We start from the raw sequence: 71887 nt of genomic DNA, 5'->3' as shown, positions 1-71887 counted from the left end.
ACACCTATGGCAGTAAACACAATCTTAGATAATGACCCAAATGGAAAACCAGTTGATTTAAAATATTATAGGAGTGCAATAGGTAGCCTACTGTACTTAACTGCAAGCCGACCTGATATTTTATTTGCAGTTAGTATGTGTGCTAGATACCAAACTTGTGCTAAGGAATCCCATTTGACACAAGTTAAAAGAATTTTTAGATATCTTAAGGGAACAACAAATGTAGGAATTTGGTATCCTAGGACCAATAATTTTGAACTAATAGGGTATTCTGACTCAGATTATGCTGGATGTAAATTAGACCGCAAAAGCACAAGTGGTGGATGCCAATTATTAGGTTCATCACTTGTTAGCTGGTTTAGTAGAAAGCAACATTGTGTTGCTCTATCTACAACTGAGTCAGAATACATAGCTTTAGGCGAATGTGTTGCACAATTATTATGGATGACGCATACTCTAAAAGATTTCAACTTAAATATCACAAATGTAAAAGTATTAATTGATAATATAAGTTCAATTAACTTAACCAAGAACCCTGTGCATCATTCAAGAACCAAACATATTGAAATTAGGCACCACTTTATCAGGGATTATGTTACTAAAGGTGATATTGAACTCAAATACATTGAGTCCAAATCAAATTTAGCTGACATTTTCACAAAACCACTCCCTGAAAGTGAATTTAGCAACTTACGTCGAAAATTAGGGATGTGCTTAATAGACTAGGAGTTTCAAATTTCAAAAACATTTTCAAAAATGACTTTCTCAAATTATAGGTTGAAACATATTGTGTTTTCAAAACCTTCCTTCTTTTTAGATTTTCAAATAAAGTTTTAGCCTTAGACTAGTTCAAAATCCTTAGAAAACATGTACCCATAGGACTAGTCTTTGAGCATCTCACCAACACCTTAGGTTTACCTTGCTTGTGTTTGACAAACATAGAAAGGGGTGAGATGCATAGGCCAACTGTCTGGACTTAAGATGCTTATTTCAGTGCATCAGCATAAGTCTGGACGTTAAATACAAATCAGACATTAATCAAATTAAGTTCATCAGTCAAGTCAAACACTGGCTGCTTATAATCAACTTAATCTGACTAACCAAGTGAAAGCTACTATCTTCTGATAGTTAGTTAGTACCTAATTGGTTAGACAGCTGTTTAATTTTAAGTGTCAAGTTCAGGGGGAGAAATTAATTAAAATTTTGTATGTTTGAAAAATGCTTTTGTACATCTATTTTAAAACTAACTTATTTTTGAACACTAGTTTTCAAAAAGTTAAATTTAACTGAGTGTTTGAAAAATTGGAAGTTTAAAAATCCCACCTAATTTTTAAAACTTGATTTTAAAAGTTGAAAATTATTACAAATTTAAACTTATTCAGTTTTGTAACATATGCTTGAAAATTAAACTTTCCAAACTTAGTTTTTATCAAATTAGCTTTAACAAATTTATTTTGGCTAAAATTTTACTTGTTTTTTAAAAAATTAAAATTTTGCTTAAAAACTAGATTCAACTTAGTGTTTGAAAATTAGATTTTACCTTTTGAAAAGTAAATGTTACTTAAAATCTAAATTTGAAAAATCTGATTTGAAAAATTTTACACGTTTGAAAAGTTTATTAACTTTAAACTTATACCTTTTAAAATTCATTATTACAAATATTATCTTTTGAAAATTACTCTGCAATCTAAGTTTTTCATAACTTAGCTATTTTTCAAAGGCTAAAAAGTATAATTTAAAGCAAATTACTTTTATCAGTATCTTTGAATTTTGAATCAAACTTAGATATTTTCCAAAATTAGCTGTTTCTTAAATTTACAAATTTTTACAGTAACTCTACACTATGCTTGTTTACCATTGCCTATTTTTGATGAATGCCAAAGGGGGAGGGTTAGGTGGTTAAGTTAGCTAAACCAAATTGAAAACACCAAAACTAACTTTAAAAACCATGTACCTGTTTTATTTATTTTTTTCGTCTTTTCACTAACTTAACCAGGTTGTCATTCCATCAAAAAGGGGGAGATTATTGGTGCGGGTAGCACTAACGGTCTAACCTAGGTTTTGATGAATGACAAATGGGTTAAGTTAGTTTTGTTATTGTCTGACACTTTGATCGAGTGTGCAGGAGAAGTCCAGACAGGTCGACGGGCTGACCGGATGTCTGGCAAGAAGTCCAGCTAGGTCGACGGGCTGACCGGATAGCTGGCGAGAAGTCCAAGCGGGTCGACGGGCTGACCGGACGCTTGGCAAGAAGTCCAGCTAGGTCAACGGGCTGACCGGATAGTTGGCGAGAAGTCTAGACGGGTCGAAGGGCTGACCGGACGTATGGCAGGTAAGTAAGGTAAGTCACTGGAGGGGAGTGATTGCGAGGACGCGTTCCCAGGAAGGGAACATTAGGCGTCGATCCGGCTTAAATCCATTTCGGATATCTAAGTCGAGATCGTGACTAGATTCCGGTCTCGGAAAGACGGAATCTAAGTCATACTTTTTCTGTTAATTCATTGTGCTAACAATCTGTGTTGCAGGGTATATTTTGCCTCGGACTAACCTTGTTTTGCAGGAGAAGGAATCTCTGGAAAAAGGTGGTTCGGGCGCCCGGAGGTAATTTTTATCCTCTGCGTCGTCTCGCCACGTGGAGCATCCTGACTGGACTTGCCACGTCGCACCAGGGCGCCCGGAAGGGATCCAGGTGCCCGGAGCAGCATATAAAAGAAGCCCCAGGGGTGGAGCTTCTCAAGAACATCTCTCAGAATTCTCATATTGCTTTGCTGCTCTGTGCTCCAGCGACGCCAACAAAGCTCCGACAACGCGCCCTTGCTCTTTAAGTTTTCTTTTCTGTCGGTACAGCTTTGTGTTTTGTTTCATTAGCATTTCTTGTACTCTTTTTGTAATCACATTCGAATTGCTAGTGATTTCCCAACGAAAGTGGTCAAGGACCACGGGCCTTCGAGTAGGAGTTGTCACAGGCTCCGAACGAAGTAAAATCAATTGTGTTCATTTACTTTTTCCGCTGCGTACTTTTACACTCGACTTTTCGAATCGATATTCACCCCCCCCCTCTATCGAACGATCATGGTCCTACAGGTTGTATATCTAATTCACTTGTTTCTTTTGTGCAGTAAAAACGTTGAAAACATTTTCAAGGTGGAATAGACCAACGACTTTTGACAGAAAGCGTCGACAAGAGAGACTTGTACGAGAGGTTCAATCATTACAAGAAGAGGTATAATAATCACAAGTACCCCAAGAAGAGATACTACAACAAGAAGATGTGCATGATGAGGTACCATCACAAGTACCACTACAAGAAGATGTGCATGAAGAGGTACCTCCACAAAAAATTTACCTTTAGAAATGAATGAGGGTGAAGGAGAGCACGATCCCGTTAGAGGGAACAATGAAGATGATGAAATATTACGCAAACCATTTCCAGGTGGTCCACATGATCCATCACTATTGTGGGGTTTTAAAATGAATGTATAACTATCTTGGATACATTTTAATGTTATTTTGCATGTATAACTATTTTGGATATATTTTTGGAGTAGTTTGATATGAAGTATGTTTGTTGGAAAGAATTATTATTTAGAGTTTGTAAATATGAATATGTTTGTCGAACAAGATTGATTGGTAAGTTTGCTAACAATTGGTGAGCTAAAAGCTAAGACCTGTGAACATAAGAATGTATCAATCGATTGACTAATCAATTGAAAAACCTTCAATTGATTGAAAAGCATACTCACGCGAACAGAGCACTCTCTGTAGGACCCTCGGCGGCCGACTTGAGGGGGAGGGGGGATGAATTGCCCTGCAAGGGAAAATAACCTTCTTCGAACTTTATAGTTTAATAATTATCAACACTTGCATAAAATAATTAAAAGACTAAAAAAGACGAGGCACAAAAAAATTACTTGGTTACAACCGGGGAGGTTGTTAAATCAAGGAAGATGTAAAGCTCATTATAATTCTCCTCTGGCGAGAGAAGCCTCTTATAACAATTAAATCTCACAACTAGAAAGCTAAACTGAAACTGAATCAATTACAAGTGTTGTTTCTCTCTTTTCCTTGTTGCTTTTAGCTTATAGGATTAGAGTTGCTTTTATAGCCCTGCTTGGGGCGCCTGGAAGGGTTCCAAGCGTATGGAATGGGATAAAAGTTTATCCCTAACGCAGCAGGATCGGCCATGTCGCAAATAGCTAAAACTTCTTTTTCGGGCGCCCGAACCAAGTCAAGTCGCCAATTGACTTTTCGATCTGGGCCTTCCGCTCTAGTTCTTCAGCTCCGACTCTGCTCGCTTGGGTGATTTCAGCCATCTGGAATAGGGCTCACCCGAACCCAACTTCAGGCCTTCTCGAGCAAACTTCCGCTCCGACTTCAGAAACGTTGCGAACCTCCTTCTTGTCCGTTTGCGTACTCTTCCGCAACACCTTGTCCCTCAGACGTACCGAGCCCATTGGCTCTCTCCCGTGTCGTCCTTCTCACTAGCTGCGTCTTTTGCTCGACTTCCTATGCTCCTAAGTTTATGCACATTTAGACATAAGGGTTAAAAATCAACAGGACCTAACCTAACTTGGTTGATTACATCAAAACTACCTTGGGTACTAACAATTGTTGGTGCAATCGACCTCTAGGATTTCGATGTTTGACAATATGACCAAGGGTTGATCCAAACAGGACTTGTTGTTTAGGAGAGAGAAGTCTAGTCAAGACTAGATGACTAGCAAAGGTAAGTCCTAATCAAAGGTTAGGTAAAGTGGAAGCCCCGATGAGTGAAGTCGGACCCTAGTGAGTGAAGCTAGGTGGTGGAAGTCTCGGTGAGTAAAGTCGGGCCCAAGTGAGTGAACCTAGGTGGTGGAAGTCCCGGTGAGTGAAGTCGGGCCCTAGTAAGTGAAGCTAGGTGGTGGAAGTCTCGGTGAGTGAAGCTGGGCCCTAGTGAGTGAAGCTAGGTGGAGGAAGTCCTGGTGAGTGAAGCTAGACCCCAGTGAATGAAGCTAGGTGGAGGAAGTCCTGGTGAGTGAAGCCAGGCAATGAAAGTCCTAGTGAGTGAAGCTAGGCAACCCTAGGTTATACTTGAATTCTGTTAATACTGTGCTAACTCGGTGTTGCAGGGAAGCTCAGCTAGGTCGATGGGCTGATCAGGTAGCTAACACTAAGTCCAGACGGGTCGAAAGGCTGACCAGACGTCTGGCAGGTAAGTTAAGGTAAGTCACTGGAGGGGAGTGACTGTGAGGACGCGTTCCCGGGAAGGGAACATTAGGTGTCGATCCAACTTAGATCCATTTCGGATATTTAAGTCGAGATCGTGACTAGATTCCGGTCTCGAGGAGATGAAATCTAATTACTATCCTATTTTATTATAAACTGTGCTAACACTCTGTGTTGCAATAAATATAATTTACATTGCCTCGGACTAACGTTTTCTTGCAGGAAGGAGAATGCTGGAAAACAAGGGTCCGGGCGCCCGGAGGTAATTTTTATCCACAACGTTGCCTCGCCACGTGGAGATCCCTGGTTGGCTCGGCTACGTTATATTCAGGGTGCCTGAAGGGATCCATGCACCCCGAACCTTCTATATAAGGAGGGTAAAGGCTGGAGTCACAATACAACAACTCACGATTTGCTCTTGTGTGCTCCTGCGATGCTACGAAGGCTCTCCGACAAGTTCATTTTCTGTCTTACTTTTATTGTCGGCTTTTCTTTTACTAATTAATTCCCGTACTGCATTTATAATATCTTTTTCGAATTATTAGTGAGTGCCGAACAAATGCACTCAACGAGTGCGGGCCTTAGAGTAGGAGTCGACAAAGGCTCCAAACCAAGTAAAATACCTTGTGTTAGCGTTGCTCTCTCTTTTCGCTTTTCTTATTCCGCTGCGTGCTTACTCGATATTTTTTAAATCGCTATTCACCCCCCTAGCGAAACTCTTCGATACAATCTCCCTTTTTGATGTGATCAAACCCAAGTTAAGTTAGGATAAACCATAAATAAATAGTTATAATTTTTGCAAAAAAAAAAAAAATGCAAGTACAGAAAGAAAAAGATTAAAATTATACTACATCCCCCTAGACTTAATCTTTACTACTTCTCCTTTTGATCACATTAAAAGTGGGGTTCGTTAAACATATTACTTGGAAGGTCTAAAAAGTCTAAGGAAAAAAAATAAAAAATATAAAAAGTTAAGTTTCAAAAATTTTGATTTTAAAAAACTCCTTTAATAATAAAAACTTTAGCAAGGGTTAAATAGAAAGAATTATAGAAAGTTGAAATTTTTGGAAAAATAAAAAAAAAAATATTTTGATTACTAGTTCATAAAAATTTCTAATAAAAAAAATTCAAAAGATTATTTGGATTAACTTAAACAAATTTTAATGATTAGACTTTTTTAAATAAATTTTTCTAGCAAAAATTTAAAGCATTAGTTGAATGCTTCACAGTAAGTTAATTAAACATTCAATTCAGTAATTAGCTTCCAAGTTGTGGTGATACATAAGGTCTTTTGGTTATTGGAGCATCAACCACTTATAGACAAAGCCTCTTAAAGAATTTAAACATTTAACTTTCTTTCTGAAAACCCTAAGAAAGTAATTAATCTAAATATAATTTTAGAACCCCAAAAAAGTTCTTTCGTACATGATTAATCAAAAATTTTAAGGAATGTATTTTTATGATATTTTCCTAATTTGACCCTTATGATATTTAAAATATCAGTTTAAATTATTATATCTCCTAATATTTTGATTATTTGAGTATGCACGATTTTTCAAATATTCTATTTCTATTTTTTATTTTTTATTTTCTATTTTTAAATTATCAAATAAATTTAAGGGCATGCATTGGCTAATTATCTTTTAAGTCTGTATTTTCTTTTTCTAATTCTACTAAGTTCTTGGAAAGAATCTTAATAGATTGAAATGATTTTTCAGGAGATAAGGCACGTACCTGACTTACCTCATATTATGATGCTCCCCCTTCATCGTAACTTTCCTCTAATAATCCTCGCTTCATCGATGCTCATCTCTGAGCTGCTTTCGTCTTCTTTTTGATGGTCTTCCATTAAGGCTAGTTCGGCGTAGGCTTTGATTTCGGATTAGGATGAAGTGTCGTCCCACGTCGTCTTTGGATTATGCTTGGGCTGAGCTGACTTCTTGTTCTTCTCCTTATCCTTGTTCTTCAATTTTGGGCAGTCATCCTTGATGTGTCCTTTTTCGTTACAATTGTAACATCGGACCTTCCTTTTGTTCCGATAATGCTTCTCATTTGCAATTTAAATTTATTAGATTTAATAAATTTATTAAATTTTCTTACTAATAGCGTCGCTTTATCTTCGTCGATTGACGCTTCTGAGTCTGGATTGTTCGTTCTTGCCTTCAGGGCAATGTTCTAACTAGACTCCCTTTTCATCTTTGCGCATCTAGATTCGTGAAGTTCAAAGGTGGAAAAAAGATTTTCTAATGAACTAACTTCTAAGTCTTTGGATATATAACATAAATCGACTACAAAGGTCCACTCAGGTGTCCTAGGGAATGCATTTAAAGCGTACCTTAATGAATCTCGATTTATTACCTTTTCTCCGAGATTTGTGAGTCCGGTAATAAGTTCTTTGATCCTCAAGTGTAGATGTGTGACTGTTTCGCTTTCTTCCTTCCAGAGGTTCGTTAGTTGGTTCCGGAGTTGATCCCGTCTCGCGAGTTTTGCTTCGGAAGTTCCTTCATGTAGTTCTATGAACTTCTCCCAAAGTTCCTTTGCTGATTCGTAATTTATGATTTGATTTAATTCATGGGGTGGAAGTATGCTGAGTAGGTGGAACTCAGCTCATCTGTTTGCTACAAAGTATGCTTGCTCCTTCTTGTTCCATTGGTATTCTTCCTTTTCATTTCCTTGTTGGTCTTTGAGAGTTATAAAATCATATTTAATTATCAAAAGAATTTCAAAATTAGTTTTAAAAAAATACCTCCATGCGTTTTTTTCCACAACGCAAATTCTCCCTCGAACATCGGCGGGCAGATACTCGGTCCGGCCATCATCTCGGTCTTCAGTTGGCGATTAATCCTTCTGAGGCGTTCTAGCTCTGATACTACTTGTAGGACCCTCAGTGGCCGACTAGAGGGGGGTGAATAGTCATGCAAAGAAAAACTATTGGTACCCCAAGGTAGTTTTGATGTGATCAAACAAATTAAGTTAGGTCATGTTGTGTTTAACCCTATGTCTAAGTGTGCAGGAAGTTAGGAGCACAGGATGTCGAGCAAAAGACGCAGCTAGCGAGAAGGACGGCACGAGAGAGAGCCGATGGGCTCTGTGTTGGTTGCTACTCGGAAAACCTAATGTTTCCACTGTACAAAAATTTTGTACAAAGGTCTGAACCTTTTTCCTAGCTACCATGTGTTCTTTTAAATTAAACTTGGATCGCCTGCGGAACTTAACACGTTTGATCCAAAATTTAATCTATTTGTTCTTTTAAGTTTTGACTTGGATCTCCTGCGACTAGACAAAGCCTTTTAAGGAAAGTTAATATTTAATTTCCTTAAATAACTTTAGGTCAATCGAAAAGAACAATCAAATCACAAGGAAAAGAAATAACAAAAGAACACTACATCGAAAATAAATTCGAAACACTAAAATCGTATGCCTCTTGTATTTGGTATTATTTCCAAAAATAACTAGTATGATGCGGAAAGGAAAAATACTAGTTATACCTTCTAGAAAGACCTCTTGATCTTCTACCGTATTCCTCTTCTAACCTCGGACGTTGTGTGTGCAATGATCTTCCAAGATGAGGACCACCAAAGCACCTTCTTCTCCTCCTTGCTAGGTTCGGCCAAAACAAAAGCTTCACCAAGGATGAAGAAAAACACCAACCAAACTCCAAGGGATGAAAGCTTTCTCTCCTTCTTCTTCTTCTTCTTCTCCAAGTAGTATCCGGCCACCACAAGAGCTCCAAGCAAGAGAGAGTTTCGACCACCACAAAGAGGAAGAGATGGAGAGAGGATGGCCGGCCACAACACCAAGGAAAAGAGGGAGAGAATAATAGAGGTTGTGTCTCATGAAGGCACCCCAACCCCCTCTTTTATATTCCTTAGTTTTGGTAAATAAGGAAATTTAATTATAATAAAATTTCCTTAACTTTCCTTGACATGAATTAATTGAGAAAAATAAAATAAAATTTCCCAATTAACCTTGTAATGGCCGGCCACCTCATGGAGATCAAACAAGACAATTTTTAATTAACAATTAAAAATTCCTTATTTGTCTTCGGAAATTTTAAAAAATAAAATTTCCCTTTAAAATCCCTTCATGGTTGATAAAAAGAAATTTTTTATAATTTTAATTTTTCTACATGTGAATAATTTTCCACTTGGGACTTAGGTTTGTGACCCAAACCTTTCATGTCCTTGGGCTTTGGTTTTTGCCCCTTAGACCCTATATTTGACTTTTCCAAATTTTTAAGGGTCTTTTCTAAAGAGTCAAGTCTTGACCTCAAGACTTGATTTTCCTTTTCTAAGGCCTCAAGTTTTAACTTGTCATTTGTCTTTGAGGTATTCCTAGGCATATGTCTAGTTATTTTGGGATTTCTACCTAGGTTATCCTTAACCTTAGATGAGTTGATCCTAGGGTTGGCTTTCCTAGTGTTATCCTTATCTAGGCTCACATGTTTGGCACCTAAGCATGTGTATCGATTTCTATAATTATCATGCTTATCATTATTGTCAATTGCAATCAAACTACTAGCATGCATCTTACTAGTATTGCAATAATGTGCCTTAGAGATTACCTTAGGGTTTGCCTTAGCTCCCCCTATCGATGTGCTCGGTCTCTTATCCTTGTGAGATTGCCTCCCCCTCGGACATTGGCTCCGATAATGTCCCCTTCGCTTGCATTGGAAGCACACCACGTGCTCCTTGCTCTTGCGTATCGGGACTCCGGCTTCCTTGATCTTTGGCGCCGGTGGAGTCTTCCTAACCCTCTTTGGACATTTACTCTTGTAATGTCCAAATTCCCTACACTCAAAGCATAATATATGCAATTTACTAGAACTTAAATTGCTTGAGTTACCTAGGGTTGAGGTGGGATGTAAGCTCTCTCTTTCATCCCTTCCGGAGGTAGAAGCTTCTTCTCCTTGCTCCGAACTTGAAGAGGAACTCTCCTCCTCTTCTTCTTTAGATGTTGAGTAGCCCTCAACTTCTAAATCCATCCCTCCATGATGTGAACTCCTTGGCTCACTTGACTCCTCTTCATGGCTTGAAGTGGAGTTCCCCTCATGGAACTTAGCCAAGTTGTTCCACAACTCCTTGGCATTGTTGTATCCACCTATCTTACATAGAATGTCATTAGGTAATGAGAATTCAAATACTTTCATTACCTCATCGTTGATTGTGGAATGGTGGATTTGTTCCCTTGTCCACTTCTTCTTCTCGAGTGGTTTTCCTTCCTTATCCATTGGAGGCTTGAAACCTAATTGAACACAACTCCAATTTTCAAGGTTAGTCATAAGAAAATACCTCATTCTTACCTTCCAATACGCGAAGTCGTCGCGGTCATAGAAAGGTGGAATGGTGATGTCTTCTCCGAGTTGATCCATCTCTAGCTTGTGCTCCCTCGGGTGTTAATCCGGCGAAGAGCGACCTCGCTCTGATACCACTTGTTAGGATCGATGGACGCGGCTAGAGAGGGGGGTGTGAATAGCCGACCTCAAATTCTTTCGTTTCTTCCTACGATTAGGGTTAGTGCAGCGGAAATAACAAATAGAAACGAAAAAGGAGAAGCAAACCTCAACACAAAGATGTAACGAGGTTCGAAGATGATACTCCTACTCATCGGCGTGTCCGTAAGGTGGACGAAGCCTATCAATCCGTCGGTGGATGAGTCCCCGGAAAACCGGCTAATATAAACTCCTTATGGGTGGAGAAACCTCGCCACAAAAACTTACAACAGCAAGAAGGAGTACAAGTACAGCAAGAAGCAAAATACAATACAACTGTAAAACCTTCGCTTACTTGCCTTCTCTTCGACTGGATGAAGCAGCAGCTTCAAGCGACGCCTACAACAGCAGGAACCCAGCCGAAAGGAAGCTCACGCGAAGCTTAGACGAGAGCTCAGCAAAGCTCGCAGAAGAACTTGCAGCAGCAAGAAGAAGAGGCAGGAACAAGAAGAGCAGAAGCTTCGGAGAAGAAGAAGAATTAAGAGAGAAAGTCCACTGTAGAAGCCCTCAGCCCTTTTATAGCCTGCATCCACCTGCGAGAAGAACAGAGGCCAAAGACAGCAGAAGAATCTAGCCGTTGTCTCTCAACGGCTAGGGCCAGACCGATCAGGCATCACCCTGATCGGTCTGGGGCTGATCTGATCGGTCGTGGGGACCGATCAGGCTCCTGATCGGTCCCGGGGACCGATCAGGCTTCCTGCTGATCGGTCCCCAGACCGATCAGTAAGCTCACAGAGGCACACTGATCGCTTTCTGATCGGTCTCCAGACCGATCAGGAAACCACAGTATCAGTGGATCGGTCACCAGACCGATCCAGGTCTTGGTTTTTGCCCAAACCAAGTCCAAACCAATATCCGGTCAACCTTGACCTCTTGGTACATCATGCTTAGCATCCGGTCACTCTCTTGACCTGCTAAGACTCCCCACCGAGTGTCCGGTCAATCCCTTTGACCCACTTGGACTTTTCTCTTCGTGTCAAGTATCCGGTCACTCCCTTGACCTACTTGACCTTCTCAACACCAGATGCCCGATCACCCTTGATCCATCTGGATTTTCCCTTGCCCGGCTTCACTCACCAGGACTTTCACCTAGCTTCACTCACTAGGGTTTTCACCTGGCTTCACTCACCAGGATTTCCAATCTGCCCGGCTTCACTCACCAGGACTTTCCAACTGCCTGGCTTCACTCACCAGGACTTTCCCACCGCCCGGCTTCACTCACGGGACTTTCACCTAGCTTCACTCACTAGGATTTTTACAACTGTCTGCTTCACTCACCGGGACTTTCTCACCGCCTGGCTTCACTCACCAGACTTTCCCACCGCCCGGCTTCACTCACGGGACTTATCATCTGGCTTCACTCATGGGATTCTACAATTGGTCCGAGAACGAGCTACCGAGCCCTCTCGACACGGTTCGAGAACGAGCTACCGAGCCCTCTCCGACTTCCATCCGGTCCAGAGAACGAGCTCCCGAGCCCTCTCTGACCACAGTCCGGAGAACGAGTTACTGAGCCCTCTCCGACTTCCCATGTGCCAAGCTTCCATACTTGGACTTCTCCGTGCCAAGTCTCCATACTTGGACTTTTCCCGTGCCAAGCTCCTTGCTTGGACTTTTCACCATGCCAAACTCCCTGCTTGGACTTTTCCCATGCCAAGCTCCCTGCTTGGACTTTTCCGAGTCAGGTCAACTCACCTCGGGTCAACCAGGTCAACCTTGACCACGGGTTGCACCCACAATCTCCCAAGCTTGTATCCTTGTAAAACATCAAGATACAACTTTTCTGTTCACGTCAAACATTGTCAAACATAACTCGTCAAACATCAAAACACAACTCGAGTCAAGTCAACTCGAGTCTGGTCAACCAGGTCAACCTTGACCTAAGGTTGCACCAACACCCACTACAACGAGGCACTGTCTGTGGTTGTGCATCATGTGTGACACGTGTTGCAGTCTCTTGTGGTACTTCATCTTGTACTGTTGGTACTGAAGTAGACGTGTCCTCTTTAAGTTCTTCTAAAGCAACTTTGCTACTAGGCTTGTGATCCATTATATAGTCTTCTTCTAAAAACTGGGCATTGGTACTAACAATGACCTTCTGGTCTTTAGGACTATAAAATAAACCACCTTTCGTTCCTCTGGGATACCCCACAAACACGCGAACTTCTGTACGAGATTCTAACTTATCAGCATCTGGTTTCAGCACATGTACTGGACTACCCCAAATCCGAATATGTCTTAAACTGGGCTTTCGCCCATTCCACAATTCTGTGGGAGTAGTAGAAACTGATTTAGAAGGTACTAAGTTCAAAATGTACACTGCTATTTCCAGAGCGTATCCCCAAAACGAATTTGGTAATTCTGAATAACTCATCATCGATCTAACCATTTCCATAAGAGTCCTATTCCTTCGTTCTGCCACACCATTCTGTTGGGGTGTACCAGGTGCGGACAGTTGGGATTGAATCCCGGCCTCTGATAAGTAATTCCTAAACTCTCCTAAGAGGTATTCGCCACCACGATCAGACCGTAGTGTCTTGATACTTTTACCTAGTCGTTTCTCCACATCAGCCTTGTACTCTTTGAACTTATCAAAGCACTCGGACTTGCGGTGCATTAGGTAAATGTATCCGTATCTTGAATAATCGTCTATAAAAGAGACAAAATATTCAAAACCACCTCTTGCCTGGACAGACATAGGACCACACAAATCAGAATGAACCAATTCTAACACTTCTTTGGCTCTATACCCCTTGGCCTTGAACGACCTCTTGGTCATTTTACCTTCCAAACAAGATTCACAAGTTGGAAAATTTTCCAACTCTAATAAACCCAAAAGTCCATCGGCTACAAGCCTCTGAATCCTACTTAAGTTAATATGACCAAGCCTTAGATGCCAAAGATATGCTTGGTTTATTTCCGAAGGTTCTTTTCTCTTATTTGAGTTAGAAGATGAGTTATAAATTTCCATGTTTTGCTTTGTGGGAGAAATTGGATTTAAAGTATACAAATTGCCAACTAATGCACCAGAACAGATAATCATTTTATTTCTCTTAATAACTACATCGTTACTAAAAGAAACTGAATATCCATCTAAAAACAGTTTAGAAACTGAAATTAAATTCTTTCTAAAACTAGGTACATAAAGACAATTTCTTAAAACCAAATTTCTATTTCTATTAAAAGATAAGTAGACATCTCCCACTGCAACAGCTGCCACCTTAGTAGCATTGCCCATGTAGACTGTAATCTCTCCTTCAGTTAGTCGTCGGGTTTCCTGGAACCCCTGCAAGGAATTGCAGACATCATCAGTGGCTCCCGTATCTACACACCAGGTGCTGGTAGATAACACCACTAAACATGTTTCAACAACTAGAGCATGAGATATACCTTTGTTGTTCTGATTCCTATGAGGACAGTCCGCCTTCCAATGCCCTGACTGCTTGCAGATGAAGCACTTGCCCTTCGGCTTCTTCATTCCAGCTTTAGGTCCTGTACTATGAGATTTATTCACTTTCTTTGCCGAACCAACTTGTTTCTTCTTCTTCTTTCCTTTCGATTTAGAAGTAGAACCATTTTCAGCATAGTGAATATGAGAATTGTGACGAAATAAACCTTCTGCTGCCTGAAGTTCTGTCAGTAGTTCCGCCAATGAATATACCCTTTTGTTCATATTGTAATTCAGGCGAAACTGCTCAAAACTTCTAGGTAGTGTTTGGAGAATCATATCGATCTGGGTTTCCCCATCAATTTCTCCTCCAAGGATCTGTATTTCGTTCAGATAAGCCATCATCTTTAGGATATGATCCCTCACAGGAGTACCCTCTTGCATGGTGGCTGTCATTATCTTTCTCATGGCTTCTTGTCTAGAAGCCCGATCCTGATGACCAAAGAGTTCCTTGAGATTATTCATAATATCATAAGCTGTTGGTAAATCTTGATGCTGATGTTGCAATATATTTGACATTGAAGCCAAAATGTAACATCGCGCCATCTCATCTGCCTTTACCTATTTCTTATGATATTCAATCTCCTCTTGGGTAGATTCACTAGTGGGTGCATCAGGACAAGGCTCAGTCAGTACAAACTTATAGCTTTCAGCAGTAAGAACAATGTCCAGGTTCCTTTTCCAATCTATGTAGTTAGGACCAGTAAGTCTATTCTGTTGTAGTATGATGGACAGTGGGTTGAAAGTCATCCTAAGAATCACAAATAAATTTTGGTCAGAACTCTAAATTTAGAATAATATTGATTCCTCAAACAATACTATTTTAAATTAACCAACACCTCAAAAGACCGTGAATTTTGTATGCTACGATAGTGTGGACGTATACATCAACATTTGTAAAAGGAGGGTTTTGACCCATTAATTTTATTATCTTGTCAACCTAACTTTTTTGACAAATAAAATTAATAGTTGGTGTCCTTTGGTCATACAAATAATAGCAGTGACTCCGATGGGGAGGATACTATTAGATGCGCCTAAGTGTATACCATTACTTGACACTAAGTCCATTAATAAGATTGTGCCCCTTCCGATGGGGAAGATCACACGCTCTTAATTAATTTTCTATAGTCATCCTAAATGGAAGTTTGTTCTAGTGATCCACAAACAAGCTCATCCGATATGGAGGAAGGCACTCAGAGCCAACGCGCAAGCTTGTTTGCATCACTTACAAACCAGTAATGGAGACCGTGGAATTTATTTAAAATCTCTCTCCCACTTAGTTATTTATAAATGAGGAATTTTTACTATGCTAGCCTATTAAACATGTATACTAACATACACACACAGCACAATATAAAAGCAATAAATAGAAAATCTAATTTTCAACTATTATGGCTTTTATCTATGGTTGTCCTCCGTGTGTTGTCATCCCAAGCTACTGCCATATTTGGCCACCGCTACCGGGTCTAGCTGTCACATCCATCTTGCTCCTTGTTCCGCTGCGCCTCTGGTCCTTCAAAGGTTCCACGCCTTGCAAGATTCGATCCACGACACAAATAGAATTTTACATTTTTCCGATCCTATATTCCTCGAAGGAATGTACATGTAAACTAGATCGAACATAAAATAAAATTTACATCCATCGATTCTATATTCCATAAAAGGAATGTACATGTAACTAGATCAAAAATAAAATCCTAATAAAAACTAAATACAGCTCCTGTTGTATTTTATAATACAATCATGCACACATATATAAATGCCCTTGACATGTCCAAGGGTCCAATCACACACATAAAAAAAACTATAAGCCATAATAGTTGGATCCTGCATCCACAAAGTTAGCACATTCTACTATTAACCTGCCTAAATTATGTATGTCATGTGCATAATTAAACTAATACCAAATACACAGAGGTAAAATCCTAGCTCTGATACCAATTGTTGGTTGCTACTAGGAAAACCTAATGGTTCCACTGTATAAAAATTTTGTACAAAGGTCTGAACCTTTTTCCTAGCTACCATGTGTTCTTTTAAATTAAACTTGGATCGCCTGCGGAACTTAACACGTTTGATCCAAAATTTAATCTATTTGTTCTTTTAGGTTTTGACTTGGATCTCCTGCGGAACTTAACACGTTCAATCCAAATCACCTAGGTTATTAATTTCATTAAATATTAGTTTCCAAAATTGGCTCCCAGTACTGACGTGGCGAGGCACATGACCTTCTTGGATATGGTAACAACCACCACCGACTAGACAAAGCCTTTTAAGGAAAGTTAATATTTAATTTCCTTAAATAACTTTAGGTCAACCGAAAAGAACAATCAAATCACAAGGAAAAGAAAAAACAAAAGAACACTACATCGAAAACAAATTCGAAACACTAAAATTGTATGCTTCTTGTATTTGGTATTATTTCCAAAAATAACTAGTATGATGCGGAAAGGAAAAATACTAGTTATACCTTCTAGAAAGACCTCTTGATCTTCTACCGTATTCCTCTTCTAACCTCGGACGTTGTGTGGGCAACGATCTTCCAAGATGAGGACCACCAAAGCACCTTCTTCTCCTCCTTGCTAGGTTCGGCCAAAACAAAAGCTTCACCAAGGATGAAGAAAAACACCAACCAAACTCCAAGGGATGAAAGCTTTCTCTCCTTCTTCTTCTTCTTCTCCAAGTAGTATCCGGCCACCACAAGAGCTCCAAGCAAGAGAGAGTTTCGGCCACCACAAAGAGGAAGAGATGGAGAGAGGATGGCCGGCCACAACACCAAGGAAAAGAGGGAGAGAATAATAGAGGTTGTGTCTCATGAAGGCACCCCAAACCCCTCTTTTATATTCCTTAGTTTTGGTAAATAAGGAAATTTAATTATAATAAAATTTCCTTAACTTTCCTTGACATGAATTAATTGAGAAAAATAAAATAAAATTTCCCAATTAACCTTGTAATGGTCGACCACCTCATGGAGATCAAACAAGATAATTTTTAATCAACAATTAAAAATTCCTTATTTGTCTTCAGAAATTTTAAAAAATAAAATTTCCCTTTAAAATCCCTTCATGGTTGATAAAAAGAAATTTTTATAATTTTAATTTTTCTACATGTGAATAATTTACAAAGAGAAAAAAATAAAATATCTTTCCTATCTACAAATAAGGAAAGAGATCTAATCTCTTTTCTTAATCTTTTGTAGAAAAGATATTTTAATTTTAATTCTCTCTAATAAATTATATCTTCTACATAAGAAAATTTTAAAATTAAAATTTTTTTAAATTTAATGGGGGTCGGCCACCTAAGCTTGGGTTCAAGCTAGGGCCGGCCACCCATGAATCAAGGCTTGGCCGACCCTAGCTTGAACCACAAGCTAGCTTGGCCGACCCCCTTATCATGAGTATGAAGGTGGGTATAGTACTCTATAAATAAGAGGCTACGATAGGGATCGAGAGGAGGAATTGGTTTTGGTCTCCCGATAAAATTAAGCATCCCGCGTTCGCCCCGAACACACAACTTAATTTTATCAATAATAATTCATTCCACTAGAGAACTATTATTGAACTACCGCACCAATCCCAAATTACATTTTTGGGCTCCTTCTTATTATGAGTGTGTTAGTCTCCCTGTGTTTAAGATGTCGAATGTCCACTAATTAAGTGAGTTACTGACAACTCATTTAATTAATATCTTAATCCAAGAATAGTACCACTCAACCTTATCGTCATGTTGGACTAAGTCCACCTGCAGGGTTTAACATGACAATCTTTATGAGCTCATCTTGGGGACATTATCAACCTAGATTGCTAGGACACAGTTTTCTTCTATAATCAACAACACACACTATAAGTGATATCATTTCCCAATTTATCGGACTTATTGATTCATCGAACTAAATCTCACCCATTGATAAATTAAAGAAATAAATATCAAATATATGTGCTTGTTATTATATTAGAATTAAGAGTACACACTTCCATAATAACTGAGGTATTTGTTCCTTTATAAAGTCAGTATAAAAGAAACAACCTCATATGGTCCTACTCAATACACTCTAAGTGTACTAGTGTAATTATATAGTTAAGATAAACTAATTCCTAATTACACTACGACCTTCCAATGATTTGTTCCTTTCCATTTTGGTCGTGAGCTACTATTTATAATTTATAAGGTACTGATAACATCCTCTTCTATATGTGGCACCACATACTATGTTATCTACAATATAAATTAATTGAACAACTACAACTAAATGTAAACAATTTGACCAAATGTGATTCTTTATTCAAAATAAATGTTTTACAAAAGTTTAGGCTTTCAGTATACACTCTAACACTCTGTGCGTCTGAGGGATGAGGCGTTGCGGAAGAGTATGCAGGCGGACGAGAAGGAGGCGCGCGACATTTCCGATGGACGAGAAGCCTGAGCGAAAGCTTGCTCAAGAAGCGGAAGTTGGGTTCGAGCGAGCCCTATTCCGGATGGTCGAAATCACCCAAGCGAGTGAAGCCGGAGCGGAAGACCCAGACCGAAGCAAGCGGAGCCGAAGCTAGAATCACGGCACCACAAATCAACATTTTGCTGATTTTGGTGATCGAGGCGCCCGGAACCCAATTCTTAGCCAAATTCGACATGAGATGTACCGTTGCATCAGAGATAAAATATTATCTCATTCTAGGTGCCTGGAACCCTTCCGGTGCCCTAAGCAGGCTATATTAAAAGCCTTGCTCCCAGAAGCTAAATATAACAAGAAAAAGAAAAATAACACTTGTACTCGTTCAGTTTTCTGTTTAGCTTTATATTTCTATGCGTTCATTGCTGTAAAGAGGATTTTTCGCCTGAAGGAGAAATTAGTGTGACTTCATCTGCCTTGAATTAACAACCTCTCTGGTTGTAACCAAGTAAACTTGTTATGTCTCTTTCCTTTTAGTCTTTTTTATTATTAGTATGCAAGTGTTCTTTTAATTAAGTAATAAGTTCGAGAAAGGTTGTGTTTGCTTAATTTGTGCAAGGACTATTCACCCTCCCTCTAGCCGACAGCCAAGGGTCCTAACAAGTGGTATCAGAGTCAGAACGCTTCAGGAGGACTAACAGCCAAATGAAGCACATGAGATGGCCGAAGCAAGTATCTACCCCACCAAAGTTCGAGGGGGAGTTCGCGAGCTGGAAAAAGTGAATGGAGATATTCTTTAAAACTGATTTTAAATTGCTTTTAATAATGAAGTTTGGTTTTGTACCATCCGAAGATAAGGAAGAATACCAGTGGATGAAGGAGCAAGCTGACTTCGTGACAAACGACAAAGCAGAGTTCCATCTACTAAGCGTCCTACCGCCACAAGAAGTCAACTGGATCGGTGCCTATGACTCAGCAAAGGAGCTTTGGGAGAAGTTCCTTGAGCTACATGAAGGGACGTTTGAAGTCAAGCTTGCGAGATGGGATCTACTAAGGAACCAGCTGAGTAACATAAAATTGGAAGCAGAAGAAATCGTTGCACATCTTCACTCGAGAATGAAGGAACTAATCACCGAATTCACGAATCTCGGAGAAAATGTAAGCAACTGAGATTCACTAAGGTACGCACTTAATGAATTTCATAGAACTACTGAGTGGGCATCATTAGTAGATGCTTACTATGTATCTAAAGATTTAGAATCTATCGCCTTAGAAGAAATGTTTTCAACATTTTAAGTCCATGAAATGAGATGTGCAGATTCGAAGGAGCTGAAGCACAACATTGCCTTTAAGGCAAAGATGGACGAATAAGATTCAGAATCCTCTATTGACGATGATAAAACAACAATGATGGTAAGGCAATTTAAAAAATTATTTAAATCTAGAAAAACTAACCATCTGCAAGGTAGAAAGAAAAGAACAATCAGATGCTACCACTGCAACGAAGAAGGGTACATTAAAGACAACTGCCCTAAGTTAAAGATCAAGGACAAAGGAAAGAACAAAAAGCCTGTCCAATCAAACAGGTACAAGACATTAAAGGCGATATGGGATGAAACGTCATCCGAATCAGAAATTGAAGCTGTTGCCGAACTTGCATTAATGGCAAGTCATCAAGACAACTAAAATGAAGCAAGCTCGTTCGAAATGAGCATCGAGAGCATCGATGAAGGGGGAGCGACATCGGAAGAAAGTAACACTTCAGGGGGAGCTGCGAATAACGAGATCGACAAGGTAAGTCATGTACGATCTCTTCCTCCTAATAAGTCATTACAGTTTATAAAATATCTATCAAAGAATTGTTGCAAATTAGAAAAAGAAAATAAAGAGTTAAAATTAATTCTAGCTAAATCTTGTCCATTAGAAGAATTTGATAAAATAAAATTAGAAAATGATAATTTGTAAAAAGAAATAAAAAACTTGAAAAATCATACATGCTCATATAATATAAGTATTAGAAAATTCAATGGTCTAAATTAGTACCTAAATTACCACAAGGGACAAATTAGAAACATTTTAAAGAAATATATTCCTAAAAAATTCTTAATTAATCCAGTAGGTTGGAACCTATATTGAGTTCCAAAATTTTGTCTAAATTAAAATTTAATTGAACTTAGGTTTTCAGAGAGTAGATTAAATGTTTAATTTCCTTAAGAGGTTTTGTCTAGAAAGTGGTTGTTACTCTAATAACCAAGAAGGCCTAGTACCTCGCCACAGCCTGGAAGCCAATTAATGAAATAAAATATTTAATTGACTAACTGATAAATCATTTAATTGAAATTAATGTTTTAAATAGTTACTCAATATTTTTTTTACTTAGAAAATTCTTTGCAAAACTTAAAGTTTCTAAAATTATTTACATTGCAAATTTTTTTAGTGATATCAAAAAATTATTTTCAATTTTTTTTTAGTTTTCAAAAACTTGATAAGTTTTTCAAAATTGTCAAAAAATCAAAGTTTTTTTTTAAACTTTTTTATTTTTGAAAAATTACCCTTAGATTTTTTTTGGTACCCCATTTTTTATGGGATCAAAGGGGAGAAGGAAAGATTAAGTCTAGGGGGAGGTAGTTTAAACTTTTTCAAAATTTTGCACTTTAATTGTAAATTTATTGATCTTACTTTATGTTGGTTTATCTTAACTTAACTTGGGTTACTCACATCAAAAAGGGAGAGATTGTTGGTACCCCAAGGTAGTTTTGATGTGATCAAACAAATTAAGTTAGGTTTTGTTGTGTTTAATCCTGTGTCTAAGTGTGCAGGAACTTAGGAGCATAGGATGTCAAGCAAAAGAAGCAGCCAGCGAGAAGGACGACATGGGAGAGAGCCAACGGGCCCAATGCGTCTGAGTGACGAGGCGTTGCGGAAGTGTATGCGAGCGGACGAGAAGGAGGCGCGCGGTGTTTCCGAGGGACGAGAAGTCGGAGCAGAAGTTTGCTCGAGAAGGCCAAAAGTTGGGTTCGGGTGAACCCTATTCTAGATGGCCGAAATTACCCAAGCGAGCGGAGCCAGAGCAGAAGACCTAGACCGAAGCAAGCAGAGCCGAAGCTAGAAGCCTGACACCACAAATCAACATTTTGCTGATTTTGGTGATCGGGGCGCCCGAAATCCAATTCTTAGCCAAATTCGACGTGGCATGTACTGTTGCATCGGAGATAAAATATTATCCCATGCTAGGTGCCTAGAACCCTTCCAGGCGCCCCGAGCAGAGCTTATAAATAGCCCTGCTCCCAGAAGCTAAATATAACAAGAAAAAGAAAAACAACACTTGTATTCATTCAGTTTTCTGTTTAGCTTTCTGCTTCTATGCGTTCATTGTTGTAAAGATGCTTCTCTGCCTGAAGGATAAATTAGTGCGACTTCATATGCTTTGGATTAACAACCTCCTAAGTTGTAACTAAGTAAACCTGTTGTGCCTAGGGCTGCAAATGAGCCGAGCCGAGCTCGAGCCTGGGTCGGCTCGAGCTCGAGCTCGAGAAAATTGAAGAGGCTCGGCTCGAGCTCGAGCTCGAGCGAGTTTCAGAATTTAAGCTCGAGCTCGGCTCGACCATTTAATGATCGGCTCGAGCTCGGCTCGAGCTCGACTCGAAAATGGATTGTAATGTAAAAATAAGTTGCGGAAGCTGGGATTTGAACCTTCAACCTCTAACAACCCAATAAAACACTCTAACCACCAGCACCCCTCAACTTATTAGATTATTTGAAAGTAATAATTGTTTTAAACATTAGAATATTGAATTTTAGCCTGGCTCGAATAGGCTCGACGAGCCCTCGAGCCTATGTTAAATAAGCTCAAGCTCGGCTCGAACGTTAAACGAGCCGGCTCGAGCTCGGCTCGAGCTCAGTCAAATTCGAGCTCGAGTCGAGCTTTGACCGAGCCGCTCGCGAGCGGCTCACGAGCGGCTCGGCTCATTTGCACCCCTAGTTGTGCCTCTTTCCTTTTAGTCTCTTTTATTATTGTTATGTAAGTGTTCTCTTAATTAAGTAATAAGTTCGAGAAAGGTTGTGTTTGCATAATTTAGCCATGGGCTATTCACCTCCCCCCCCCCCTCCCCCCATCTCTAGCCGACCACCAAGGGTCCTAACAAAAACAACCTTCCTCAAACTTTATAGCTTACTAATTATCAACACTTGCATAAAATAATTAAAAGACTAAAAAAGACGAGGCATAAAAAAATTACTTTGTTCCAACCGGGGAGGTTGCTAATCTAAGGAAGATGTAAAGCTCACTAAAATTCTCCTCTGGGCAGAGAAGCGTCTTACAACAGTTAAATCTCACAACTAGAAAGCTAAACTGAAACTGAATCAATTACAAGTGTTGTTTATCTCTTTTTCTTATTGTTTTTAGCTTCTGGGAGCAAGGCTGCTTTTATAGCCTTGCTCGGGGCGCCTGGAATGAGATAAAAGTTTATTCCCGACGTAGCAGGACGTGTCACGTCGCAAATGGCTAAAACTTCTATTCCAGGCGCTCGGACCGTCTGGGTGCCTGGACTAAGTCCAAGCGCCCGGACCCAGTCCAGGCGCCCGGACCAAGTCAACTCTCCAGTTGACTTTTCGATTTGGGCCAATCGCACCAGTTCTTCCGCTTCGACTCTACTCGCTTGGGTGATTTCAGCCATCCAGAATAGGGCTTACCGAAACCTAACTTCCGACCTTCTCGAGCAAGCTTCTGCTCCGGCTTCGAAAACATCGCGCGTCTCCTTCTCGATCGTCCGCGAACTCTTCCGCAACACCTCATCCCTCAGATGCACCGAGCCCGTCGGCTCTCTCCCGTGTCATCCTTCTCGCTAGCTACATCTTTTGCTCGACTTCTTGTGCTCTTAAGTTCTTGCACACTTAGACACAGGGATTAAAAACCAACATGACCTAACCTGACTTGGTTGATCACATCAAAACTACCTTAGGGTACTAATACTCTCGAATCGATCAGTTGATCGATTAGATTCCCAATCGATCAACCGATTGATTGAGAAACATACTCGTGCGAACAGGTCACTCTCAAATTGATCAGTTGATCGATTGGAATCCCAATCGATCAGCCGATCAATTGAGAAGCATACTCGCGTGAATAGATCACTCTCTTTCTGTCTTTCTTTTTTCCTTTTTTCTTTTTTTTTTCTATTGTTGGGCCTGATATGGAGAGATATCAGGCCCAACGTGGGCTAGATATCAGGCCCAATGTGGGTCTGATCTCCTATAATAGAGTTAAGAAAAAAAAAATAAAAAAAAATAAAAAACTATTTTTTTCAAAACCTTTGAACAACCACTAGACATGCTGAAAATAACAACAATAGCGAACATATTTAGACTTCTTACAGTTTTAAAAATCTATAGGACCTGAAATAGTTGCAATCTGAGGTCTTCAGGTCGATTAGTGGGTTTCGGTCGAAACCCGCTGATCGACCTAGAGACCTCAGGTTGCAATCATTTAAAGTGCTATGTATTTCTAAAATTGCAAGGAATCCAAATATACTGTCCATTGTTATTTTTGACATTACTAATAGTGGTCTAGCTATTTTAGAAAAAATAAATTTTTTTTTCCCGTTTTTTTTTTTTTTTTTTTTTTTTCTGTTGTTGGGCCTGATATCTCCCCATATCAGGCCCACATTTGGGCTTGATATAAAGAGATATCAAGCCTAATGTGAGCATGATCTCCTATATATAACAAGGTTGAGGAAAAAAAAGAAGAAAAAAAGAGAATTTATTTTTTTCCAAAACCTCTGGACCGCCACTAGTAATGTTAAAAATAACAATGGAGAGCATATTTGTATTCCTTGTAATTTTAGAAATCTACGAAACCTGAAATGCTTGCAATTTGTGAAAATCACTGATCAACTTAGAGATCTCAGATTACAACCATTTCAAGTCCTATGGATTTCTAAAATTGCAAGAAGTCTAAATATACTCTTCATTGTTATTTTAAACATTCCTAGTGGTTGTTCCAAGGTTTTGAAAAAAAAAATTCTCTTTTTTTTTTATTGTTGGGCCGTTTTTGTTGTTGGACTTGATATGAAGAGATATCAAGCCCAACATGGGTCTGATCTCCTATAACAAGGTTGAGAAAAAAATTAAAAAAAAAGGAAAAAAGAGAATTTTTTTTAAAACCTTTGTACCACCATTAGTAATGTCAAAAATAACAATAGAGAGCATATTTGGATTCCTTATAATTTTAGAAAACTACAAGACCTGAAATACTTGCAATCAGAAAAAAGTCATGTTTAATTTGATAGAAAATATACTATATTTTAATTTAAATATGTTGAAATTTAAGAAGAATTATATCTCTTTTTAATTTTTTTTTACCTTTCAAAAATAAAAGTTAATTAGGTAAATCGATGTGTATTAAGGAGTTCAGGTAAATCAATGTGTATTAGGGAGTTGAAACAAATAAAAATTTATATGTAGGGAATGAAAATAAATTTTTTCTAGCATGGGGACTAAAAGAGGAATAATAGTTTATTATTAGGGAGTTTTGAACAATTTTTCTTTTTTTATTATTATTATTTTTTAAAAAAAATTGTTTTATTATTTTTAAAAAATTTCCTTGTTATCCAATTGGTCTAATAATTTTAATTAAATAATTCAGGTCAAAAGTGGTTAACTTTTTTTACTAAGTTAAAATAATTTTAATAAGGCAACTTGGATTAATATTGAAATCATTTTAATTAGTATTAAACTAATTTCGATCGATATTAAAAATAACTTTGATTTGATACTTGGCACAATGATAAAATTACACCTAAAGGTTGCATGTTTGAATTAAAAAATAATCTCTTAGTAGAATAAGACTACCTAAAATAGATACTTTTCCGGAGATCCGTTTAAGTGCACCTGTCCGTTATTCTTTATTAAAATAACTTTTATTTATATTATGTAATTTTTATTGATACGATTGTGCACACGTGAGCTAGCCCTTATAACAGGTTGGAAGAATAATTATCCTATAGAAAGTAATTTTGATTTTTAAGTATTATCAATACTTAAGTCTTATTCATAAAAAAAAATTATAAATATTAAACGGATAAAAATAAATATTGACTAGGGCCAACAGTAAACAAGTGTAATGGATTTATCTTTATAAAACAATAATTTAATATCATATTTTTAATAAAAATAAAGAAAAATATATTTTTTAAGATTATCAGTCTAAAATATTATATTTATAGATATCATAATTGAATCTCGAATTTTAGATCTAATTGATATATTTGTGTAAATTATTAATAAATTTTTTTAAAAAATCAATATAAAAATATTAATATAATTTTATTTTAAATTTTGCTAAAGTTAGTTAGTAAAGAGTGTATTCTTAATAAAATTAAAATACTTAGTTAAAATTATTTCACTAATCTTAATCTAGCGAGAAATCTTTTTAATATGAAATACTTCATTTGTAATAATGATGATAAAAATGAATACATTCCTCTCAGTACTTTTATCAATTATAATATGATAATTATTAATCTTGAGAATAGTGATCAGCAGACACCTCATTTGTAATAATAAAATAAGGGACGTTGCTTTTAAAAAAATAAAATTAATTTACAAAACTATTAATTTGGTAGGGACGCTTACGATGGTTATTTTTTTGCCGCCAGCCCATCATCATTCCTTTTGTATCTCGCTGTGCCGTCCGAACCACGAAACAGTCTTCCCTTCTCCCTCCGTTGTATTCTCTTCCCTTTGTTTCGTCTCCTCTCTCTTCTGCCTCTTCTCGTCGACTACCAGATCGGAGGGGAGAGGGGAGAGGGGAGAGATGGCGATCCTCTACGCTCTGGTGGCGCGAGGATCGGTCGTGTTGGCGGAGTTCAGCGCTGCGGCGGTGAACGCCGGCGCGGTGGCGCGGCAGATCCTCGAGCGGATCCCCGATTCCCAGGACACCCACGCGTCCTACTCACAGGACCGGTACGTCTTCCACGTCAAGCGCACAGACGGCCTCACCGTTCTCTGCGTCGCCGATGATACCGCCGGCAGTGAGTCCTTCCTTTTCCTGCACTTCCACCCTTATCTTCCGTGGATCCCAGCTGCGGATGGTTCTTGATCGATTAATTATCGAATTTATTGCGTTTCTTCTTTGTGAAATTTGGAGGGGAAAAAGATTCGTAGATTGAAGAAAAATTCATGCAGATGCTCTCTGTCCAAAAGGGAGTAATTTAAAAGAAAACTAGTAAAAGTTACATAAAAAAATGTCGCTTTTTCGTCTTACTGAAGTTATACTCCTGCTGCCTAGGATTATCTGCTTGCATGTGATACAAAAAAGGTGGGTTTTGGCATCATTTGCTAACTAATTCAACATTCAGCTAGAGCCCATAGTTCGAACTTCTAGGACTCGTGAGCCAAATGATAAATGTCAAATTCAGTTTCTTTGTCATACTGTGCTTGGAAAGTGTGAGCGTTTTGGCATCATTAGCTAGCCATTTATGCGTTCAGATAAAGTACATACTTTTAATTGAAATCCCTGAGTCAAAATATGAATGCCAATTCAGTTTCTTTGTCATGCTATGCTTGGTCAGAGCAAGCATTTTTGTTTTTTTTTGGTCTTGACCACAAGGTACCCCCCCCACATGTTACATTCCAGTTTGAGTGGGAGCAACAAAGGTAAACCTCTCCTAACAGTACCGTTATATTGATTTGAACTATTGACCTTTGATGAAAGTGTTCCGAATCTACCTCATTTACCACTACACCAAACAAGTATTGGTGCCATAGCAAAAATTTTGATGTTTCCTTATGAAGGCTATTCTTTTTCTCTTTTAAAGCTCTTACTCAAGGACATTGTAAATATCTCTAATCTCACCATTTAAAAGTCTTACCCGGATTGTTAAATTTGGGCAAGTTACAAGTAAATTTTTGATGATTTCCATGAAGTATGTTTAACGAGAATATATAACAGCTCTCGTTCCATCGATCAAAATGAAGGTAAAATTTGAGTAATTAGGCTTCAATCGTTTCTCACTTCTATCAACCTAGTGGTTGTGCCAGATAGAATTGTTAGCTTGTATTTAATTGGGTTGGAAACCTCAATTCACATATGGATCGAGACTTTTGGAAGAAAACAGATATATAAGCAGAACAACTGTTTTACTATGTCTAATCTCATGGAAGCTGCAAACCATCAGATTGGAAATATATTCTCTAAATAATCTGAATGGTCATTGAGTAATATTTTATTCTTTCCTCAACAAGATTAGACATCTATCAGCCTTAATGCTTAGTTCAAAGTAAAATAAGTTTCAGTAATCAGCCAGAGTCATACTAACTCACCTTAGAAACAGAACTTCTGGATGTTGGACGTAGGAAGCTAGTCAGAGAGTTCTCACTGGGACACATCTACCATCTTTATTGTGGAAAGCATCACAGACTGATTCAGAAAATGTGGGCAAAAGTTAATGTGCATTTGGAAAAAGGTAGATCCGCTATCTTAACCCGCTACCTTAACGCCCCCTCTAGAGGAATATGAGAACCAAACACAAACCTAAACTTGTTTTAACTGACATGACCATCTACCATCCTAGCAAAGGCATTAGTTTAGAACTTATAACTTCCTGCATATTCAAGAGACTAAAGCAGGAACTTGTGTTTTTCTTTTGTCATAGTAATTTGCCCAACCTACTCAAGACAATGCTTTTTTAGTTCATTTGTGTCACTCGTACCAAATTACCAACCTTAATTTAAGATTGTGTGGATTATCTTTGTGTTGAACTTATCAAACATATTTAGTGTTTCCTAGGACAATGACAACCAGTATCTATCAAGCTTTCATGGAGGAACAATGGTTTACTCTCAAAAAATTGTAGATTGTTTATTCTTTCCTTTTGCTTTGTAAATCATGGTTTTCTCATTGACTTACATGAACCTCATTACTAGTATGCTATTTTCTTCATTAAACTAGAAAGGTTGGTTGACTATACCTTTTTAGCATCAATTGTACAAAGAATAGAAATATCAATTGTATATGCTATTTACATGTTCAAGTAATATCAAATCTGTTCTTGTTGTTGTTGACGACTTAGATTTCATCTTTAAAAACATTGCTTCAATAGAAATGCCATTTTAAATGGAGTGAATGGTCCATGTAGGAAGAATTCCTTTTGCTTTTCTCGAGGATATTCATGGAAGATTTGTCAAGGCATATGGTTGTGCTTGTCATACAGCACCTGCTTATGCAATGAATGATGAGTTCTCTAGGATCTTGAGTCAACAAATTGATTACTATTCAAATGATCCTAATGCAGATAGAATGAATCGCATCAAGGGTGAAATGAGTCAGGTAGGGTACTTCATTAGAAATTAATACAATTTGTTGAGATGTTATGGACTTTGCTTTGTGCTTACAGGACACAGAAAACAATTTTACTTCTATTTGTATCCAACATCAACCATATCAAAATTTATATTTTAGTTACTTTCTTATATCCAATATTTTAGGTTAAAATGTTTTTTTAATATTTTCAGATGACCTTAAGGCACTAGTAGATTTATTTGTGCCCCTGCTGTTTGGTGTCAATTTAATCTGTATGGTATGGATCTCAGAGTAAATAGAGGTCCATCGATCTATGTTAGATGCACGTTGTTTGTCAAGGGAAAAATTAGGCTTCATTCGTCTCAAAAAATTCCAGAGAGCCCTTTCTACTTTTATATATTATTGATATATAGAGAATTTTACCAATAAATTCATTACCTATTACATATTTACATAATACTCCATAGCACTCTCCTCAAGCTAATGCAATTATACTATAGAAATCTTGTTACAAATATAATCAACTAATACAACCTATGCTTACTCATGCGAAGGAGAGACTTGAGAAGTCTGTAGAATGACACATATGGAAATAATTCATAGAATGATCTCAAGAAGTTTGTGGAATGGCACACACAGAAAGGGGATGCCAGCGGAATAAAGCATATGGAGAGAAGACAATGTTCGCGGATTGACACATGTAGAGATAATTTCCAGATTGATCTCAAGAAGTGCATGGAATGTCGTACACAGAGATAAGAACATGTCAACTTGAGATTCGCAGAATGGTGCACGTAGAGAGATTCAACCATGACAATGATGCTTGGAATGATACATGCACAAATGCTCATCTAGTGACAATGATGAACGGGATGAACTCATGATGTGTAGGAGAGGCGCGCATAAAAGGAACTTGACATAAAGAGAACTGGATGGATTCTCAGTGACGGTGCTCAATTTGAACAGATTGGGAGTTTAGTTCCACAAAGGCTGAGAGAGGAACACCGATGAAGACATGCACCATTATGTGGCCATTCTTTCTTTTGGATTGTCATCGAGGGAGGCACATGACTCAGAGAGGTGTAGTTGAGCCACTAATTGTAGTTGACCTTCCGGGCTTCCAGGCTTCTAGGCTTCCAGGCTTCTGGGGTCTCTGAATAAGAAGGATGATAACCTCTTGATGTGGAGAAGAGGAAGCATTACTTGCCTAGGACTATAGGCAGTCAGTCATAGAAAGATTGTAGGACTATAGGTGGAGATGTGTGGGCAAAGGTGTGTACAGGACGTACGCATTGTGCAGAGGGATGAGGCAAATGGAGGCACATGGATGCTGTGGAAGATGCATTCCATGGAGGAGATGTTGAACTTGGACTAGCTCGTGTGGCGAACATGCGACTAAGATGCATATGTGGAGGTAGACAGGTGAAGAGTTCGCAATCATGGGATGAGTCGGTATGCAAAGGAGGAGGAAACCCAATATCATGTCTAGGAAAAAAAGTATGCTTCCTCTTTCTCAAGAAACCCTAGATAATCCTCTCTACCTTTATACATTATTTCTCTACCATTATACATTATTGATGAATAGGGATATGACAACTAAAGGCTGTACCTGTTACATAGTTGCATAATTCTTCAATGTTTAAATGCCCCAAATGCAAAAATATATATGATTTCAGAGTGATCAACATGACATGACAATGCAATATTTTGGCTACTTATTTCTACAGTAATGCATCCTCTATTTGATTAATGCTCCACTGGTACAATACCATTCAAGGGTTTAAAAAAACAGATGAGACAGTATTCAGTTGATTACCATATATATTACATATAAGGTACGCGAGCATGGATGCTATTCCTGCTTTAAAATATGCCCAATTAATTTTTGTTCAGAATAATCAAGCTAAGCAGTCAATGGTAGACATTTGTACTTTGCTCTCCAATGAAGACTAAAATATCAATTAGGTCCAATTGTGTTCCACTTACCTGGAATCTAGACATGTAGTACCTTTGAGCATCATCATTGTATCAATCAAGATGTATTTGTCCAAATTATTTGAGTCAGTTGTATGATTTTATCCGTAATCAAGCTTTAGAATTCAATGGGAAAATCAAAATATTGTTCACGAAGGAATATATATCTTTATTTCATCATCATCATTATCATCATTATGAGACTTACCATTAAAATCGCATTGTCACCTAATATCAGTGTGAGACGTGACTGAATGAGTGAATTCTATTGAATGGTAGGAAATGGATGAATAAAAATTTGTTACAGAATTGTGTGCTCTCGATAGAAGTCGAAACTTTCAAGAGTTAATGGCTTAATTAAGATTAGTATCACTCTCTTTTATATTTATTTAACCTGAAATATTAACATCTTTCATTCAGTTTAACCTTCTGATTTTTTGACTACTATAGTTCCTCTCAATGGCTTTGTGTCATAGGTTCACAATGTTATGATAGAAAATATTGACAAAGTGCTGGGAAGAGGAGAGCGACTGGAGTTGCTAGTTGACAAAACTGCAAACATGCAGGGGAATACAATTCGTTTCAGGAAACAAGCACGTCGATTCAGGAACACAGCATGGTGGAGAAATATTAAGCTAACGTATGCAAATTGCACGTTTTAACCTTTTTTAACTTCTGTCTTTCACGCATTCAATTCTGTCATAGCTTCACTTTGATTTTGTTTAATTTATACGGAAAGAGGAAGCCATCTGAATTGGTTTTAGTTAGAGATTGAGTTCTATGTACCAGCGTAACTAGTTTTCTCTTGCTGTCAGTTGAATTGTGGCGAGTGACTCTACAGATATGTGATCATATACTCGGCAACCAGGTTTTTCTCAATGAAATGTAGTCATCATCCAAATTCACTGTGTAATAGCAATGTAGGAAATGCAAGAAAACCAGCCCTTCTCTTTGTTCATATAGAAGTGAAAATCCAATACCTGTCATCTAAAATTTAATTGTATTGCTTGTATTAACAATTTATTATCCACATTAGCGGATTAAAATGATTTTTCTGTTTGTACTCCCTCTAACCTTTATATTTTATACTTGGAATTAGAACATTTCTTGAATGTGACTGTTTGCCTCTTGCAGGATCGCGCTTATTCTACTTATCGTGATTATTATATACGTGGTGCTTGCATTTTTCTGCCATGGACTTACTTTGCCAGCTTGTATCAGGTAGAGCTTGTTATAGTTTCTTTCTTATGCCGATGCGGTGGTTATTTGTGATCCGATGGATGTCGGTTGTGTTATAGATTGGTTTGAATTTTTCATCTTGTTGCTGTTGTTGTTGATAACTCGTTGTTTGTGCTACCCTTGCGGGAAGAAAAGATCTGTAACTACAATGACATTTTCTACTATTTATGAAGTGTGCATTGGTGAGATATATATGCTACCAGCTCGAATGCAGATTCTCGGTCCATGCCCATGAGGCTTGGGTTTAGAAGAAACTATTCCAGGTACACAAACAATTCATTGTGCTGTGTTTCTTAGATCGAATATGGTTTACTTTATCCAGTTGAATAGCGTGGACATGTGTATTGAGTTCACTTCACTAGAATATGAACATTGGAACTGAATCACATTCTAGTACATGAAAGGCAGACTGGGGGGCTATATACAGAGACATACCATTTGCAATTTTTTTATTGAAATAAGCAAGAAACCTAATCAGTAGATAATGGTCATTTTTCAAATAAGTGACATCTATTTTATATTAATTTTCTTGTGCAAGTCAATTTGTTATTTTTAATTATTAAAGGTGTGTTTTAATATAATGCCCTACTAGAAATGTTACCATATGATTAACCGGCCCATTTAGAACTGTAATTGGGCCTCAATCCTGCGTGATCAATGTCAATGATCATCGGAGCGCAAGAATCTCAACGGAATCCAACGACTGTCGCATTCAACCCATCAACGGGCAGATACCAACCGTCTATCCGGTCAGCGATTGGCAGTTTTTGTGGTTTGAAATGGACACGTGATCCATGCGCTTTTCCTCCCTTTCACCCCTCTTTGATCGATCCCTTGCTTAATTCATCATCTTGCTTGCCGTCTTCTTCTTCTTCTTAACATGTGCCTTCGTCAACTACTGCTGCTTCCTCCGCCACACCAAGTTCCTGCCAGTCGAGCTGCAAAAGTAGGTAGAGAAACCTAAGGCGGATGAGGAAGATGATGATGAAGGTGATTCGCTGGTGGAGGAAGAGAGAGCCGACGCACGTATTCTCGACCTTCAAGCTCAAGGAGTTGGCAATGGGGTGTTAATTTTGCTGGACTGCAGGAGATGATTAAGAGGGTTGACCGGGATGGCAATGGAAAGGTTGACTTTGCTGATGAAGGATGGCAAGAAGCTCTTTTGATCCTACTCTCAAAAACCATCTCAATTGATATGACTTGGCTAACCTGCTTCATCAACTCCCTTGATGAGTTGATGGGATATGCAAGCTGAAGAATATGAAGGGTTGGAATGCCGCTTTCTTTTCTTTCTTTTTTTTCTGTAGGCAAGAATTGATTCCCTGAGCATGAGGAGAACCCTAGTTGAAGTTCATGTTTCTAAATCGAGCATATTGTGAAACTCATTTCTGTTTCTGAAGAAACACAACTCTGCAAACTGGGACTCTTCTTAAAAGTGATGATAAAGTGTCTTAATCACACCCAGAGACAAGGAATAAGAAGCAAATATAATGTAGTTGAATCACACAAATTCGGCAATTAACTGCTAAAAAACAAGGTGATGAGCTTGGGTACCTATGCACCGATCTCATTTTCGTTTACTCTAGAACCCTTTTCTTCAGACATGGAACTACAGTTATTGTCAGGATCTGATGCCACTTGAGAATTTCCAGTTGTTTGAGGTCCAAACATATCGTCCTCTAAACTAGAGAGCTTCTCCTTTGAGAACCCCTTAAGAAGATTGACTACTTCAATCATTGTTGGTCTCTTCTCTGGCATGCTCTGTGTGCAGGTGAGGGCGACGAGTACCATTCGCTTGAGTTCTTCTTCGTCATACTTTGCTTGGAGCTTTGGATCTGCAATCTCCTTAAAATTTCTTTCCCTAGCCAAAGGTAGTGCCCACTCAGTGATCCGTAGCTTCAATGTTGTGCTCAGTTTCTCTATGGGCTTCTTGCTGCTGACAAGCTCTAGCAGGAGTATTCCAAAACTATATACATCGCAACTCTCTGAGGCCTTTCCATACATGGCGTACTCGGGTGCAAGGTAGCCTAGGGTGCCTTTCACCTTGGTTGTGACATGACTTGCACCGTCAGGAACAAACTTGGCGAATCCGAAATCAGCGACTTGTGCCTGGAAGTCTGAATCTAGCAGAACATTGCTTGCTTTAATGTCCCGATGGATGACATGGGGTGTCGCATAGTGGTGAAGGTAGCTGCCAAATGAAACAGAAGTTAGAAAAAGGTTTACATAAGATCCATGTAAAATAAGAAGTCCCGAGGCATACACAATTCCCTCAGCTGCTCCGATGGCAATGCACATTCGCTTGCTCCAGTCGAGAGGGCTCTCGGCTGAGTTTTGACCATGCAGATGCGAGACTAGACTCAGATTCGGAAGATAGTCATAGACTATGAGGCGCTCTTGTCCTTCGGCACAGTATCCTCGCAAGCTTAGGAGGTTCTTATGCCTCAGTTTGCCCAGAACCTCAACCTCAACACCAAATTCAAGATCAGCCTTGTTGCTCCAGACTTTTAGTCTTTTGACAGCAATCTGAGTAAACAAGGGCAACCAAATTTTGCTTCTGATACACAGTGGATCAGAAAAGAGAAAGAATCATCCCTTCAATGTACCATCAGCTATAAATCTAAAGGTTGTAAGACTTCAATTCAAATAGATGTTGGGTGTTCTTGGATTCTAAACAGCATATGCCAAGCCAAGCTCACTCATTGTGAGGATTCAATGTTCAGTGAAAAGAAAATCGACTTTAGGTCAGTAAAACTCACCAATTCCAAACAAGAGAACATGGATGAATCTCTTAATCTGAAGTTTGAAAATACTGCCTAAAAAAAAGGCAAGACAAAATCAAAGGGGAAAAAAAAGGATGATGATGCATAGTACCTGAGATCCATCCCAGAGCTGCCCCCAGTACACACTGCCAAAACCCCCTTCCCCAATCTTGTTATCGTAGTTAAAGTTATTGGTGGCAGACTGCAACTCTTTCAGAGAGAACACTCTCCAACCTGTGGAGTTCTTCTTCCCCCGTCTCCTGTTCCGTATCAAAGTAACAATTTTAGGTCATGGAGTCAATAGAAACCTCCACAAAAGGCACCAAAGAGAAGCCAATATGAAAGGCATGATAAACCCTAACCTATAGCGCTTCGGAGGAGAAATCAATATCAAAGAACATACCTATCAGCAAATGTGCCGCAGCAGAAAAGGGAATGGAAATCCATCTCTTTACCTCTCCCAAAACGATGATTCAGAAAAGATCAAATAAATCTTACTAACTTTCGAGGCGCTTCTCCGCTTCCCCTTTCTCCTTCACGAGGCTAAGTCCTAAACTGGAACGTTGAAGACCTTCCGAAGCGCTTCTCTGGCAGCATTGCGGCGGAAGCCATGGCGACTGAGGATCTCAAAATCCGACGAAATCGCGATGGGAAGAACAAGATGAAGACGTGAAGAAAGCGATGGAAGGCCAAAAAGGAAGAGCTTTTAGCTGCTTGGGAAGACAAACGCGAGAGAAGGAAACGAAGTGAATTTGTTTAAAGAAAGACAAATTTTCAAAATGATCCCCCAGAGTTTAGATACATTTTGCAAAACACTACTAGTATTTTTTTTTTCAAACTGCCCTTTATCTCGTCTCAATTTGCACCCTTTCTAAGGGAGAGGATATGTAAGGTCTCATTGTTCGTCCCTCTATGATCAATCACAACGTTAGCTCGGGTGATCACATTGTTGAAGAAAATAAATAATTGCTCTGAATTGTCATCGCTATCGACACTAAGAAATACCAAAGATAACACTGACTCGAGCCTTTCAAGATCTATTTACAATGCAAATAACCTAAACTCTCGCTCGCGGAATCAATGGGGAGTGCCATTTTAAAACTAATCTAGCAAAAGATATTTTTACAATATTGAAAATATTTAAGGTGTTTTGGAAAAAAAGGTAAGCTTTGGGAGGGGCATTTTGAAAAAATCTCTCAAAGAAGTGCAAAAGTAACAGCAACTGCACACCAAACATTTGTATTTTAATGAGCAACCTTTCGGTGGTTGGCGCTTTATTTGTTATTACTATTTTTCATGGTGGCCCTTGGCGCCCAAAAACAATGAGCTCGAAATAATTCTCACATTTTTTTTTGAATTTTTGATAACAACCAATAGAAAAATGACACGTGGATAAGAAATAAATGAAGATTAATGAAAATTTAACTAATCATAGTCACTGGACTGATCGGTGCCTAATTGATACTTATGATAAAAAAAGAAGATTTTAAATCAATTAAAAGCTTCTTGAATTTCACCGAAGCAATGAACTTGAAATAATACTCGTGAAATTTTTGTCGAATATTTGATACACAGTCAATGGACTGATGGTACTTATGATGCAAGAAAGAAAGTTTTTAATAAGTTAAAAGCTTAAACTTCACCCAAACAACCAATTTGAAATAATTGTGACAAAAGATGAATACGTTAGCCTTTGGAATAACCAATTTGAAATAATGCCCAATGGGAAAGTGACAAATGGAAAGAATATTAAAAAAAATTTAATTGATCAAGGAAAAAATGTTCAATTGGCCTACTTAATCAAACCTATGGCACTAATGATACTTCTCATTTTAATAGACTAGAAGTTTTTTAAATTTGGTTGCAGTAAACTAAGAGGTTGGTATACGCATCTAATAACTCACTTTTATGATTCTTAATTCATACTTCAGAATTTTTAGTGTCATATTTGAGATCCAAACACTATTAACTATCGATTAAATTGTTACTGGCATCTATTGTCTCTCGTGAGTGCAAATATTGTATTGATTAGAAAAATTAAAATTGAGCCTTTTGTTCTTGATGCACAATTTGTTAGGAAATTATTTGTATAAAAGCTTTGGCTAGATTTTAATTGAAATTTTTATTAGTAGGATAGATTTTGTGGGGATTTTATACGAGCAACAATTAAAAGGTGATCATCTTTTGACAAATAGTAGATGAGCGACCATTTTCTAATTAATATTAAATGAACGTATTATTTAAAATAAACTCTCTAAAATATCCCTGGAATGAATTTTTAGATTTATGTTGTACTTGCAGTTCGACTTGTCATCGTTGAAACCCTCCCTCATCGCACCTTCCAGACCTCGCCTCTACGATTACGTACCCTCTGTCCTTTTTCAAAGACGTCCTCTGTCAATTAGAATAGTTATCTTTAGCTCTCTTTTCCATTGTTGATTTTTCTTTACTGCCAAGCTTCCTTGCCTGTAAAATGCTCATGTTTTTCATTTTTTTATTAATCATATTTTAGCTTCTTATAAAAAATATGGTAAGACTACATATAACGAATTTTTTTTCGGGACCCCACATGACAAGAATTTCGTACACCAGACTAATTTTTTTTTACACAAATTAACAGTTTCCTCTCCATTCATTTTTAGATATTGTAATATCCTATTTGTGTGGTGTCACATCCTATTGCTGATAAAATTTGTTAAATCTGTACTACTTTCATTTGTGGTTGCTTGAATAAATTTGAGACGAGTAATTTGCTAAGTCCATTCTGCATTATGAATAACTACAACTTCAATTCTTACAAGGTCAATAGTATATGAATTAAATTTTTTACATCATGATATGACTTGTAGACTCTATAATTTTCTATCAGTTTCATATTCATATAAACCAAATGCATCATTAGATACTATGCATCCGTGCTTCTCATATTTCACAATCGTATATCTTATTGTCATGATCAGTAATTAAGTATTCTTGTAGTCATATTCCATTAAAAGTCATCATCTCAAATAAAGTCGTTCTTCTAGATTGCAGGTTGTCCCTAAAGGTCATGATATCATGATAGAATATATAAATTATCACTTAGATATTCATGATTCAAACTTTAGTTATAATCTATGTGTAAAATTTTTTTTTCAAATGAAACGTGTAATCAAAGAATATTAAACTTCTGGATTAGTCGTCATGTCGTCATGTGTTTTTCTCAATTTATTTTGATAGTCAATAAAAAATTTCTTTAAAATTGAGTCGATGATCTAGAAATAATCAATAAGATTATGTGAGATTATTATTATTTTTTAAATTATTATTTTGATATTAAAAATAAAAATTATAGAAATAAATTAACTAAGCTGTACTTCTTTAATGTTTCTAAATTTGGTGTGTGTAACATTACTATCCTCTATTGCTCCTACAAATCCAGGGGAGGATATGGCTACTTGGTATACCCGACCAATACCAATTAATCCATTGGACAAGACCCTCCTCCCACTCCCTTCATGTGGGCCCGGTACGGAATTAGGGTTTCCCGAACGAAAGGTACTAAATAGCAACACGCGATGTCAGTGCTCGAGGTCAAAGGTAGCCGTTGATTCGATCACTTCGTCTCGCAATCCATTCCCCTGGCTCCATTCATTGCGCCGCCTCCACCTCAAATCACCTCGACGCTACGGGACAAGGGCGGCCAAGCGGCCTTCTCTCTCTCCGTGGCCCTCTTCCCTCGGACACAGGGAGAGAACAGGAGGCGATAAGGAAGTAGTCAAGTTCGTAGGTGCTTCTTCTTCTTTTTTACTTATTTTTTTAGATTTTGTTGAAGTTTCTATCCTTTTTTATTTAGATGTTGTCAATAACCAACCTTTGCTGAGATAGAAGGTGCTTCTTGTTTATAAATAAAACTTCCTTTCTATGTTGTAGCTGCAATCTACGTCTAAATGGAGTCTGTTCGTTTTCAATATTTTTATTTTGAGCAAAGTATGTTTTTTGGTTTTTCTATTGTTCTTTGCAATCAGTCTAAAAAATGGTATCTTCTATCCAATTAAATGGGGGGATATATATATTTTTTTTGCCTTACAAAGCTACAATCTTTCCTTTCCAGAGCTGGCTATTAGACCATAATTTTAGGCCACTAGAAGTCGCTGGTTATGAGAGATTTCCGGCTTTGTTGTTCCGCTCTGTCTTTGGCCAGGACAGGATAAGATGCCATCGACCTACCTGTCGAAGCACAAAGGGCTGCAGACCTCGTCGGAACTCCTACGCGGACGTGGGCGGAGTTTCTTGTTCGGTAACACCTGCTTTGTCTTTTCTGAGCCCTTCTCCACCCTTGGCTGCGCTTTCCGTCTCCTGCCTAAGTCATCCATTAGTGATCCCCACGCCTGTGGTGGCAACCGCCCATTTCAGATCTTTTCTTCACCCGCTGTTGCCGCCCAGAATCTTACTAATCAGATTTCACAACCTGTGCGGAGGTTTCCTTTTTGGTGGAACATAATGTCTTCCAGCAGTGCTTTTTTGAGAGGATCTGGGTTGGCCGCCTGCCCTATGACAAAGGATAATTCAAGTTCCAAACTCATCTTGAACAGCACGATGAGGGTCAATCTCTGTTCTTGCAGTAACGGTCTCAACTTCTCATGGAAAGCTTGTGGGAGCTTAAGGAATCAAAAACCGTGGGGTTCCAATATGGCCTACAAATGTTTCTGGTCAAATACTCATGGTATGAACTGGAGATATAATTCTTCAGTGGAACCACAGAGTCAAGATTTATTGGTTTCATGTTCAGCACCATATTCGACGGGTGCAGCTCCAGATTTGTCATTTGATGCAACTGTGCAGGAGGAGCAGATTCAGAATCCTGTTGTTTCTTCTGAACAGTATGTTTTTTTGCCATATTTCTTCACTTTCATTTTATTTTTTCTTTGAATATCCAGTAAATGAGTTAATTTTATATGTTCATATTTTGATATTGAAGTATTACTCAGCTGCTGATGCTCACCATTACAATTTATTTTGAAGTGCGTCTTTAACAGAAATTGATATAGAAAAATTCAAGGAGGTATGGCACTGAGCAAATAAGATCAATACGGCTGCTCAAGTAAACTTTAGTGGATCAAGAAGTGTTTGTTAAACACAAAGAGATTATTGTTAAGCAAAAAATTATTCAAGTACCCAAAGTTGGATTTCTTTAAGGATATGAAGTGCATGGTTGATTCTGTTTCATTCACTTTGTGGAATGGATTATAAATTATCAATTTACTTTAACCTGACAAATTATCATCATCTAGTTGTGGTTTTCTAAATTATTTGAGATTGCTCATGAATTTTATCTGTCCATTGAGCTTTATGCATAACTATTACTATTAATATTCAAATTAATTATTTTTTTAATTGCATTATTTAATGTTTTCTTTAGTCTCCTTTTGTCCTTGTACCTTCCACTATAATAGATTTAGATTTTTTAACTATATAATCTATTTTTTGTCTTTGAACTTGTTGCTACCATCTTACCTTATTTTTTTCCCTGTTTATCATCTCTCAGATTTACATCTAATTGCTCTTGTATTTGAGCTCTGCTAGTTTATTAATTTTTTTTTTCTGTACTGCAGTCTTAAGAAACATCAAATCAGAATGATATAATCATAGCTTGAGCTTGTAGTTATTTCTTGGTTTGACCACTGTTAATCATCTTGCTTCTAACTAGTTTTCTTAAATTTTATTTTGTTAAATATTGTCTAACTTTTGTAACTTGCGACAGGAAAAAGTGCATGAGGGTTTTAGGTGTGATGTTCAGTTAGTAATTGATTTCCATCCAAATCAGAATAGATGTAGTTTCCCACCAAAGTAACTAGTTATTGGGGGAAGAGCTGCTAGGGATTATAGAAATAGAGTTGAAGAGTGAGAGAGCACAACAAGGATTTTTTTTGTGTTTAATTCTACATAATCTCAAATTTGCCTGTTCTGCCATGGAGAGCCAAGGCCAACAGAGACAATACAAGCAAAGGTTACCATAGTCATAGGATGTATAAAAACACACAAGTGATCATGCTTGCTTAGTAATTTGTAAAAAAAAATTGATCAAGGGTATGGAGTGGGATCTTATCCTTGAATCATTATCTAGTATCTTGTTTAAAACTTGATGTGATCTGTATTTCTGTTGTAATCAAACCCAAATGATATTACTAAACAACTTGTTGATGTGGATGTTGACGTTTCATTGGTGAGAGTAATTGTCAGAAATTTTATTCCTCAAAAAAATTGTCTGAACTCCTAAGTTTGACCATGTTTGTAATAATTAAAATGTAGTTTTTGTTTACAACTAGTCCTATAAAATAAATGATCAGAAAGTATATTAAGAAAACACATCAGTAACCCACCCTCATAAAAATTTATTACTTGTATTGTTTGCTCACTTTGGAAGGTGCATTTATGCTTTGAAGCTATTTTGTGGTGATTTGCTAAAAGTTGACTGAGAAATTTGACAAGATGAACATTTTGTACCTTAAACAGTTAGGTTTGCATCGGTTATTCAATACTTCTATATTTCTAAAATATAAACTTTGATACAGTTTTCAGTTTACTTTATTTCCTTAAGGACATTTTAGAAGTTCAACTTTGTGTAAGTTATAATATGTAAATTCCTTGTAAAGTTTGTGTCTCTCGTTTGCATCAGCCTGTCTTCTAGGCATGTTGCTTGAAATTCTACTACTTTCTTTACAGAAAGAATCAAGATCATGAATTCTTGAAGCTGCTCTCTGGATCTTGCTATTTACCTCACCCGGACAAAGAAGATACTGGAGGAGAGGATGCTCATTTTATTTGTTCTAATGAGCAAGCCGTTGGTGTGGCAGATGGAGTTGGTGGATGGGCTGATCTTGGTGTTGATTCAGGACAATATGCTAGAGAACTCATGTCTAATTCAGCGAATGCAATTCGGGAGGAGCCAAAAGGTTCCATTGATCCCTTAAGAGTTCTTGAAAAAGCTTACTCAATAACAACAGCTAGGGGCTCATCCACGGCATGCATTATAGCTCTCACTTCCCAGGTCTTTTTCCTTTTTATTGCTTTGGATATCGCTAATGTAGCATGTAAAATCCTTTTTTTTTAAAAAAAATTTGTTTTGGTTGTGCAATTTCCCCACAAATCTGAGATATTTTATTAAAGAAAAATGGTATTACATCTACCTTGTATTGTTCAACATAATCTTTGGCATGATATCATGGTTATTGTAGACTCTGTTGGTTCCCATGACCTTTTGTATTTTCTCTACATCTTTGTTATATACATTTCCTATCATTAGCAAGCTGGATCCCTTTATCCATTTGCAGATTGCAAGAGAGAATACCTGGTTCTTCCTCTCTTGCTTGACCTTGCCCCTAAGAGAAAGAGAGGGGGGAAAAAAAGCAGCAGCAAACCATTATTTGAATAAAGAAAAGGGAGCCAATTAGGAGGTGTGAGATTATTGTCTCTCTTGCTGCATCACTATGATACCTAATAGGATCAATAGATGATAAGCTATTATTAACCTCTGGAGTTGGTGTTCTAATAACCTGTCCATGGTAGAATAATGAGCATACAACATCATACAAAATATGTGACGCTAGGCAGGATAGCGATTTCTTGCGGGCTACTGAGAAAGGAAAATTGAGGAGAAAACAAGAAGAGGATCCTCCTAAAACGAAATACGCCTCTCTCTAAGTTTTACCACAATAAGAATTTTTATTATGAATAAAGGATAATTCCTCAACATCGAAACATGACTCTTATATAGACCACAACTAAGACCTAAATAAATGAAAGAAATTACAATTAACATATCTTAATTTCAATCTTGTAAAAAGAGAAAATAGATCTTTTACCCGAAAAGGAAAGTACATAATTGAATGATCTTAATTCAAAACAGGACGCAGATAAGACAAATCCTATCCAATAAAATCAGAAATACCAAAATTAGCCTAAATAGGGGTGAGTAAAAATTTGGTTAAACCAAATAAATCGACCGAACTGACCGAAATTAAAAGTTTGGTTTGGTTAATTCGGAAATTCAATTTTTTTTCCTTAAAATATTGGTTATATCGGTTTAATTGATTCAATTTCGGTTTTGAAAATCGAAATTCGGTTAAACTGATTAAACCGATATTATAAGTTGAACTGATGTCCAATCGATTGGTGCTAGTTCCTTCGCAAAGTATCGCGACATTCCCCAATCGATTTAGGATTTCCTCAATTGATTGGGGCTAATTCCTTCGTGATTCCTTCGCAACAAACTCATTCCCAGCCGGGATTGATTGTCTAATTGATTCTGGATCGAAAAATTAGGTTATTTCGGTCAAAAACCGAATTAATCGATGTTTTATCGGTTTGGTTTGATTTTTTTGAAAAGTTCCGTCGGGTCAGTCGGTTCGAAACAAGTTTGGTTTGTTTGGTTATCGGTTTAATCGGTTCAGTCGGTTCGGTTTTAATTGATTGCTTAGCTGTAACCTTAAATACCTAGAAAATGAAAATTACTAAAAATAACAAAAAGACTCTGAAAAAGGTTTAAACGGTTGAATTTGGGGCCTAAAGTGGTTACGGTTTCACCATGTAGATTTTCAAATTCTGCACGCATGGCCATCGACAAAGCCTAATTCTGAATTCTGAGTCAAAAGTTATGTCCCTTTGAAGGTTGAAGGGTCATATTGACTTCGTCATGGGTTGGGCCTGCATCAATACGCTGTATATTCACTCTGCATTCTGCACTGCTCTTTTTGTAAATATCCAATCTGTAAAATTTCAGTCTGATTGTATTTATTTCAATGGATCTGGTGGTGTTTCAATGCTAGTAGATAGAATGACATCATCCTATGTTACCTCTAGATATTTCATGGTAGTATACAGCTTTCATTCTTCTGTATAGCAGTAACCTTTAAAATTAAGCGGCACCTAAATGTTTGCATTGTATGGCATTTACCTTTTGTTTTTTTTTGCTTTTGCTAAACAGATTTATAAAATGGTGAAACTTTTTCCTCCTTAATGGAGATTACTGCCCACCTACACAAATTTTTTATTTTTTTTGTTTTTATTTATTATTATTTTTATGAATCTTCTGGTTTTCATTTGCAGGGCATCCATGCTCTCAATCTAGGAGACAGTGGATTCATTGTTGTGAGAGATGGATCCACACTCTTCAGGTCACCTGTACAACAGCATGATTTCAATTTTACCTATCAGCTTGAAAGTGGCAATGGCAGTGACCTCCCCAGCTCTGCACAAGTAAGCTCTGATACTTGTTCTGTCATTACCTCTTGTTATTACAGCTATTTACTGGCCTCTGGGATGATTAAAGTTAGTCACTGAGCACTTAGTATCATAAGTGTTTTGATCTTCTTGGTTTCTTAATTAACATCCCAAAAGCACCACCTTGGATATCAAATGCAAGAGATGTGAAATTGTTTTCTGGTCTTAAACTATCATATCATGTCTCAATATTATAGTAACGCACTGGCTAGATTCTGAAGTGAGCTGTCAGATAATCTTCATATTGGTACTAGAATATTTAGCACCATTAATGGATATCTTTTGGTATTACTTATTATTGCAGTTGTACTGAGTTCTAGACATGTAACTCCAATCGAGAACCAACTCTTCTTTTGTTTGCAATTGATCAGGTATTCAATTTCCCTGTTGCATCAGGCGACATAGTCATTGCTGGAACTGATGGCTTGTTCGATAACTTGTACAACAATGAAATCACTGCAATTGTCATCCAGGCCACCAGAGCTAGCCTTGGTCCTCAGGTTACTGCTCAGAAGATTGCTGCGCTTGCGCGGCAGAGGGCGCAAGATAGGAACCGGCAAACTCCCTTCTCAGCAGCTGCTCAGGATGCTGGATATCGCTACTATGGAGGCAAACTCGATGACATTACTGTGGTTGTTTCCTATATCACTGCATCTGATGTTTAACTCAGGACAATTTCTACTTCCGACTTGTACAGGAGGCTCCTGGTATGGGAGTCTAAACATTTTTCTAAGTTTCTTTTCTAAGTTGATCTCGATCCTTCAACTCCATGGCAAAAAATGTGCCATAGACCTTTGGTTGCATTGCTAGTTCTTACAAGTTGAAGATTTTGAATAATGAAACTGGCAGTTGTACAGTCACTGGTGAAACAATTACTTAGACTAAATTTTATCTAATTGTTTCATTCACATAGCTCCTAGTTGAAAAGGAACTATAACAATCTAGTGAGATACATACAAAATCATCATTCTGGAGCTTTCGCAAGGTACCACGAAACTATAACCATCGAGGTCCTGCCCCGCATGGCTGGTGCAGCGTGGAATCGATAGATGATGAGCAGTGAGGAGGGCTCTGCGAGGTACTTAGAGCATTTTGCCTTTATTCTTCATCGCATTCAGTTTACTTGCCTATACAATTATTGCTTTGGATGAAAACAGGTAGAAGTAGAGCGAAAAGGACAAAATATATAAAACTTCAAGTTTTCCTATTTACTTGGAAGAGAGGAAAGAGGAGAGAAAAGTTTAACCATCTAATAAACACAAACAAGAAACTAATACTTTTTTCATCCTTAACTCTGTGTGGCAATTCTCAAACTGGCACTTCTGCTACTTCATATTTTCTCAGTATCATGTGTTTTCTGCAAATCCATGCAATGCTTCCACTGTCCCTGTACCTCACCCTCCATAATCCAAACCTCTCTGCTATGTCCTTCCCAGTTGTGATCTTTTGAGATTTCAAGAAGTCTACTAGCCACTGCTCAGCACCAACCACCTCTTGCGCAATATTCCTTTCTCCACTCCTGTTTCTGAATCTTCTTGCTGCTTGTCCGGTCACCATGTAGCCAAAGAGCCCCCCGGCTGCCATGGCTGCTGTCCCATATACAAGCGAGGAATCCATCAAGTGCGTGAATTCCCGAGCCAAATCAGGTATCATATGCCCCATGCCTGCCACAACACTGGCTCCTATCTTGAGAGCAAAAGTCAGGAGCTTCATCAGGCCAGCCATGTAAGGTAGCAGGCTCTTGATTGCTTGGTTGTCCATTTGCATTAGTTCACACCCTATTTGATCATCCACGACATGCATTTCTCTCCGATACTCGCACAACATATGCAGACGAAGGGCAGTCATTCCGGGAACTAGACCAGTGATGAGTCTTCTGGCATTGTTCTGTATTTGTACAAAATAGAACAACCGTGGCACCTTTCTTTCCTCCATGTCGATGTTGAAGTTGATGATATAGTCTACTTTTCTGTGAAGTTCAATTAGGATCTGGTGTTCATAGTATCTGAGTCCTTGAATCTCCTGCTTCAGATCCTTAATCTCTTGTTCAAGAATTTTAAGTCTCTGCAGGACTACTTCTACACCCTTTGCGATGCCAGTTATAGAAGGTTCGACCGTGTATTGAGTCTCATTTGCATCTACTTGTGGAGATTCCTGTGGGTTATCAGTTGGCACAGCAAGTTCAGCAGCAACATGATGCAGGTCATAGTACCTTCGATGTAGCACTTCTCGGAAGTCCTCATCAGAAAGTAGTTCTCTTGCATAATCAGAACCTGACTGTAAGATGATTTTGTTATCGCTTACAAGTGAACTCCAAGTGTGCTGGTAATCATACATGCTATCTGCGGGCATTGACAGTAGAGCCTGCTTTATCTGTTGAAGAGGCACACACTGAGTAGTTCTCAATCTAGATGGAACTCGATGTTTGACGCAGTCTGGTCTTATTATTTTCTCAGTGAAAGTGATGCTGAGGGCTATGCTTTGGATTGCGGGGATTATGAACTGGTGAAATAGTCTCACAGTCTCAGTAATGCTCTTTGTAGAACAAGCAATGACATCAACATAAGAACTCAGTTGGCCACCAGCTTCAATCTGAATGTGAACTCCATTGATGTAAATGTCAATGAGGTTTTTCTCTAGCCTGTAAACTGCTCCTTGTTGGCTCTTCAACCTCAATAATTCGTTATAAAGGTGCACCTGATTTAGAAAATTTAGAAATAATAATAACACCACCAAGTTCAAAATCCCAACATAAGTTTCCATGATCTTGTATTAAAGCTTAGAGCAAATAGAATGATGCATGAGCCAAAGAGATTTACAGAACCCACCATCATGATTCAAAAAATGAATAAAAACATTAGGATTACAAACAAGATTAGGAGTTTTCAATCATGAATTCCCAACTAATCCTGTCATTCTATATACTCATCTCATGATTGTTTTTCAGTGTTAAGTCATTATGTCTCCTGAATGAAACATACTTGAATTTAACTTCCAAATTGTTAGATTATCAGTGTGCATTATGTTATGTTTAGGTTACTAAGCATGATTTCCCTTTTGCAATTTGATTATCTATTGCTCTCTCTCTCTCTCTCTTCATGGCTTTTATCATTCAATTTTTTAAACTTCATGAAGAATGTGTATGTAAAGATATAACAAGGGTGTAAAACTCATATACCTGTAGTCTTGGAAAGAAACCTTTTGTTAGAAACATATGCGAATGATCGCATTCCATCTTCCTTCCAACATAAACACACTCACTTGTGTTTACTTGCCATTTTTGTAGTCCCCCTCTTCCTTCTTCAAGAAGTGATGGAACTAAAAGAAGAGCTTCTGAATCACCAGGATCTTTTTCATAACATAGTTCTAACTTTAGCATTATCTTTATCAGATCGGTAGCTTCCAAGTTATCGTACACATTTGCGCCCATCCAAGAATTCTGATTTTGCATTGTTCTTCTTACAATCCTCTCCAACTCTCTCCTACTCATAAAACCATCTTTCTCTCGTCTTTCGGCTTTTGATACATCTAGTCTCACAAGCAAATTGAGAACCTCACCCCAAAACCATTCACAGTCTAATATCAGAAGCCTGAGGTCTTCAAAGAAGATCACCTCCCCAATGAGGTGCAAAGAATTTGCAACTGCACACCTTCGCTTTTCCAACCTATCGACATTGTTGAACCTTGACCGTAATCTTAGTGGCGAGACCTTAAGCTGGCACAACTCACAAAATTCCTTCCATTTCATTACTGGTTTGTTTGCATTTGCAGACCTCCACTCAGATAAGATTTTTGCCATTTCATTGCACAACTCAAAAACTTGGGGAACTCTTTGGAGAATGGTTTCACTAGTTTTTCGCAAATGCCGTGCAAGTTTACTTACTGACATCGATGATCTTGCATCCACCATAAAAACTGTAGGATAGATATCGACAAAACCTTGGAATCTCTCCCTGAGCCTTTGGATGGAAATTGCAGTTGTCTGCAGGACATTGGATTGTGGGGAAACTCTATCCCAGTGAGTGAGAACTATCAAGATATACGGGAGCATTAACTGCGATGATCCTCTTCTAGAGTTAGAAACTATGAACTTGATCCAATACAGAATATCATCTTCAATCTCATCAGGGCTCTTCAGTTCTTTGCTTGGATGATTTCGAAACAAACTGGATACTATCAGGAAGAAAGATGGGCTTCCATAGCTTGGAAAAATGAGGTCATGTAGCTCAAAATTTTCATGTTGGCCACCAAAATTCCAGATTGAGATTTTTATGTCACCATCATATACAATCTTTATCTTGACATTGGTTCTTCGCATAATCTGCTCGACAGAAATCACCAGAGTTCTCATATGATCTGCATAAGGCAACTTTGTGTTCATGCTGTGGAAAATGGAGTTAGACAGAGTGTTTTTTCCTGTATCGAGATACAAGTCATTGAAATGTGAGAAATAATATTCATGCAACCAATCTGAAGTTACTTTATCAGTTAACAAAAATCGGTTAGCATGGAACTAGTAATTCTGTTCATAAGAACAGTCATCATACCAGCATATTCTTGCCCACAGAAGAAAATTCTGCAGCACCTGGGTGAAGTAAGTGGTAAATCAGTACCAAAGTCATCCTCTGGCACAATGCCACCATTCTGTCCTAGCTTCTCGTAAATCTTGTCTGTCTTTCCGGAAATTTGCAGAGGAGTTCTAGCAAGATCAATTTCTTCAATCCATGGGTTAGTCTGCAAGGTTTCCATGATGGTCTGCAACACCATATCCCCTTGAACACCTACGCATCCCTCCAACGATATGCATCGTAAAGTTGCATTCCTTTCCAAGGCCCTGAAGATTTTTATGATATCATCTGGCTTCATACTCGTATCACCACTGATACTGAATCGCGTCACTGTCTGGTTTGTCTCCAACATTCTCAGTATTGCTATCAGACCATCTTTCCCTATTTTTGTTTTTCCACCCCCCAAAATCAATGACTTCAGAGAGGTGTTTGCTTGCTTTTGCACTGGAGAGAATCTGCTTAATGGACAAAGCAAGTGATCCACCCCAACTCCAGTAAACCGATTCTGATCTAGCTGCAAATTTTCTAACTTCTGGTTCACAAAAAGCCCAGCAGCTATGTAAACAACTGCCTTGTCTCGAAGGCCAGCTCTCGATAACTTGACGTCCTTCAGGGTTTGGTTTTGTTCCAGGGATACTCTGAATTCCCTAGCCCACCTTGTTTTCAGCTTGATTCCCGTCATGTCTAAGGTCCTAACAGTGGTGTTCCATGCCAATGCACAGACCACTCTCTGGGAACCTGAAGCATTGAGCTTATAGATCCTGAGGGTGTTGCTTTCAGGGGTGAACTCGACGACTTTGGAGCTCCTCTCACTATTATCTCTACTCCATATGTGAACTTCCAGATTTCGATTCCTTGCTAGTATTGCAGAGATCAGTGGTGTTGCAGTAAAAAATTCCTTGTCAAATACAATTAGCAACTTGAGTGTTGGATTCACCTCAATCATTCTTGCAAGGTCTTCAGCTCCCTTTGAACCGACTGAGTCCTCCCATATCTGTAGTTCTTCCAGTGTATCATTTTTTCCCAATGCCAAGGAGAGAAACCTCGCACCAGTCGATTCGATATGGCACTCCGAGAACACAGCTGCTTTAATTCCTACATTCCTTTCGAACACACCTGATAGTTCTTGCAAGCCTTCTTTCTCAAACATGCATCTCTCGAGTTCAAAGTGTTTAATGCTCGAGTTGGTAGCGAGAAATGAACACAGGCTTTGCAATTGCCTTTGCTCCCACTGTACACCATGAAACGACAAGTTCATGAGGTTCTTCAGATTACCTCCTTGTGCCATCATCTCGTCCAATATCGCACAGAAAAATTGAACACCTTCTCTATCTGTGGAGATGTTGATGCTCATTGAGCTCTCTGTCAGCAGGGAAGAGCTTGAACTGGGCGTAGATTGGTAGAAGGAAACATTCTGCAGGTTGGTGTTAGCTGCTGACCTGATTGTATGCAGAGCTGCATGGAGATTGCTGGTGCTTGTGCTGGTCGACATTGCTTCCTGTGGACTAAGTGAAATCTTCAATGGATATGGAGTAAATAAGGAAGATCTAGACGGCTCAAGATTATATACCTTTCTTGAGTTCCAACTCTAGCTCGCGTCTTGTTCTTAAAGACGCCTCTTTTGGACTTCTCCAAAAGAGATTAATCTGGTGTGGCCTAGCGACGCCGAAAGAAAAAGAACAAAAGAAGGCAGATTCTTGTTTCTTTTTTATACTTGCTCTTATGGTTGAGGAAGGAATTGAATAACAAAGGCGAAAAATAGTTGGTGGAGACGCATGAAGGGTCAAACGCATCCTAGGACAGACACGGGTCTAACCCACTTAGCCCCGTACACTCATCCCTAGAGACTCAAAGTTTGATTAAGTACATGTCCATTGGAGTGGCTACTGTCTCGGCTCTCGATCCTGACATTTCCTAGGATTCGGTCTATGATCTTGGCGCCTCGACTCCATCCCAGTCTCGGTTTTTGCTACTAACTCCCTCTCAATCTCGGCATAAATTCCGTCAGTAAAGCTGTATTTTTTTATAGTGCACCATCCTCTCATCTTAGTCTTGGGTCTCGGCATCTTCCCAATCTCAAATCTCAACATCATCTCAGTCTCAGATTTCAACATCCTCTAGTTTCGGTTTCAACTACCGACTCCCCCTTAGTCTCACCTCAACAACTAGTTTCCTTCTAACTCAGTCTCACCGACGATCTCCAACTCCTTCTGCATTTCAGTCTCATCGACTCACCCAAACTCCGTCTCCATCTTAGTCTTAGTGACTGATCTCGATAGTGTCTTCCCGGCTCGTCTCCATTCATCGACACTCCCCCTGGCTCAATCTTAGGTCTTAATTCCATCTATTCTCAAAGTCACTCCAAAATAACTTCATTTCCTTATCCTCAAATCCAGTTCATACCTCACGTGGCTTGCTTAAAGCACGTGAAGGATGAGATAACCTCCTCATCATTAAAGATCATTCCTCCACGAATATTCTAGGGAAAGTGGCGTTGAATGAATGGAAAGACAGTTACTAGGATATCAGAATATATCTCTCCTTCAAATAGTTGGCACATTGTGAATGGAAAGACAGCTAACAACTGTCGAATCTAGTCTTCTTGTTGGCTCATACAATGACACTTCAGCTAACGTAGACATGTTCTCCTAATAACTATATAAACACTCACAAAGGTAATGACAAAGGATCCTTATTCTAATTTCTCTTCAATTCCATTAGGTTCTCCCCTTCTTCTCGATCTTCTCCTTTCAAGATACCACCTCAAGTAAACTTTAACTTGAGCGTCGGAGTGGCCCGGAATCCGTCCCTCGGCCAATCTAATCCTCTTTTGGAGTGCCCTTTTAGGATCCTTCATTTTCTTCATTGACGATCTCTGAGAAAAAGCACACATAGTCCGTCAGTTGATTAGTGGCTTAACTATCCATGATATTTGACCATAATACTGGTTAAAAATCTGATTACAAAATGATTTATGAAATTTCATTATTACTCATCTCCGTACCTAATTTTATAATATTAAAAATATGTATAACATTTTCTATATATTCCCTTTTTTATGAAATAATTACGAGAATTTGCATGCTCGTGTCACTAAATTTTTGTACTTTATCCATTTAAAAATTTGCTATTCTCAATTTATATTATCGAATTCAGATCCGAAAGTATATATTAAAGCTATGTTTGGTTGGACTTAATATAATTAAGTTAGTAATATAATTAAATTTATAATGTAATGTAATATAATTTATATTACACTATTATGTTTAGTGAAAGAGTTGTATATTATACATGTAATTTTTTATTACAATGATGATTATATGCTTTTATTTGATGCCCATTATTTTTTATAAGGAATGTAATTCATATTATTATAAAATGATAAAAATATACTGTGACTTTTGCCGACAACGGTCGATAACGATGGACGACGACAACTGACGACGATGGCGATGGGCAGCCGACAATGGTGGCAGGCTGTCGGAGACGACAGGTGGCGGGCGACGACGATCTACGGGTGGCCGATAACGATGACCGACGAGAGGCGGCCGGTGATCAGTTGGTGCAAGAAATGAACTAGGAGTATATTTGACATATTAAATCTTAGGGTTGTAATGTAATCTAAATTACAAAAATTTATTATTTTTTTAATCTAGATTACATTACATTGCAAGTTTACAATTATACCAAACAAAGTAATTAATTTTGTAATGTAATCCTGATTACATGACAAGTAGGGGTGTAAACGAATCGAATCGACCCGAATATGCAGAAAAATTTAAAGCTCAAATTCGGCTCGAAATAGATATATTCGAGCTCGATTCGAAGCTTGAAAAATTCAAAATGTTTGGTTCGAGTTCGGCTCGAAATATTTGAACATGTTTACGAATCATTCGAATTATTGCTCGAAAATAGCTTTGAAAGGCTCGAAATTTATTTATTTAATATATATTTAAATTATATTATTAAATATTAAGGCTCGCGAGCGGCTTAAACAATATAATTTGGGCTCGAGTTCAGCTCGAAAAAAAGTTCGAACATGTTCGAGTTCATCTCGAATTCGATAAATTCAAATACAAATCAAATATTTTTCGAACCGGCTCGAAAAGCTCGCAAGCCGACTCAATTCATTTGTAGCCCTAATTACAAGCTTGATTACCCCTCACCAAACGTAGCCTAAGGAGGGTTATAAAACTATATTGGTTTTGATTTGAATTGATTCAAAATTCTTTAGGTCTATCAGCCTTCTTAATAGGGATGATAATTTTCTCCACGGGTCGGACAAAGGCGGGTTTAGGGAGTCTTTTCAGGCATGGGTTTAGATTCAGGGATTTTTAAAATCCTCGCAATTGAAGGGAGGCGGGTATGGGGATGCTATCTCCAATCCCGAACCGGTTGGAAAATTAGTTTTGGTGACCAATAAATTAAATAGAGATAATACGACTATTTCATGAGTAAATTTTCATAAACTAATTTCTCGAGTGAATGAGAAATTAATGTCTAATGAATGATTGATACGATATGATCGGACTGAAGTTTGACTCGCACATGAGTTGGATTCATGAATGAGATTACATGAACGCTAACTCGAGTATGCGGAACTATTGTGGTGTGCGAAATTATAATTAATTTTATTGATTGATTAAAAGATTAATCATAATTATGATATTAATTAATTGTTTAATTAATATGTATAATAGATTAAGTAATAATTAATTAGATTAATTAATTGAATTAATTAATAATAATTGAAAAGGTTTAAGTGAAAAGACTTACCCATGTCTTTTCATCTTTAGAAACAAATCTTTCACCTCTTGGGAGTAACCTTTCATCTCTATAAAAGAAACTTCATTCCTTTGATTCAAATTATTTAAGTTGTCAATTCTCCTCTTGATTTATCTTTTCTCTGTCATCTCTTAAAAGTTCTAAGGCTTTGAAAGTTTGATAGGACTCAAAATTTGGAGTGTTCCTATTTCAAACGTAAGTCATTGTATCTTGAAAGAAAATTGCTAATAAACTATAAGCACCTAGGTAGGATAATATCGTCTTAAGGAAAGAATGTCTAGCCTTCATATTAACCTTAATACTCTTATCTATAGGGATAAGCTTACCCGAAGGGATAACTCGAATACCAACGAGATTAGGTCAGTAATGACGATACCAAGAAGGGTACGTCTATTACCTAAAAGGGTGTCTCGATAATCGAAAAGATGTGTTGAGAGTATAAATGGGACAAGGTCTATGTCTCCATACAGAGCTCCAACGATTAGAGTCATTGACTCATTGTTGAGATGGCTAATCAGGCCCAACTGTTGAATCGACACCAAGCAAATCTACCTCTATAAATTTTTCAACAATCTTAAGGCAATATTGACGGTTATGGTGACTGTAGTGTTGGGATGTATACTATAAGTCTAACTTTTGTATGGACATCTGTTTTGAAATATTTTGAAATGAGAATCATTTTGGTCAAATGTTTGTATTTTATATTTATATGTCAATGCAGTTGCCCATTTAATTTATATTGTAGATAACATGGTGTGTGGTGTCACACAGAAGATCATGTTATCGGTTCCTTATAAATTATAAATAGTAGCTCACAACCAAAATGGATTGGGACAAACCATTGAAACGGTTGTAGTGTAATTTGGTATTAGTCTATATTGACTATAAAATTACACTAGTACACTATGTCTGTATTGAGCAAGACCGTTTGAGGTTGTTCGATTTGTACTGATTACATAAAAGAACAGAACCTCTGTTATTATGGATGTGCGTTCTCTTAATCTCTATATAATAACAAGTACGTATACTTAGTATTTATTTTTTTAACTTATCAATAGGTGAGATTTATTCGTTAAATCAATAGACCCGATGAGTTGGGAGATAATATTATTTATATGGTGTGTTGTTGATTATAGAAGGAAACTGTGTCCTAATTATTTAGGCTAATGATGCCCCCTTAAGGAGTTCATAAGGATTATCATGTAAATCCTGCAGGTGGACTTAGTCCGGTATGATAATAAAGTTGAGTGGTACTACTCTTGGAATCAAATGTTAATTAATTGGGTTGTCAATAACTCAATTAATTAACGAACATACGATATCTTAAACACAGGGAAATTAACGCACTCATGATAAGAAGGAGCTCATATTGTAATATGGGATTAGTGCGGTAGTTCAATAATAACCCTTTAGTAGTATATGTTATTATTGATGGACTTGGGGTGGGTGTTCGGGTCGAACACAGGAAACCCAAGCCCATCAGGAGGCCTAAACCAATTCCTTCTCTAGGTCCCTGTTGTAACCTCTATATAAGGCCTCACATCCACCCATCCACAACTTGGTTTGGTTTAACTTAACTTGGTTATAGAAAGGGAGATTTTTTCTTAACAGAATTCTGTTATTTTTCTTTCTTTGTAACCGATGATAATCCTATAAAAAGGAGTAGGTGGTGGCTCCTAAAACCTAATTTTCTAAATTTCCCTCACCTCTTCTCCTCCTTGTGGCTGGCGGCCCCTTTCCCCTTGCCTAGGGTCGGCGCCCCTCATTTCCTCCCTCCTTGGTGGCCGGCGCCACCTTCTCCACCTAAGGCCGACCCCTCCTTCTTGCTTAGGGCCGGTGCCCCTTCTCCCTTGGTGGGCGGAAGCTTGAAGAAGAGGAAGAAGAGGAAGAAGAAGAGAAGAAAGAAGATTAGAAGGTACCCCATCCTAGAGCCTCCTTTTGTAACCGATGGTTTGGAGAAACGAGAGGAATGGTGGTTTTTGTCTTGGTAGATCGTCGCCCACACGACGTCCAAGAAGAGGAGAGAAATACGGCAGAAGATCAAGATGCCTTTAGCTACAAAGGAAAGGTACAACTAGTTTTTTAATTCCGCTGCATAATTAGTCGAGTTTTCTTTGTATCGATTTTGAATACTAACACAAGAGGCCAGCGATCTTGTACTTCGATCAAAGTGTGCTTTGATCCATCAAGAACTTGCTTGATTGATCAAGCACATGTCTGATCGAAGATGCGGGTTGCTAGAAATAGTTCTGTACTTGTACAATTTTTGTAAAGGGAAATTTAAACAGAATGAAATTCCAGCGCCCTTCATGTGGGTCCCACTCCTACTGGAGAGAAATTGAAGAAATTCTCCGTAATTATCTTCAAGCAATGACAGTAAAAGATACTGCATTACTCGAAGAAAATTTACATTTTAAGGTTACTATCAAAAGATATCTTAGTGCATCTAAAAGTGAACCTTAAGCGATGTGAGAGTTATTCGTAAGGAAGAATATAATTTCCTATGCAAAAACCATGCCTTAAAAGGATGGATGATAAAATTATACCATGGGTATAATGCAACAATAATGGTTAAGGCTTTGTGTGGGTCACTTGATTAAAATCACAAAGTTGAAGATAGTGAGTTTAAACTATTCAAAAAAAGGGCTAATGAAAGTCTTCAGATAGAAAATCAAGCTCACTTGACAAAAAGCTAGATTTGAGTTTAACTCAATGAGACCTAAGTGAAGGTCAAAATAGATGAGTTAGAAGGATTACATCACATATATTGTAGTTGACTAAGAAATTGAGTTAAATGTCTTTTAAAGAATAAATGTAATCATGATCAACACTCTAATTAGTCGACTACAATTATGGATTGACAAAATTAGAAGACCAAAGGATATGTACTTATTGAGTCGAGTGTTTCTCAAAGAGTAATACAATTCTGGTCAGCACTCCAATTAGACGATCACAGTTTTGGCTCGATAAGATTGGAAGACCAAGGGATGTATCCTTCTTGAGTCAAGTATCTTTCGAAGAGTAAATATAATCCTGGTCAACACTCCTATCAAATGACCATAATTTTGGTTCGATGAGATTGAAAGACCAAGTGATGTATACTTCTTGAGTCTAATGTCTCTCAAAGAATAATACAATCTTGGTCAACACTCCAATCAGACGACCACAGCTTTGGCTCGACAAGATGACAAGATTGCAAGATCAAGGGATGTATACTTCTTAAGTCAAGTATCTCTCAAAGAGTAAATATAATCCTAGTCAGCACTTCAATCAAACGATCATAGTTTTGGCTCGATGAGATTGAAACACTAAGGGATGTATACTTCTTGAGTCGAGTGTCTCTTGAATAGTAAATGCAATCCTAGTCAATGTTTGTGCAATTTCCCATGGGTCAAGCACTACAAGAAAACAAGGTTTCAGAGACGAAAAAAATCATTTCTGAAAGTCATTTTTTTGTTTCTAAACAATGTTTAAAATGGAATATTCCGTCTCAAAGTTCCGTTATTGAAAGCCCCGTAGCTAATTTTGAGACGGAACTATTCCGTCTCTAATTTCATAAACGGATTGAAAAATCGTTTATATATTTGTTTTTAATTTAACCAAATGAAATTATTTTCGAATACAAATTCCGTCTCTAACTTTGTTTTAAATCCGTTATTAGTCTGTTTCAAATTATATAACAAATATAATTTTAATCTGTTTATAATTCATCTACAATCTTGTTTATAAATCCGTATATAAAATTCATTTATAATTTTATTTTAAATCTTTCAGTAGTCTATCCCAAATTATATATTAAATATAATTTTAATCTGTTTATAAATCTATTTACAATCATGATTATAAATTCATATATAAATTGTCTCTAATTTTGTTTTAAATCTGTTATTAATCCGTTTCAAATAAGATGTCAAAAATAATTTTAATTTTTTTATAAATCTATTTACAAAATTCATATTTAAAATTTTCAATAAGTTTTTATTATATTATATTTTTATTTTTCTCATCTACATATTATTTCAGCAGGCACATTTCAAATAAATTTAAAATATTGGAATCAATTAATTTTTAATCCAAAATATCACATCATCCAAATATTTTCATATTATCTAACTAAATCTAATTTTTATTTCATTTATCATGACACTCATGGGGACCAGATCCTCCTGGATACAAATGATTTGTATATTCCACCTCTTGAATCATCTTACGAACCATCTCCTTGAGAGTAACATGATTTCTTCTCTTTGCAAAGGTAACATGAACCAAAGAATAACTGAACTTCTCTTCTTGTTCTTGACAAGTCATATCTTCTATTTAGAGTGGAGTTGAGAAAGAAATGTTAGGATGTATACTAAAAGTCTAGCTTTTTGTATGAACATTTATTTTGAAATGAGAATCACATTGGTCAAATGTCTGCATTTAGTTAAATGCAGTTGTCCATTTAATTTATATTGTAGATAACATGGTGTGTGGTGTCACATAGAAGATCATGTTATCAGTTTCTTATAAATTATAAATAGTAGCTCACAACCAAGATGGATTGGGACAAACCATTGGAATGGTTGTAGTGTAATTTGGTATTAGTTTATCTTGACTATAAAATTACACTAGTACACTATGTGTGTATTGAGCAGGATCATTTGAGGTTGTTCCTTTTATACTGACTGCATAAAAGAACATAACCTCTGTTATTATGGATGTGTGTACTCTTAATCCGGATATAATAAGAAGCACATATACTTAGTATTTATTTCTTTAATTTATCAATGAGTGAGATTTATTCGTTAAATCAATAGGCTTGATAAGTTGAGAAATAATATTATTTATATGGTGTGTTGTTGATTATAGAAGGAAATCGTGTCCCAGTAATCTGTTGGTGCAACCTTAGGTCAAGGTTGACCTGGTTGACCCGACTCAAGGTGACTTGACTCGAATTGTATTTTGATGTTTGACAATGTTTGACGAGAGTAGAAAAGTTGTATTCTGATGTGTTGACAAGAATACGAACTTGGGAGATTGTTGGTGCAACCGTAGGTCAAGGTTGACCTGGTTGACCTAAAAAGTCCAAGTATGGAGACTTGGCACTGGAAAAGTCCAAGCAGGGAGCTTGGCACGCGAAAAGTCCAAGTATGGAGACTTGGCACTGGAAAAGTCCAAGCAGGGAGCTTGGCACGAGGGAAAGTCCTAACTGGGATGTTAGGCAGTTGGAAAGTCCTGGTGAGTGAAGCCAGGCAATGGGAAAGTCCTAACTGGGATGTTAGGCAGTTGGAAAGTCCTGGTGAGTGAAGCCAGGCAGTGGGAAAGTCCTAACTGGGATGTTAGGCAGTTGGAAAGTCCTGGTAAGTGAAGCCAGGCAGTGGGAAAGTCCTAACTGGGATGTTAGGCAGTTGGAGAGTCCTGGTGAGTGAAACCAGGCAAGGGAAAATCCAGATGGATCAGGGATGATCGGACTTCTGGTGTTGGAAAGTCCAAGTAGGTCAAGGGAGTGATCGGATACTTGGCACGAAGAGGAAAATCCAGATGGATCAGGGATGATCGGACATCTGGTGTGGAAAAGTCTAAGTGGGTCAAAGGGATTGACCGGACACTTAGCGGGGAGTGCTAGCAGTCGAGGGAGTGACCGGATGCTAGGGATGATGTACCAACAGTCAAGGTTGACCGGATGTTGGTGTGGAAGCCTTAGGTTTAGGGTCGAGAAGTTTGGATCGGTCCGTGACCGATCCGGTGATCTGCGTTTGCCTGATCGGGTGACCGATCGAATCGAATCGATGGCTCATCGATTGATCGATCCGGAGACCGATCGAGGCAACGCAACCTCGCGAGAAGAAAGCCGTGGATCGGTCTGATCCACCGAACTGTGGACCGGTCCGGTGACCGATCAGTGAAGATCCTGTGGAAGCTGATCGGTCTATGGACCGATCAGGGATGTCCCGATCGGTCCACAAGACCGATCCAGTGATTCCCTGATCGGTCTGTGGACCGATCAGGAGGTTCCCTGATCGGTCCATGGACCGATCAGGAATCTAGCCGTTGCGACGCAACGGCTAGTTCTCTGCTCTTCTCCTTCGCAGGTATAAAAGAGGGCTACAGGACTTCGGTGAGACTCTCTCTGAAGCAACTTCTTCTTCCTTCTGGAAGTTCTCTCCTGCCTGAAGCTTCTGCTTCTTCTTCCTGCTGAGCTTTGTTGAGCTCGTTGGGTGCTAAAGCTTCGCGTGAGCTTCTTCCTGTTGATGGTTTTCTAGCTAGGCTTGGATCCGAGAAGCTGCTGCTTCACCAGGGTTCCCGCTGACTTCAAGAAGACAAGCAAGTGTTGTTTACATTTCTGTTCTTGTTTTCTTGTTCCTATTTGTACTCCTATTGCTGTTGCAAAGATTGTGGTGAGGTTTCTCCACCCACAAGGAGTATCTATTAGCCGGGTTTCCGGGGACTCATCCACTGACGGATTGGTAGGCTTCGTCCACCTTACGGACACGCCGAGGAGTAGGAGTTCATCTCCGAACCTCGTTATATGGTTTGTCTTTCTTCTCCTGTTTTCTTTCTACGTTGTATTTCCGCTGCACTAACCTAATCGTAGGAAGAAACGCGAAAGATTGGGGTCGGCTATTCACACCCCCCTCTCTAGCCGTACGAAGGATCCTAACAAGTGGTATCAGAGCCAGGTCGCTCTTCATCGGATTAACACCCGGGGAGCACGAGCTAGAGGATGGATCTACTCGGAGAAGATGTCACCATTCCACCCTTCTACGAATGCGGTGACTTCGCGTATTGGAAGGTAAGGATGAAGTACTTTCTTATGACTAACATAATGAATTGGTTTTGTGTACAAGAAGGTTTTATTCCTCCGGTGGATAAGGAAGGAAAACCACTTGAGAAGAAGGAGTGGACAAGAGAACAAATTCACAAATCCGAAATCAATGAAGAGGTAACAAGAATAATTGAATTTTCATTACCTTCTAACATCTTGTGTAAGATAGGTTACAACAATGCCAAGAAATTATGGGATAACTTGGCCAAGTTCCATGAGGGAAGCTCAAATTCAAGCCATGAAGAGGAGCTAAGTGAGCCAAGTAGCTCACATCATGGAGGAGAGGAATTAGAAGTTGAGGGTTACTCAACATCTAAGGACGAAGAGGAGGAGAGTTCTTCTTCAAGTTCGGAGCAAGAAGAAGAAGCTTCTACCTCCGAAAGGGATGAAGAAGAGAGCTCGCATCCACCCTCAACCCTAGGTAACTCAAGCAATTTAAGTTCAATTAAATTACACATTATGTGCTTTGAGTGTAGGGAACATGGACATTACAAGAGTAAGTGTCCGAAGAGGGTAAGAAAGACTCCACCGGCGCCAAAGGTCAAGGAAGCCGGAGTCCCGAAACGCAAGGGCAAGGAGCACATCGTGTGCTTCCAATGCAAGCAAAGGGACACTATAGGAGCCATTGTCCGAGGGGGAGGCAACCTCACAAGGGCAAGAGACCGGGCACATCGATAAGGGGAGCTAAGGCAAACCCTAAGGTAACCTCTAAGGTTCATTTTTGCAATTCTAATAAAATGCATGCTAGGAATTTTATTGCACTTGTCGATAATAACAAGCATGATAACCTTAGGAATCAATACATGTGCTTAGGAGCTAAACATGTTAGCCTAGGTAAGGATAACACTAGAAATACCAACCCTAGGATTAACGCTTCTAAAGTTAAGGAAAACTTAGGTAGGAATCCCAAATCAACTAGACATATGCCTAGGAATGCCTCAAAGAACAATGACAAATTAAAACTTAAGGTATTAGAGAAGGAGAATCAAGTCTTGAGGTTAAGACTTGATACTTTGGAAAAGGCTCTTAAGAACTTGGAGAAGTCATCTCTAGGGTTTAAGGGTCAAAAACCAATGTCCAAGGACAAGAAACCTAAGTCCCAAGTGGTCAAGCCCACTTATCATAGTGTTCCATTCGATTATGGAACAAAACCTAGGGCTAGGAAGACCACCACCAAGGTCACAAGGGGAGTCACCCCTAGAGTTGATCTTGATGAGTCCCAAATGACTAAGGCTTCAAAGCCTAGGAGGGTCATTAGGAGGGTTGCTAGGGAAGTCATCCCTAGTGAATATTTAGTGAACCCAATGAGCTCACATAGATATTGGGTTCCTAGGAGTATCTTGTCTATCCTATAGATGGGTTAGAGAGTGTCAACTCCAATTAGAAGGGTAGTTAACCCAACTTTGAGGAAATTGACACTCAAGGAGCATTTTCAAGGTTTTGATAACCTTTGAAAATGAAAAAGAATTATTATTTACTCCTTGAAGAGTAAATTGTGCCATATTTGAAAAATATTGATTTTAATCTTATTTGGCACAATTTAAGAAAACCTAGAGAAATACCATAATTGGGATTTTGGTTTTCTCTTAGGGATATATGGGCAATCTAGGGTTAGATTTTAAGTTAGCTAAGGCTAAGGATACTTAGATAGGGAATTTAGGTATTTTATTTGTGCTAACTTGCCATGATTGGTTGACATATGCCATGCCATGACATCATATTTATTTTATTATCATTTGAAATGTCATGATAATGCTTAGGCTAGTTTATATGTCATGCTTTATTTAAGTTTTCAAACTTTATGCCATGACATCATGACATTGGCACATGTTTTTACTTATGATATCATTATATGCCATGTCATCATCTCTTGCATTATAATCAATGAAATTGATTTAAGGACAAACATATAATTTGATATTGAGATCAAATTGGTGTTTAGAAAATGCATGAGAACTTAGCCTAAGTTGACCTTAACCCATATCTCACATCAAATTGACTTGAATGTGGTTTGATACACCTTAGATGTGTGTGAGATATTAGGATCATGAGTTAAGATCAAGGTGCATTGTCCTTGTACCTAGATGACCCTAATTCAAGAAATTAAGGATCATAGGGAAAGCTTGTGTACAAGTCATGTACATCTAGCCCTAAGATTATGGTCCTAAATTCAAATGGTTTTAAAAGTATTTTAAAATTGATTTGAAAAACCTTGATGAATCTTTCCTAGTGATAGCATTCATCATTGAACATTGTGATACAAAGTTGAGTTAAACTTGAACTATTTCAAAGTTTTTGAACTTTGTATCAAGATTGAAAAATGGAAACTATTTTCATAGAAAACTATTTTTCCATGATAGTATATGTTATGAGGAATGTATCCTCAAAATTTCACAATTTTTCGAATTTTCTAGAATTTTCTAGGAGTTTCTGAATTTCGGGAAGGAAATTTCAGAAATCTGCCTATCAGAGTCTGGATCGGTCTGGGGACCGATCCAGGTAAGTCCTGATCGGTCTGTGGACCGATCCAGTGAAGTATGGATCGGTCTGCAGACCGATCCAGTAAGAACCAGAGAGCTTGGTGCGATCTGGTGAAGGCCTGATCGGTCTGGGGACCGATCCATGGGGTTTCTGATCGGTCTGGGGACCGATCAGAGCGTGCCAGTTTCTGATTTTCAGCTGTTGGTCTGAAATTTCAGCTGGAAGTTGGGTTTTGTGGATTTTTAAAGGTTTGGAACTCACAAAGACATTGTTGGTGCAATGGACAAGGGGGAGTTAACCTTTAGGGGGAGTTTTACCTAATTGTCAAGGGGGAATTGACTGTTAGGGGGAGTTTTTACTCCTTAAGACTTTTAAGGATTAGTGATATGGGATTATCACTAAGCTGATTGTTGAGTTTAGTATCAAGGGGGAAATTATGAGTTTCAATGAAAGGTATGAGACTTTCATTAGGAGGAAACTCTTGACCTTGATTCTCTCTTTTTGATGTGTGTCAAAAAGGGGAGAGTGTTCATTGGGGAATAATTGGAGAACCCAAGCTAGGGAAAGAATGTCAAGGAATGTTTGAGGAAGAACATTAGAATTCTTTTTGATGTGTGTCAAAAAGGGGGAGAATTATTGGAGAACCCAAGTTAGGTTATCGGGTTAACCTAAGGGGAGAATGTCCAGAGAATGTTCAAGGAAAGAACATTGGACATTGGAAGATGGTTGGAAAACCTAAGTTAGGTTATCGGGTTAACCTAACTTGATTATGGGTTTTGTCAAACATCAAAAAGGGGGAGATTGTTGGTGCAACCTTAGGTCAAGGTTGACCTGGTTGACCCGACTCGAGGTGACTTGACTCGAATTATATTTTGATGTTTGACAATGTTTGACGAGAGTAGAAAAGTTGTATTCTGATGTGTTGACAAGAATACGAACTTGGGAGATTGTTGGTGCAACCGTAGGTCAAGGTTGACCTGGTTGACCTGAAAAGTCCAAGTATGGAGACTTGGCACTGGAAAAGTCCAAGCAGGGAGCTTGGCACGCGAAAAGTCCAAGTATGGAGACTTGGCACTGGAAAAGTCCAAGCAGGGAGCTTGGCACGAGGGAAAGTCCTAACTGGGATGTTAGGCAGTTGGAAAGTCCTGGTGAGTGAAGCCAGGCAATGGGAAAGTCCTAACTGGGATGTTAGGCAGTTGGAAAGTCCTGGTGAGTGAAGCCAGGCAGTGGGAAAGTCCTAACTGGGATGTTAGGCAGTTGGAAAGTCCTGGTGAGTGAAGCCAGGCAGTGGGAAAGTCCTAACTGGGATGTTAGGCAGTGTGGAAAGTCCTGGTAAGTGAAGCCAGGCAGTGGGAAAGTCCTAACTGGGATGTTAGGCAGTTGGAGAGTCCTGGTGAGTGAAACCAGGCAAGGGAAAATCCAGATGGATCAGGGATGATCGGACTTCTGGTGTTGGAAAGTCCAAGTAGGTCAAGGGAGTGATCGGATACTTGGCACGAAGAGGAAAATCCAGATGGATCAGGGATGATCGGACATCTGGTGTGGAAAAGTCTAAGTGGGTCAAAGGGATTGACCGGACACTTAGCGGGGAGTGCTAGCAGGTCAAGGGAGTGACCAGATGCTAGGGATGATGTACCAACAGGTCAAGGTTGACCGGATGTTGGTGTGGAAGCCTTAGGTTTAGGGCTGAGAAGTTTGGATCGGTCTGGTGACCGATCCAGTGATACTGCGTTTGCCCTGATCGGTCTGGTGACCGATCAGAATCAGATCAGTGGCTGTAATCTGATCGGTCTGGAGACCGAGGTCTACTGACCGATCCACCCATGGCCTGATCGGTCCGGCAGACCGATCAGGCATAGATCAGTGGCGGAAGAACCGAAGCCTGATCGGTCTATGGACCGATCAGGATGTTCCCTGATCGGTCCACAAGACCGATCAGGAGACGCCGATCAGACGAGGGACCGAAGCCTGATCGGTCTGTGGACCGATCAGGAGGTTCCCTGATCGGTCCATGGACCGATCAGGAATCTAGCCGTTGCGACGCAACGGCTAGTTCTCTGCTCTTCTCCTTCGCAGGTATAAAAGAGGGCTACAGGACTTCGGTGAGACTCTCTCTGAAGCAACTTCTTCTTCCTTCTGGAAGTTCTCTCCTGCCTGAAGCTTCTGCTTCTTCTTCCTGCTGAGCTTTGTTGAGCTCGTTGGGTGCTAAAGCTTCGCGTGAGCTTCTTCCTGTTGATGGTTTTCTAGCTAGGCTTGGATCCGAGAAGCTGCTGCTTCACCAGGGTTCCCGCTGACTTCAAGAAGGCAAGCAAGTGTTGTTTACATTTCTGTTCTTGTTTTCTTGTTCCTATTTGTACTCCTATTGCTGTTGCAAAGATTGTGGTGAGGTTTCTCCACCCACAAGGAGTATCTATTAGCCGGGTTTCCGGGGACTCATCCACCGACGGATTGGTAAGCTTCGTCCACCTTACGGACACGCCGAGGAGTAGGAGTTCATCTCCGAACCTCGTTATATGGTTTGTCTTTCTTCTCCTGTTTTCTTTCTACGTTGTATTTCCGCTGCACTAACCTAATCGTAGGAAGAAACGAGAAAGATTGGGGTCGGCTATTCACACCCCCCTCTCTAGCCGTACGAAGGATCCTAACATAATCTAGGTTGATGATGCCCCCTTGAGGAGCTCATAAGGATTGTCATGTAAACCCTGTAGGTGGACCTAGTCCGACATGACAATGAAGTTGAGTGGTACTACTCTTGAAGCTAGCTGTTAATTAAGTGAGTGTTAGTAACTCATTTAATTAATGGACATTCGATATCTTAAATACAGGGAGATTAATGCACTCATGATAAGAAGGAACCCATAATGTAATATGTGATTGATGCGGTAGTTCAATAATAACTCTTTAGTGGTATGAGTTATTATTGATAAACTTGAGTTGGGTGTTTGCGTCGAACACAGGAAGTTCAAGCTCATCGGGAGGCCAAAACCAATTCCTCCTCTCGGTCCATGTTGTAGCCTCTATAAAGCCTCGAATTCACCCGTTTTGATTTTCCTTCTTACCCAAATGAGGGGTTGACCACATCCTTGCTTGGTACCCAAGCAAGGGGTCGACCAAGCCTTCTTGGTGCCCAAGATGTGGGCGGGGCTGACCAAGTCATGCTTGGTGCCCAAGCTTGGGTCCGACCATACAAGAAGAGAAAAGGAAGTTTTGTTGAAAATAAAATTTTGTTAAAATCTTTCCTTTTATACCTTTCTACATTGGATTAAAATAGATATTTTAATTTTGTTAAAATCTTTCCTTTTTTGTAGTTATCTACAATGGTTAAAAGAGAGATTTTAACCAAGAGAGATTTTAATTTTGTTAAAATCTTTCCTTTTTTTGTAATTATCTACAATGGTTAAAAGAGATATTTTAATTTTGTTAAAATCTTTCCTTTTTTTGTAACCAACTATTATAGGAATAAAAGGAAGATTTTGTTTTAAAAAAATTATATTATAATCTTTCCTTTTATAGCTATTTACAATGGTTTAAAAGAGAGATTTTAATTTTGTTAAAATCTTTCTTTTTTTGTAACCATCTGCAATAGCAAATAAAAGGAAATTTTATTAAAAACTTTCCTTATTAGCCGCTAGCAAAGATTATAAAAGAGGAGGAGGGGATGCTCTCTAAATACAACTATGGCTCCTCTTCTAATTTCTTGTGGCCGGCTCTTCCCTCTTTTCCATTCCTCTTCATAAGGGTCGGCGACACTTGGAGAAGGACCTTCACTTTGTGGTCGGTTGCTTGGAGGAGGAGAAGAAGAAGAAGGAGGAGGCCTCTTCACTTTGTATTCTTTGGTGGCCAAAAGCATGAAAAAGAAGGAGAAGGTCGGGTGTCTTTGTCTTGGTAGATCGTCGCCCACACGACGTTCAAGAGGAGTAGAGAAATACAGCAGAAGATTAAGAGGTCTTTAGGTTACAAAGAAAGGTATAACTAGTTATTTATTCCGTTGCATACTAGTTTAGTTTTTCTTTGTATGGATCCTGAAATACCAATACAAGAGGCTAGCGATTTTGTGTTTCAATTTTGTGCTTCGATTTTGTGTTTCGATCTTGTGCTTCTATTGAGGTCTCTTTAGTTAAACCTAGGGTTTACTATGAGAAGTTTAAATATTCAATTTCTTTGAAAGACTTTGTCTAGGAAGTGGTGGATGATCTCATAACTAAAAAGGTCGAGTGTCTCGCCAACGATCTGGAAGTCAATCTTTGAAATAGATATTTAATCAACTTCTGTAATATGATTTAACTTCTGAAAAACACATGAGTTGAACTTGGAGTAAAAATGTTAAGTTTCGTTTCCAATCCAAGTTTAACTTATGAAGAACACATGATTTGAACTTGGAGTAAAAATGTTAAGTTTCGTTTCCAATCCAAGTTTAAGAACACATGGGTTGCTAGGAAAAGTTCTGTGCTTGTACAAATTTTTATACAGGGGAAATAGAACGGTATTCCAAGTAGCACCCAACAAGAAATGCAAAAGGAGTGTCTAATGTACCAAACCAAATACTAAAGCAAAATTTGTTGAACCATGCCTCAGAATTTGTTGAAGCATGCATCATGTCTCACAAATTATCGGCAGTGGCTGCCGACAAAATCAAGGACGTGCGGCATGACAGTCCACACAGCAAGAGGAAGAAGAAGAAATTAGGGGTTACCTTTTGAGAGAGAGTAGTAGAGTCGGCGAGATACACGAAGTCGGTGAGATATGAGCAGCAGAGTCGGTCGGGTACATGACGCCGTTGAGATACAAGAAGAAGAGTCGAGAGAAAGTCGACGAGAAAGTAGTCAGCGAGAAAGCTGAGTCGGCGAGGGAGATGAGTGAGAATACTTAAACATGATTTAGCATAGGATTTATTAAAATAAAATAAAATAATAATAAATTAATACATTGCTTTTATAATTGAATATAAATTAAAAAAATAATTTATTTCTATTTAAAAATATATAAACAGATTTGTTGACAAATAAAATTACATATCAAATTTTGTTTTAAATCTATATTTATTTTTGTTTATATATATTTATTTTATAAATTTATTTTTGGTTCATTTTAAATTCTGTCTCACATATTTTTTTATATATTATAATTTATTTAAATATAATAGATTAATAATTCCGTGTCAAATTCATTTTTAATTTACTAAAAAGTAAAACAGATTTTAATTTTAGGGCTATAATGTTGGTACTTCTAAGCTTACAAGAGGTATTCACAAGCAACTAGAGATCAAGAAAGAAGAGGTTTTGAGTTGTATTCTTACATTTACTTCTTATTTAGAATTGTATTCTTATTCTTATGTTGTATGAGGTTTCTCCACCTCCAGATTGTTCTAAGGAGTGTATTTCTTAGTGTATAGTGTGCTCGTGTGTGGATCTTTAGATTAGTTATCTCATCTTAAAATGAATACCAATTAAATTCTTTGTGTTAGCATTTAGGAGTTCACTTTGAGTATTTCCGCTGCAAAAGATCATCATTGACAAAGTGAGTGAGTTATTCACCCCCTCACTCTAGCTCCAGAGTGCCCCAACAGTCACAGTCAACACGCTAGTCAGATGATCATAGCACTAGCTTGATGAAATTGAAAGACCAAGTGATGCATATTTTCTAGATTGAGCATTTTTTATAACAAGTGCTATCTTGGTCATCATCTTGATAAGACAACCATAGTTTTAACTTGGTAAAATCAGAAGATTGAAATTATAGAGACTTGCTTTTATGCAAGATTGAGGCCCTGGAAGTGTTTTAATAGTAGAAATGTGGTTCGAAAAAAATCAGCTAAGCAAGATCATCTATGATGATTAAGGGAGAGAATGAAGGATATTGCTTAAGGAATGTTTCTCGAGGAAGAGCAACATTCAATAATCGGCTATATGACATTCACCTCAATTCAACAATGTTGTGGCTAAGCATTGAGAAGATGATAAATGTTATGTTTATAAATTTTGGGTTTATTCTAAAATTATGTGGGGGGGGGGGGGGGGGGGGGTTGTCCTTTCAGCAAACCACAAGCTCTAATGAAATAAAAATGAAAAATCTCTATAGGACATTGAAGGATAAGGTGTAAATACCCAAATTGAGAGTCCAAAGAATTAATTGTATAAAATGCATTGATATATGCCAATATATATGATACATTATGGTATTTAAGAAATTATAAGAAGTGCACTAGTGTAAAAATGGTAAGTCTTGAAAAGACTTAACACCATTATAATAGTAGATCTCTAGTAGTGAAATTTTCGGATCCGTTAGTTAATAATAAAGGTCTACCAAGAGATCAACTATATTGTACGTCTAGGGGAATGAGTCTAAAACTCAATATTTAAATCAAGTAGTGGTAACCCAACCATGTTGATGGGAGATTCCAAGATCATGGTTCAAAAACGACAACTAAGCTACAAGATTCGAGGTACCTAGGAGTAATTACTCCAACTCATTCCTGATGACAAAGTGCAACCAGTAAAATAAGTAAAGGATGAATAAAAGTTCTTAATGATTCCTATGCTATACCACAAAGGGTATAATAGGGTATTATAGGATACTCTTAATAGGAGATCACCAATATAAGTGTGAAGATGAGCCACTTTAATGAAATGCTTATGAATCCCAAGTTTTGTCCATGGCCAAAACAGACACGATAGAGAGCCAATAAAAGCCTAGGGGCTATTGTATAGATATAATTATCTTGGTTTACACTAACGGTTGAACAATTCAAGACATAATTCATTGGCCAGTCAAGTAAATCTGATTATATTATACTACGTAAGGTTTAAAGTTATATGCTACTTCTCCTAATGTGATAATCTTTCAATGAAACTCTTATTTGAGACATGAAACTTAGCCTTAATTTCTATTCATGTGAGGGATTATTGAAAAATTAGGTTTGGTGATCAATAAATTAAATAGGGATAAGACAACTATTTCATGAGTAGACCGTCATAAATAGGGTTGCAAACGAATCGAGCCGGCTCGAAAAATATTCGATTCGTATTCGAATTTATCGAATTTGAGCCGAACTCAAACATATTCGATTTTTTTTTCGAGCAGAACTCGAGCCCAAATTATATTCTTCGATAGTTTGCAAGCTGCTCGTGAGCCTTAATATTTTATTAATATAAGTTAAATATATATTAAATAAATAAATTTTGAGCCTTTCGAGTACCTATTTTCGAGCAATAATTCGAATAGTTCGAGAACATGTTCGAATCTTTCGAGCCGAACTCGAACTCAAATACAAAATTTTAAAATTTTCGAGCTTCGAATCGAGCTCGAATATACCTATTTTGAGCCGCATTCAAGCCTTAAAATTTTCAACATATTCGACTCGATTTGGTTCGTTTACACCCCTAGTTGTAAACTAATTTCTCCAATGAATGAGATATTAATGTCTAATGAAGGGTTGGTCTGACATGATCGGACAGAAGTTTGATTGTCACATGAGTTGGATTCATGAATGAGATTACATGAACGCTAACTCGAGTATGCGGAATTATTGATGTGTGTGAAATTATAATTAATTTGGTTGATTGATTAATTGATTGATTAAAATATTAATTATGATTATGATATTAATTAATTGATTAATTAATATTTATAATAGATTAAGTAAATAATTAATTTAATTAATCAATTGAATTAATTAATGTTAATTGAAAAAGCTCAAGTGAAAAGACACCCCATGTCTTTTCTCCCAGAAGAAACCTTTCACCTTTTGGGAATAACCTTTCATCCCTATAAAAGTAACATCATTCCTTTAATTCAAATTACTCAATTATCAAGTTGTGAATTCTCCTCTTGAGTTCTCTTTTCTCTCTCTTCTCTTAAGAGTTCTAAGACTTTGAAAATTCGACAGGGTTTTAAATTTGGAGTGCTCCTATTTCGAGACGTAAGTCATTGTATCTTGGGAGACGATTGCTGATAAACTGTAAGCACCTGGGCAAGGTAATATCATCTTAAGGAAAGAAGGTCTAACTTTCACCTCGACTTTAGTACTTTTATCCATATGGATAAGCTTACTCGAAAAGGGTGTATCTATATCCGAAGGGATAACTCAAATACCGACAAGATTAAGTCGATAATGACGATACCAAGAAAGGTATGTCTATTACCTGAAAGGGTGTCTCGATAATCGAAAGGATGTGTTGAGAGTATAAATGGAACAAGGTCCATATCACCATACCGGGCTTCACTTGTTAGAGTCATCGACTCATTGTCGAGATGACTAACTGGGCCCAACTATTAGATTGACGCCAAGCAAATCCATTTCCATATAAAAACTTCTAATAAAATCCGTCTTGATAATAATAATAATAATGGAGTTTGCTTAATTAATATTAGTATTTATATGTCATTGGATTCTTGTATTAATATTTTTATGAAATGTCTTGAAAATTGAAAGTCTTTTTATCAAGTCAATAGACAATGAGCATTTGAAATAGAGATGAGGATTTAATTTCCATGGGTCGGGAATGGAGAATTGGGGATTTCTTGATTAGACAGAATCGAAGATGGGGATGGGGACAAGGATAAGAATGACAAATCCGCCCCTACCCTGTTCCATTGTCATCTCTACTCCTTAATGTATCAATGTATTCATATCTAAATTTGATAGTATAAATTGAGAATAATAAATTTTAAAATTTGTCAAAAATTTTTGGAAATTTATCACAAGCTAGGACAATGACATAGCTAACCCTACCAATGAGTTCCCAAAACTTCTATGGTTTAAAAACTTTTGAATACTCATAAACTTTTAAATTTTCAAATGGTATAAGTACATCAACTAACTTTTAAATTTTTAAATAATTAAATTCATTTGTTCGAACTTAATTGATGGATTTATAAAATTTTAAATTATTTTAAATCAAAATCAAATAAGATAGTTCTGCAAGCTTTTTTTAATGTATTCATACCCTGAATTCCATAACTTGAGAATAATAAATTTAAATATATTACAAAAAAATAAAGATGCATCTAGCTAAATTCACATAATGATTTCATGAAAGGAAAAAAAGGAATATAATGAGAATATGATATATATTTTTTAAATTATAAAAAATAAAAAATAGATAATACTGGAACTTTCTCGCGCCGTTAAAAACCGTGTCAGACGCAATTCAGTCCATTCGACGCGGGCAGGATAAATTGT

The 71887-nt window shown here is 38.0% G+C and overlaps 4 protein-coding genes across 7 annotated transcripts; 2 read left to right on the top strand and 2 right to left on the bottom strand.

Moving 5' to 3' along the window:
* The first annotated feature begins 26194 nt into the window (after positions 1–26194).
* Positions 26195–32227, top strand: LOC122006746 (vesicle-associated membrane protein 711-like). Its single transcript, XM_042562353.1, has 4 exons — positions 26195–26558; positions 28665–28855; positions 31279–31442; positions 31937–32227. The coding sequence occupies exons 1-4, from the start codon at positions 26342–26344 to the stop codon at positions 32025–32027; spliced, it is 663 nt and encodes a 220-aa protein (XP_042418287.1). The 5' UTR covers positions 26195–26341; the 3' UTR covers positions 32028–32227.
* Positions 32228–33450: 1223 nt separating this feature from the next.
* On the bottom strand, positions 33451–35528 carry LOC122006745 (PTI1-like tyrosine-protein kinase At3g15890). The gene is made up of 4 exons (XM_042562352.1): positions 35207–35528; positions 34916–35063; positions 34305–34567; positions 33451–34232 (listed from the first exon to the last, which is right to left on the bottom strand). Exons 1-4 carry the CDS (start codon positions 35248–35250, stop codon positions 33596–33598), a joined length of 1092 nt encoding a protein of 363 aa, XP_042418286.1. The 5' UTR covers positions 35251–35528; the 3' UTR covers positions 33451–33595.
* A 2870-nt stretch (positions 35529–38398) lies between these two features.
* Positions 38399–44829, top strand: LOC122006743 (probable protein phosphatase 2C 55). Of its 4 annotated transcripts, none has more exons than XM_042562350.1 (5): positions 38399–38568; positions 38897–39665; positions 41509–41833; positions 43891–44040; positions 44436–44829. In XM_042562350.1, the coding sequence occupies exons 2-5, from the start codon at positions 38998–39000 to the stop codon at positions 44727–44729; spliced, it is 1437 nt and encodes a 478-aa protein (XP_042418284.1). In that variant the 5' UTR covers positions 38399–38568; positions 38897–38997; the 3' UTR covers positions 44730–44829. The 4 variants fall into 4 exon arrangements, with proteins under 4 accessions (XP_042418284.1, XP_042418282.1, XP_042418285.1 ...); XM_042562348.1 differs by having other exon boundaries at positions 38400–38572; XM_042562351.1 differs by lacking the exon at positions 38399–38568 and adding an exon at positions 38603–38673.
* Positions 44830–44944: 115 nt separating this feature from the next.
* On the bottom strand, positions 44945–50197 carry LOC122006742 (protein TORNADO 1-like). The gene is made up of 3 exons (XM_042562347.1): positions 48612–50197; positions 47243–48480; positions 44945–46761 (listed from the first exon to the last, which is right to left on the bottom strand). The coding sequence occupies exons 1-3, from the start codon at positions 50122–50124 to the stop codon at positions 45373–45375; spliced, it is 4140 nt and encodes a 1379-aa protein (XP_042418281.1). The 5' UTR covers positions 50125–50197; the 3' UTR covers positions 44945–45372.
* Between the last annotated feature and the right edge of the window lie 21690 nt (positions 50198–71887).

This window comes from Zingiber officinale, chromosome 7B, assembly GCF_018446385.1.
Source record: "Zingiber officinale cultivar Zhangliang chromosome 7B, Zo_v1.1, whole genome shotgun sequence".
Lineage (NCBI taxonomy): Eukaryota > Viridiplantae > Streptophyta > Magnoliopsida > Zingiberales > Zingiberaceae > Zingiber > Zingiber officinale.
This window is presented reverse-complemented; position numbering and strand designations above follow the sequence as displayed.

Bases quoted from the DNA above. Each gene is read 5' to 3' on its own strand.
- LOC122006742 (XM_042562347.1), bottom strand. From the start codon at position 50,124: ATGTCGACCAGCACAAGCACCAGCAATCTCCATGCAGCTCTGCATACA. The intron at 48,481-48,611 runs GTATGATGACTG...ATCTCGATACAG, and splicing joins CTGTGGGCAAGAATATGCTG to GAAAAAACACTCTGTCTAAC. The intron at 46,762-47,242 runs GTATATGAGTTT...TTTCTAAATCAG, and splicing joins GTTTCTTTCCAAGACTACAG to GTGCACCTTTATAACGAATT.
- LOC122006745 (XM_042562352.1), bottom strand. From the start codon at position 35,250: ATGGATTTCCATTCCCTTTTCTGCTGCGGCACATTTGCTGATAG. The intron at 35,064-35,206 runs GTATGTTCTTTG...GATACGGAACAG, and splicing joins TGCGGCACATTTGCTGATAG to GAGACGGGGGAAGAAGAACT. The intron at 34,568-34,915 runs GTACTATGCATC...TTGTTTACTCAG, and splicing joins AGCTCTGGGATGGATCTCAG to ATTGCTGTCAAAAGACTAAA.
- LOC122006746 (XM_042562353.1), top strand. From the start codon at position 26,342: ATGGCGATCCTCTACGCTCTGGTGGCGCGAGGATCGGTCGTGTTGGCG. The intron at 26,559-28,664 runs GTGAGTCCTTCC...TGGTCCATGTAG, and splicing joins CGCCGATGATACCGCCGGCA to GAAGAATTCCTTTTGCTTTT. The intron at 31,443-31,936 runs GTATGCAAATTG...TGCCTCTTGCAG, and splicing joins TGGAGAAATATTAAGCTAAC to GATCGCGCTTATTCTACTTA.
- LOC122006743 (XM_042562350.1), top strand. From the start codon at position 38,998: ATGCCATCGACCTACCTGTCGAAGCACAAAGGGCTGCAGACCTCGTCG. The intron at 39,666-41,508 runs GTATGTTTTTTT...CTTTCTTTACAG, and splicing joins CCTGTTGTTTCTTCTGAACA to AAAGAATCAAGATCATGAAT. The intron at 44,041-44,435 runs GTAAGCTCTGAT...GCAATTGATCAG, and splicing joins ACCTCCCCAGCTCTGCACAA to GTATTCAATTTCCCTGTTGC.